Source organism: Rhipicephalus microplus, chromosome 3 (genome assembly GCF_043290135.1).
Source record: "Rhipicephalus microplus isolate Deutch F79 chromosome 3, USDA_Rmic, whole genome shotgun sequence".
Classification (NCBI taxonomy): Eukaryota; Metazoa; Arthropoda; class Arachnida; order Ixodida; family Ixodidae; genus Rhipicephalus; species Rhipicephalus microplus.
The window spans coordinates 220,365,426-220,437,514 of record NC_134702.1 but is presented as its reverse complement, the minus strand read 5'-3'; the positions used below and the strand labels follow the sequence as shown (position 1 = coordinate 220,437,514).

The window sequence follows — 72,089 nt, the reverse complement described above, 5'->3', positions numbered from 1 at the left end:
GAAGCCAGAAAAGTGCCGCTTCGCCTACGAGGAACTATTGTTCCTAGGCCACGTTATCAGCAAGTCGGGAGTGCTCCCTGATCCACAGAAAACAGCTGCGATCGCCGACTTTCCTGCACCCACCGACAAGAAAGCAGTACGCCAATTTCTTGGCCTCTGCGCTTATTACAGGCGCTTCGTGAAGAACTTTTCGCGGATCGCCGAGCCACTGACGTACCTCACGAAGGCCGACGTCGACTTCAAATGGGAAACGCCGCAAGTCGAGGCATTTCAAGAATTAAAGCGACGCCTGCAAACGCCGCCAATACTGGCGCACTTCGACGAAGAAGCTGACACCGAAATTCACACGGACGCAAGCAGCACAGGGCTCGGCGCCGTGATCGTGCAGAGGACCGACGGACTTGAAAGGGTCATCAGTTACGCTAGCTGGTCACTTTCGAAGGCAGAAGCCAATTATTCCACGACAGAAAAGGATTGCCTTGCCATCATCTGGGCTACATCAAAGTTCCACCCCTACCTGTACGGCAGGCCTTTCAAAGTCGTGAGTGACCGCCACGCCTTGTGTTGGCTAGCTAACTTGAAGGATCCATCAGAGCGCCTCGCACGGTGGAGTCTCAGACTACAAGAATTTGACATCACCGTCGTCTACAAAAGCGGACGAAAGCACTCCGACGCCGACTGCTTGTCTCGCGCCCCTGTCGATCCGCCGCCCCAGGATGACCAGGACGACGACTCTTTCCTGGGACCCATAAGTACCGACGACTTCGCGGAACGCCAACGAGCTGACCCAGAGCTCAAGATCCTCATGGACTACCTGCAAGGCAAGACCGCCGACGTGCCGAAAGCATTCCGCCGAGGACTGGCTTCGTTTTTCCTGCGAAACAACGTCCTCCTGAAGAAGAACTTCTCGCCGCTCCGCGCCGACCACCTCCTCGTGGTACCTTAAGCGTTACGTCCAGAGGTTCTGCAAGCATTACACGACGACCCGACAGCCGGACATCTTGGTGTTTCCCGCACACTGTCACGAATACAAGATAAGTACTATTGGCCTCGCCTCACTGCCGACGTCGCCCACTACGTAAAAACTAGCAGAGACTGTCAGCGACGCAAGACGCCGACAACTAGGCCAGCCGGACTTCTGCAACCCGTCGAACCACCTCAACGGCCATTCCAACAAATCGGCATGGACTTACTGGGGCCGTTCCCGACGTCAACTTCTGGCAACAAATGGATTGTCGTAGCGACTGACTACCTCACCCGCTATGCCGAAACAAGGGCCTTGCCCAAGGGCACTGCCGCCGAGGTCGCCAAGTTCTTCATTGAGAACATCGTCCTCCGCCACGGAGCCCCCGAGGTCCTCATCACCGACAGAGGTACGGCCTTTACGGCTGACCTAACGCAAGCGATCTTGAGGTACAGTCAGACAAGCCACCGCCGAACCACCGCGTACCACCCACAGACGAATGGCCTCACCGAGCGTCTAAATAAGACCATCGCCAACATGCTGGCCATGTACGTGGACGTCGAGCACAAGACGTGGGACGTCATACTCCCGTATGTAACCTTCGCGTACAACACGGCCGTGCAGGAAACGACGCAGTTTGCTCCATACAAGCTCGTCTACGGACGGAGCCCAACAACGACGCTTGACGCCATGCTACCGGTCGGCACCGACGAAGAAGACCTCGACGTCGCCAGCTACCTGGATCGCGCTGAAGAAGCTCGACAGCTAGCCCGCCTGCATATCAAGAGCCAACAGACGGTCGGCAGGCGCCACTACAACCTTCGACGACACCACACCGAATACCAACCCGGCGACCTTGTCTGGGTCTGGACGCCGATACGACGACGGGGATTGTCTGAGAAGCTCCTGCGACGCTACTTTGGACCCTACAAGGTAGTCCGACGTCGTGGTGATCTGGACTATGAGGTCGTGCCCGATAGCTTAACGTCATCCCAACGACGCCGCGCACGACTCGAAGTCGTACACGTGGTGCGACTTAAGCCTTATTACGCGCGCTGATTAGCTGTGACGCATTGTTAATGTAATTTATTGCATGTACTCTCTCTTATGTTCTGTCTTTAGCATCGGGACGATGCTTTTTCAGAGGGGGGATGTGACACGTGCGGTTCTTTTGGTTTACGAAGAAAGCCGCTATCACTTTCTGTTAAGGGCAACGCAGGCCGCGTTTATCTTGTATGCCACTCTGGAACGCGTTATGACGCGTGTATAAAAGACTGACACGTGCGGTTCTTTTGGTTTACGAAGGAAGCCGCTATCACTTTCTGTTAAGCGCAACGCAGGCCGCGTTTATCTTGTATGCCACTCTGGGACGCGTTACGACGCGTGTATAAAAAGCCGGCGGAGTACGCCACTGGGGGTCTTTTTTTTTCCGTCGGCCGACGACTGTTCACGCCGCTGTTGCTGTGAGTTGTGTTTGGCCCTGTTTTGCTGGGCACAAGTTCGCCCAATAAACAGTTCGCCTGACACCGCCCTGACTCCTGCGTGCTTCCTCTCAAGTGCTGCGTGTATCACAACCTCGTGACAATATTCAGGGCACCTTTTTTGTTTTTATTGAGGTAGACATTATTCATGTACAGCCGTATACGTACGCTAATGCCGCAATGACATGCGTAACAATATCTCCCTATAGACACCGTTGAATAAATGCCACCACGTCGCGCGCTGCCTCCAGCGCCAAAGCGACATAACAGCAAATTTGTCGGGATACGGAAGTAGACGATGCAAACGGCAGCAAGAAACTGCGTCGTGCTTTGGTGAATCGCCTTCTTGAGAGGTTTTCGTTGCCATTCGCTTTCAAAAGACGTTAGACAGTTAGCAGCCATCCGAGTTTCATAGTGTCAAAGCGCGTGCTTCTTTTCTCGAGGGCTCGTGCACCCTCAGGTGAACGCCGCCGCATGAAATGTAGGGCAAGAAGGATTACGGACGTAGAGCCATTGAGAGGAACTGCGCGTGTGCGAAGAGGGCCGCTTCCCTCACTCAACGATCAAGGCGGGTCACTTGGGCTAATGGGCTAAATGCGGCAGCAAACTCGATGGCAGCTTGAAATAGGTGACTCCACCCATTCCACTGTCAGAGTCACTCAATGAAAATGCGTTTTTCATCGCACGACCTTGCCACTGCATTCACTGCGCTAATTTCAAACAGTGCAGCCGAGCTTGTCGTCAAGGCGCGTTTTGCTGGCCGAGACACTCGAATGTGTGCTACTTCTCACTATATACATTTGTGTTTGGGAAGAAACTTGCTATAGGTAATTTCTTCCAAAGATGTATAATAGGCAAAAGCGAGCGAGCCTCTCGAAGCGCGGCATTTCAAGGTGTCATGGAAGAGGTTGCTGGAATGATTATCCATCATGAGCAAATGCACACCGCAAGCGTGTATGAACGTACCGAAACGATCCGTCGAAATTGAGGCATGTTTCTCAAGTTTTAAATTGTGTTTTTTAGTTATAAATGAACGCATGTTTTCAGATCGATGAAAGCAGCGAATTCTATTCGGCCAACTGTGACGGCTGTGCCCGAGTGACAGCGAAATGCAAACATGCCTTTGCAGTTGAAAATACCTAAATAAAATTACTTGCCCATTGAAAACAAGCGTATCTTGGCCATGGGGTTTTGCTTCAACTAAAAATATGCACATTTATATCACTTAACACTCGCGGCTGGCGGATCGCGTTCTCTTGGCTCTTTGTCAGTTTAGGACGAAGAATTCGGGCAAGCCCGTAGCCTGTCATGCACCAGCCTCCTCTAACTGTATCGCGCTGTGCAAATGCCGTAATTCATATAAGGTATGAAGGTAGTTGTGAATAACCTACTTCGTGGCATGTTCAGTAGTCGTAGACTTTCGGACAAGTAGCAAGTACGTTACTCTGGAGTGGCTGTTACGCAAAGGGTGAAGCTCATGACTAGGATTTAGGAACAGTTTCAACGTAGCTGCATCTCTCGTCGACCACAGTGGTCGCCAGCCATAACTGAATGGTTAATAGATGAAAAAGAAAGAAACAGTATTTGACAAAACAATGAAGTACGTACAGCGTGGACTGAAGATGACGATACTTAAGTATCCTCGTCTGCAGTTCACGCTGTACGTACTTCATTATGCAAAACCAACTAGCCCAAAGTTTCACTCTACTGACAAAACAACGTACTTATCAAAAATGACTTCCAGTTTTATGCAACAAAGACTTACTTAAACAGTCTGGCGAAGTTACACTGCCGCACAAAAAACAGTCTGGCTTCCCGAAGAACATGGGATCCCGCAAGAATGGGACACCATGCGTTTCTATGGTGTTCAATTTTCCTGCGAAGCCACGCGCTTTGTTTGAAGTTTGAAGCTTATTGATGGGTAAGCATACATAAAGTGAACAGACAAGTGGAGTACATGAGGAGGTTCCAGAGTAAAAACTGTCGGGGGGACCTCTTCGATACTGCAATTGCGATACTGCAATTTTACCAAAATGTACCAGCGGGTCTCTGCTAAATATGACGCGCAGTTCTTTTTGATAACTAGTTTTTTTTTAAAGATATGATGTATGTGACCTGTTTGCCAATCAGTGAGGCTCTTCAATTTTCAGGCCTCTGGCAGCTCTCTGGCAGCCTGAGCTTACCAGAGGTAGCCAGAGGGTCAGCCAGCAAGTTCCGGTCTGGACAAGAAGCAGCGTCGCGGTCACGTGCGTGGGAACCCGAGACAACCCGAACCTGCCCGAAGATCGCAAAATCGAACGCTGGGACAGCCAGCGTAAAAGTAAACAAACTCTACCGTCATGGCAGCAAACAGGGCCCTGCTGCGGTGGTCTAGTGGCTAAGGTACTCGGCTGCTGACCCGCAGATCGCGGGCTCGAGTCCCGGCTGCGACGGCTGTAGTAACGATGGAGGCGGAAATGTTATAGGCTTGTGTGCTCAGATGTGGGTGCACGTTAAAGAACTCCAGGTGGTCGAAATTTCCGGAGCCCTTCACTACAGCGTCTCTGGTTACTACAGCGTCTACAGGTTACTGTTTTGCAATTGTTTTATTGGGTGAAAGGTTACGAAATGACACGCACAAATTTGTTGAAGAGACGCATGTTTACTGTTGCGTTATAATGCCAACAGCAACATGGGTATCAGCAACACCAGAAGTGATAAGCTGATATGCAGCGCTTGTGCCAGAGAGGAGATGGTGTTCCTGGACACTGCTAGATAAGTAAGCTTGAGTGGATGGCTCTTCACTTAAATTGTCCTTAACCTGACGTGACAGCTGTATGATAGGAGTATGTGTGAACTGTTTATAAGAGTGGATATGCAGCACTGCAGCCTGAATTGCTGTTTCACTGACATATACAATCTACTTGGAAAGCTGTTCCGAGACCTGGCATTCCAGACTGACTTTATCTGCATACGGCAGCACAATACATGCAACCCACGTTGTCCGTCTGTCCATCCATTCATCCGTCCGTGCGTCCATTCATCTGTCCGTCCACCCGAGCGTGCGTGCGTGCGTCCTACCTTCCATGCATACGTGCACCTGTCCATCCATCCGTTTATCAGCCCGCACTTTCTACTAGTCGCCGACGTCAACGTAGACATTATGCCCCCTGGTAACCATAGCATCGCCTACTGGTTGTAGTTCACTTCGCGAAAATGCACTAATTTTTTAACGTGGTAGCGTGAAAAACCTCGTTTAGCAGAAATTCTCATGTCGGCTTCGTTGGTTGTGAGTGAAAAATCATCTTGTGCGTGACGTTAAAATCTAGAACGATGGAAATAAAATGAATAATAACAAATTCTGGGTCTGAGGGAAGATCCGACCGTGTAATTTGGGTGGCAAGCGGTTATTCTACCAGAAAGCCATGCGTCTGCTTGAGAATACGGAGAAAGTAACATCCTCTGCTTGGAAATGCAGTGCACATAAATTGCATGCGTTAGAAACGCAGGCGTTGTGTATAGATGCGTCGCAATGCTACTCGTAATATTGCAGTTAAAGAGCCTGGTGCAAGAGCGTACATTGTGATTGGACATCAGAACATGTGGTTATAATTACTTCATGGTTTAAAGCAGGCCAATCACCACAAAAGGCACAGATGTTAATGCACCTTTAGGGCCAAGTAGTGCGTGCATAGCAAGCTTGAAAAGAGTTCACACGTGGAGAAAAGAATGCTAGACCTTACACAGAATGTATCAGTATGCGAAAGCCTCACTGATACACGCCATTTTGAACTCAGAACGCACCAAGGGCAGGAGATTGCTGTCCCGTTCACAGGCGCAACTTAAAGATCCCCCATTTATTTCCTTAAACCTCTCGAATTAAAATTGCTAATGTCTGTTTTCGTCATTGCTTGGTTGACATAAACTGTGAATCACATTCAGAGCATTGCGCTCAACTACATCTGAATTTAACCTGACCTGACGGCAGTAACGTAGTACATGTGTTAGGGTTAGAAAATTTGAATGCAATCACTGCATTCCAAATTTACGCTTGATTAGCATCACGGTCTATTTTAAAATCAGTTGCGAAACCTGGCGTGGCTATCTAGTAGAATACTTAATTGCCATGCAGCATGCTGGGGTTCGATTTCTTCTGGGACCCAGACATTTTTTTACACTCATCAAGTCAACGCTGCTCATATCAGCTTTCCGTAACGCTTACACGTTCAAATTACTCCTGTGCGTTCTCGCGGTTCATTCGTATATATCACGTGTAAAACACCTGTGGCACATACACGCCAACGAGTATGTGCCACCAGGCGCGTATCCAGAAATATTTATTTGAAGGGGGTGGGACACCACCTTTATTTGGGGAGGGGCACTCCCTTAAAATAGCGATTTTTCGCTCTCTGTGCCATGGCAAAAAACAGTTACGAGGGGGGCGGGGCACGTTTCCAGTGTGCGGCCCCCTGGCTACGTCCCTATGTGGCACTGTTTGGTGTTTGACGACGTATACGGGACGGAGTTTGACGTTGTTCATGTCATGACCAGCGAGTCGTATTTGTCGAATAATTTTATCGTTTTATACAAATTTTGTTTTACGCCTAGATAAGGGGGTGGTAAGGAGAGCATCCACACGTTGATGGCTAGCTAGCTAGATAGATAGATAGATAGATAGATAGATAGATAGATAGATAGATAGATAGATAGATAGATAGATAGATAGATAGATAGATAGATAGATAGATAGATAGATAGATAGATAGATAGATAGATAGATAGATAGATAGATGGGCAGATAGAGAAACAGAAAAACAGCAGATAGATAGATAGATAGATAGATAGATAGATAGATAGATAGATAGATAGATAGATAGATAGATAGATAGATAGATAGATAGATAGATAGATAGATAGATAGATAGATAGATAGATAGATAGATAGATAGATAGATAGATAGATAGATAGATAGATAGATAGATAGATAGATAGATAGATAGATAGATAGATAGATAGATAGATAGATAGATGAAAAAGATTCTTGCACTGCGCACAGAGATGCTTCGCATAATAAATAAATATGCCCGTTTTGTTGGTACATGGGCTCCATGCATGACCTGTCTGAGAAGTACTCGAGCGAGTAAGTGTAGTGGCATCACGACTGAACTGTCGTAATATGAGTGTGTGTTACGACTTCTGTTCAGTTTCGAAGATACTGGCTTATTGGCGGCATGCTCCTTTCAGCTTTTTCTATTGATTTACATGTGGAGTTTAACGTCCCAAAACCGCCATATGATCATGACAGAAGCCTAGTGAAGAGCTAGGGAAATTTTTACTACCCGGAGTCCTTTACGTCTACCCAAATCTGAGATCATGGGTCTGCAGCATTTTATACTCCATCGGAAATGCAGCCGCTGCCTCCGGCATTTGATCCCGTGACCTGCGCGTCAGCAGCTGGGTACCATAGCCACTAGACCACTGCGGTGGGCAATACAGCGTGTTGCTAAGTATACATTAAAGGGCTGCCCTGCCGCGGCGGTCTAGTGGCTAAGGTACTCGGCTGCTGACCCGCAGGTCGCGGATTCAAATCCCGGCTGCGGCGGCTGCATTTCCGATGGAGGCGGAAATGTTGTAGGCCCGTGTACTCAGATTTGGGTGCACGTTTATTTATTTATTTATTTTTATTTATTTATTTATTCAGTTACCCTCAAGGCCCGAGGGCATTACAGAGGGGAGTGGTTACATACATACATGTACAGCATACAAAGCAAAATACAACAACAGAAAAATTGCAATCATCGCTTGCTACAGGGTTGAACTGAGGCTACGTACAAATAAAATTAGTGACGGCAATTTTAAATAAAGCAGCATCTTTTATACCAACAATATCACAAGGAAGATGATTCCAGCATACAGATGTTTTTGGCACAAATGAATTATGAAAACACTTGGTGTGCGCTAAAGGAAGTCCTACTTTATGGCGATGATCAATGCGAGTGGAAACGTAAGTTGGTTGGGCCAATAATCTGCTTCTGAGTAACGGATTGGTGAAGTAAATTTTATGCAATATACACAGCCGAGACACTTTCCTGCGAAGAGACAGTAGGGGTAATGCTAGTGTAGTTTTCATTGATGTGACGCTCGAGGTGCGATGGTAATTTGAAAGGATGAAACGCGCTGCCAGATTCTGCACTCGTTCTAATTCATAGATAAGCGAGTCATGACCAGGGTCCCAAACAGATGCTGCATATTCTAATCTGCTACGTACCAATACTTTGTAGAGTAAGAGTTTCAAGGAAACGGGTGCCTGATTAAAGTTTCTTCGAAGGTAACCCAACGTGCTATTAGCTTTACCTGCAATATATTCAATGTGTGTCTTCCAAGACAATGTAGAAGTTATGTGGATACCTAGATACTTATAAGAATTTACTACTTCGAGAAGAACATTATTAATATTATACGACCTGATACTAGTGCTGTGTCGGTTAACATGCATGTACTTGCATTTGTTAACGTTTAACGCCATGCCCCAAGTCTCACACCATTCCTGAACCCAATCCATATCAGCCTGCAATTGTAGAACGTCTGAATGCCCCTTAATTGCCCGATAAATTACGCAGTCATCTGCGAAAAGACTCACTGAAGAAGTAATGTTTAGAGGCAAATCATTTATATAGACCAGAAAGAGCAATGGTCCCAACACGGAGCCCTGTGGGACCCCAGAGCCAACCGGGACCCTGGGCGAATCAAAGTTATTAACAGTTACAAATTGGGAACGGTTACTGAGAAAAGCAATCACCCACGCGAGGACGTTATCATCTATATTGAGGCTCCGTAATTTTAAAATGAGTAAATCATGAGGTACTTTGTCAAACACTTTTGAGAAATCTAAAAAGATACAGTCAATGGGTGTGCCGTTGTCGAGAATAGAATGCAAATCATGTATAAAACATATTAGTTGTGTTTCACAGGAAAAGTTTGTACGAAATCCATGCTGCGAATCAGTAAAGAAAGAATTGCCCTCTAAAAATTTTACAAGCTGCGAATAAATAACGTGTTCCATTATTTTGCATGGTATCGAAGTGATTCATACTGGTCTGTAATTTTCCGGACAAAGTTTATCACCTGACTTAAAGAATGGAATAATTCTTCCCACACTCTAATCATCCGGAAGACAGCCCGCTTCCAGAGATTGCTCAAATATTTTTGTTAAGATTATGGCGCTGTAGGCTTTAGTGTTGATTAAAAACTTGGAAGTAATGTTGTCAATTCCGGCGGAAGACGAGACTTTAAGATTTTCTATTATTTTTTGTACACCTGCTGTGTCGAAACGAATTGCTTCCATCGGGAGATAACCACTAGCTTGAAAAACAGGGTTTGAACCTTTGTTGAGGAAACCTGACACTGCCACAGCGAAGGTGTCACAGAGAATAACAGCGCAATCATCTTTATGGGTTACCCCGTCCGAAGTTTTAAGTGTTATTTCATGAGTATCTTTTTTATTTACCACCCTCCAAAATTGTCTCGGGTTGTTGGCTAACATATTGGGGAGTGTGTTATTAAAGTAGGTTTCCTTTGCTGCTTTTGTGGCCCTCCTATATTCCCCATTAGCAACGTAGTAAGAATCCCATCTGGCCTGCGAGCTAGAAACTTTAGCGGACCGAAACAACCTTTTTTTCTTATTAGCCAACCTTTTCAAAGATTGGCTATACCAGGGAGCATGCTTATTGGTGGTGACTAGCCTCAGGGGAACAAACGTTTCAGTCAGGTATGCTACTTTTTCTTTGAACAAAATCCAGTTCGAATTAACGGAACGAGCCTTGAATTCATCAAGATAGCTGTCCAGAAATAAACAAAGTTCTCTATTGATGGCATCAAAATCGGCAGCAGCGTAATCTCTAATGTGCTTAGTATAATTTTCATGGTGAGGAACGCAAACATCCATAGTGAAATGGAGCAAAGAATGATCACTTAATTGAGGCAAACAAAGTGGAGACATGAACAGGTCAGGCACGTTGGTTAACACGAGATCTAAAACGCTCGAAGTAGTAGGTGTAATGCGGGTTGGTTGGGTGACAATTTGCGTAAAGTTGAAATCAGAACAAAAGCTCAAGAAATTATAACTGTCAGTAGAGAACGGACTTAACTGAGGTACATCACTGGACCAAAATATATTTGGGTAGTTAAAGTCTCCGGCTAAAAGGACTGGTACATTAGGAAAACGTTCCATAACTATGTTAACCACATCGTGAAGGCTATTGACAAAGCTCGGATCGCAGGACGGTGGACGGTAGCAGATACCCAAGATAATCTTTTTATAACATGTGCAAATTTCAACAAATATGATCTCTAAATTGGTTACAGCAGGCACAAAAGACGAAGAAATATGATCCGCTACAGCAACAAGTACACCACCGCCGCATCTATCACCTCTATCACGACGATACACATTGAAACGCTTTGTAGAATCAAACAATTCACTGCTGTTAATTTTTGAAGTAAGCCACGTTTCAGTTAACAATACCACATCAGCGTCACATGAGTCGACCGCCGCATTTAGTTCATCGCGTTTCGATAAGACACTCCTGATGTTCGTAAAAAGAAAAGAAAGCGAATTTTTTGGGCACCGCCCCCCACCCCTCGCGTGTCGCTACTGCGGCGAGTTTGCAGCTGATAACGGAGCCCTGGATACTGAGGGTTCGCCTGAAAGCTGCCGATTAACGAATTCCCCAGAGGCGCCGCCAAGTTCGTACACACTGTCGTCAGAAAAATTGTAACTGTAACGTTTATTACGTATGTGCTTAAAGAACCCCAGGTGGTCAAAATTTCCGGAGGCCTTCACTACGGCGTCTCTCATAATCATATGGTGGTTTTGGGACGTTAAACCCCACATGTCTATCAACATTAAAGAGCCCCAAAACCACTTAGAGGTTGAGATTATTGTTGAGGTTTCTTTTGGGCACAAGTTTGCAACGAACATATGATAGAAGTAATGGTGCCATGACAGCGTAGCTGTGAGCCTTTGATGATACAAAAGAGGCCCGCGTTGTTTTCGCTTTCTCCGTCGTTCTTCGGCTCGTCTCTCCTCCTGGCCGAATGCTCCTCCTCACCGTTCAAGGTGGAAGAGAGGGGAGCACACGCACCTGCGAACGAGCAAACAGCTGTGGATCACGAGCCAGTGAGATGTTTATTTATTTATTTATTTATTAGAATACCCTCAGGGCCCGTAGGGCATTACAGAGGGTTGACGTCATGGCCAACACTTGATGGTATGAATATTGTCGAACGGACCGGAACGAAGAATAGGTTGTTTCTTAGAAAAAATTGGGGCACCCGTGGCTCGTAGCACTGCCGTGTTTGGCATTATTGATCGTAACGACATTCTGAACAGAATGCACACGTTCACTTGAAATCCTAAAAACGTTATCGGAGGTGGTTTGGGGGCCCTTTAACGCCTACAATAGAGTGCATGCACTACTTTTCTGCGAGTGGAAAACTGGTTGTCCTTCGTAATTACGGCACACAAGATTAAGGAAGCTGTGTCCTCTTCAACAAATTTGCGGATATGAAAGTGTCTGTGTTGCAGCAAAAGCTGTTTGTCTTTCTGCATACTACCTCTATGGAACCGCAGCCTGGATGCGCTATTCAACACTCGGCGACAGTTTTCTTGACAGCATCGTGGAAACTACAGTGCTACAGTTTCTAAGTTTGTCTTCACAAATAAACGCTGTTTAATTTGTTAAGAGATAACAGCTCCAAGAAGTCGTATGAAAATGCAGTTATTGCTGACATTGCAAAATGCATTCCTTTTCTAGCTGTATCGTAACCAGCGCCTCCTTTTAAGTGTGCCCATTTTCCAAAGTAAACACGGCATCGTGACGTGATAGGTCAAAGCGACTGTGAAGACGGTCTTTTGTGCGCCAAGAAAAATTTACTCGCAATATTACACAACATGTACAATGAATCGTCTAAATAGTTGCTCATTTTTTAGTACATATTACACTAAACGCGTTAACGATGCAAGAAAACCCAAAATATAATCAACCGTGATTTGCAGTGCTGCTCTTAGAGCAACACGAATACGCAACCAAAGTAAACATAAGTTATCACCGGGTATAGTAAAGTTCTGAACTTCTGAGGGTTAATGCCAAATTTTGTTTCGTTACAAGAATTTATGCGTCTGTATTTGTGCCACAATCGTAGATGGCCAATGAAATATTTTCACGTACGCCTTGAAAATTATCTTATTGTTTTTAAGGTATGTCAATATCATTTTTTGTAAAGCTTACATTTCTCAAAATGTGCTCGAAAAAAAGTTATTCACGCGTCGATCAGCCTGTTCAACAGTGGCAAGTTAGATTCAACTGTAGCAATTGTAGCAGCCGTACGATGTGATGAAGACTTTTTCTTTTTTATTTCGCAATAGCCATCATATGGAAACTCTTGGCTGGATTAGGTCGTCTGCGTCGACTTCACTGTCACTCACCGTATATATATACGCATCTATATAAATGTAAACGCAAGAAAGAAAAATAATTCAAAAAAGACTCCGGGGCGCGGAATCGAACGAGGGACTTATGAATTCTGAATGCGCGGTCTTAACCTCTGAGCCACCGAGAAGCACCTTTCTGAACGTCAAACGGCAAGCTATATGTATCTACCACTTACCGCTGGTGACGAGCGTCTCGGGGGGAACTCCTGTCATGTTTTTCTCATTACCAGCAAGATGGCGCAACGAGCGCGAGTTGCCAGATCGTCACGACGCGGCAGCGTGTGGTCTCATCTCCCACGAATACTTTGCTCTGCGGAGAGAGGACGTTATCGCGGTGGGAACAATCGTACGCTTAGGGCTTTCACCGCAACGGCTCTGTTGTAGTTACATGGCGCAGAATGGTCCATGCACTCATAGCACAGTCGCCGTTTGCGAAAAGGGCGTGCTTTTCAGACACAGCGAAGTAACACCTTGGATGCTTATTCGCGTTATTCTGTACTTTTAAGTATGTTACGTGAGTCATTTGTGCGTGAAAAATGCGGAGCATGTTTTGCTCCGCTTGAAATTCTCCGCATAACCTACCTATTTGGTGATATCACGTTCATTGCTTCACCTTCGTGGCAAAGCTGTGACTTTTGTTTTTGTCTTTTCAAACCAATCTACTCTTGGTCATACTTTTCATCACAATTTCTTTTTAACCACTTTTTGTAGGCAGGATCCACCCACTATATTTCGAAACAAAGGCAACGTCAATTGTATTGAAAATTTGTTTTTTGATGCTGAAGTTATTCACATGTTCTTGCTGTAATAAAGATACATGCCTGTGTTTGTAGTTTTTGCTGCCACTCGTGAAATTAAGCGAAAGGTAACAAAACTTGCAAAAAAAAAATAAGTTTACAAGTTACCGTGTATGAGATAGTTAATTTACTTTTATGCCTGTGTCCTAGTTTTTGTTCTCGCCATTTTACCTGTTTTCAGTTTGACACTCCCTTTGAAAAAAACAAAGTATTGGAGCAGGCAATGAAAAGTTTTTGATGCAACAAGCGAACTGTGTATGCCTACAGTGGTTCTTTCTGGAAGCGTACAATAGCAGCGAGCTTGTACATGCAGCTGTGGACTCTTATAAAGTGGACTATAGTGCACCTACCAGTATTTATTAAGTTACCTGACGAGTATGGGAACCCCAAGGATACAACAGGACGTTGTAATATGTATTGTAAGCACATTGCTCAGCAGACAATGAAAATGTTCTATATGAGACATTTCAGACAATGCCTACTAATACCTGTGCCTCAGTGCAGGGGCCTCAGTAGGCATTGTGCGTATTGATGTAGGATAACAAATTTGTCTGTCTACAAATATTCAGCAAAAATAGGCGTACTGTATTTGTACTTTCAATCAACACATCAGCGAATCTCAATGCTGCTTCAACTGTAGCTAAACAGGGCTGCTACAGAAAATCCTAATGCTCAGTATATATTAAATAACAACTTCATTACCATGCAGCCACTTCTATAACAACCAATTTTGATAACGTCTCAGTGGATAATTTTCAATGGGTGTCAACGATAAGCTCAATGATTTTTCAATTGACAAGCTACTACTTTTTACTGCAATCTGTGAACAATGAGCAATACTTTTTAAATATTTCTAAATATTTTGTGTGAGGGTGGACGTCATTCCCTAATTGTCCTCTATAACAGCAAATATATCATGAAATAAGCTTGATGCATCATGAAATTTATCTTTCAAAGAAGCAGATTAACTGGTAAAGTTCTGTCGTATTGCGGTATGCCGTTGAATAACAATGGAAGCCCCTGGAGGCTGACACTCACATTGTTCCAGCTCGCTACGGCACTCTATTACGCCGTCCTTTGTAGTTCGTTGCATCTGGCGGAGTTTTATTTTTTTATGGTATTGAGAGCTCGTAATAATAGTATGATGGGGTAGAACATCTCAAAACCATGACATGTAGAGATATGCCGTAGTGGGTGTTCTGGAAAGTTCGGCCACCTTAGTGGGGTTCTTTAACGTGCACCTAAACCTAAGTACATCAACCAAGAGCATTGTTTCGCCTCCATGAAACATGTGATCGCCATGGCCGGGATTCCATACCACAAGCTGTAAGTCAGCAGTCGATCACTAAAAACTAGAGCACTGTGGTGGATGTGGGTGTTCATAGAAAGCGCGCAAAAAAGCATTCTCTACATTTTCTTCTTTATTAGCTGAATAAAGTGTTATTTTTTACCACAAAAGTGCGCCTTCATCAGTGCTTCATTAACGACGTTGACCAAAAGAGCGTACAAAAACTGAACTGTTACATTTTCAATTGAAACTCGGGTGCACTCATACACCATTATTTTCTCTCTCTGTGTGTATTATGTCGACACGAGCATAACTAAATGTTTGATACAAAACAAAACATAAACGAAATGTATTTCAAATGACGAAAAATCGCATAAAGAGGGCGAAGACGTAGTTTATGGCTAGTGCTAGGTAACAAGGCAAAAAACTGTTGACCTCGAATAATATTTTGCTATGAGATATTTTCTCAGTAAGCTGGCTCCAGTGCATCACATCACAGTTAAAACATCGTTTTCATAATTAACGTGTCTACTAAACATTTTTCTTGTATATTAGGTGGGTATGCAGCACTTTTAAGAAGTATTTTCGCTCTAGGTAGGATACGCATGGGTTTATAGTGATTGAAAGAATTTCACCAGACGAGAAGTTGCCAGTATTACGAGAAGTAGCCAGTATTCTTACTGTATGAAGTAATCGATGACAATAACCCTAAGTAAGATCAAAAATGCTAGATGGTGAAATTAAACATATCTATTCGAAATATGTATATGAGATGCTGAAAGGGAATACTTATATGATTTACAGAGCTAAGTAACAGTATTAGTTCAAGTGACTACTGTCCGTGGCTCTCCGAGTGCACCGCAATTTTTTATTCACTCGAGTAATGCCAACGCCGCGGGCTTGTTCACTTCCAAGCTGCGAACGCAGGCGTTTTCGCAATCGCGTTGCGTGCGGAACTTGTTGCGGCCGGTGAGGCACCGGTGGTCCGTGTCTGCAACCAGCCCAGCCGACAGGCATTCGTGGCGGTACTCTGGGCCCACGGCGCGTTGGAAGAAGACGGGAAATCGAAGCTGCCGGCCGGTGCAAATGCTCGGTCTCGGAACGCTGCACGTATATGAATTTGCAGGAACAGCTCTGTCAACAGGCTCGGTAACCACGGACTTAGTTTTCAAGCCCTCGGGAGGTAGGCACCTGGTGCGGCACTGGGCAAGACTGGTGAACAAGTCGGCGTCAAACGAAGGGCACTGGCCTGAAGGAAAGTTCCACACGTGGCAGCCGCTGCCGTCGAAGAACCACGTGGTGCTTCCGTTCACGATGTCGTCACTGTGTGTAAAAGGGCAATGAAAGGAAATTGAAATGTTTCTACTGGAAGAGGTCGGAAAGCAACCCAACTAAATGCTCAAATTTAGCTTCAAAACAGCCCCGCCGCGGTGACCTAGTGGCTAAGGTACTCGGCTGCTGGCCCGCAGGGCCCGGGTTCAAATCCCGGCTGCGGCGGCTGCATTCCCGATGGAGGTGGAAATGCTGTAGGCCCGTGTGCTCAGATTTGGGTGCACGTTAAAGAGCCCCAGGTGGTCGAAATTTCCGGAGCCCTCCACTACGGCGTCTCTCATAATGATATAGTGGTTTTGGGACGTTAAACCCCACATATCAATCAATAAATTAGCTTCAAAACACATACGCTATCATGCATTAACCTGGTAAGTCTCGAAGGGAAAATAAACGGTTTTCGCTGACGTTGTAAGGTGACGCAATCATGTAATAGGAATTTTCGAAGCAATCTCATAGCATGCTTGTGCATGATAGCCGCTCCTTTGAATACACTGAAGGTACACCCATGACCTTTAGGAAAGAGAAAGACAAAAGCACGCGGCAAATGGCCTCTCGCCGCAGATGGTGAGTGGCGCTGTGCTACAGTATGAACATACTAGTTCTTTTCCTTCTGAAAACTTGTTTGTCTTTATTTTACGCTTTCTTTTTGGTGTCTATCTTTTGTTGGAATGTTTCAATGAACAAGGATCGTTTTCGACAAAAACTATTGCTATCACAGCTTAGGACTATTGCACTTGCAACAACATGATGTGCTAAAAAAAAGAAACTCCTAGAAGGGCTGCAGGCAACAAAAGAAATAACAACGCCCTCAACATCTATGTACGCATATCGCAACCAAACCGTGACGCACGTGCAGTTTGAGGCTACTTGCGGCGCGCTCGCTTGTCCCCTTTCAGAAAGATACTGTGAATATTATCGCGGAAACTTAAGGAGCATCATAATACATGTCATGGCGCTAGTGAGTGGAGTTACATGAAACTGAAATATTTGTAAAGGGCTGGATGGTTGAAGTTTTTAATAAGATGTTGAATGTTTCACATGGATAACAAAATAATCCTATTCGTATATATGCAGGGCGTTTTTTAAGCAATGCAGACTTTCTCTAAAAAGCTATAATAGGTAAGCACTTGAAGTCTTCACAGTCTGTTTCCCGGTCAAGGCGGAAAATTTCGCCACCAAATAGATCACTCAGAAATGTAAATTTAATAACAACTTCTTAATTATAATAATTATCATTTTAAGGTGGTTGTTCTTAAGGCAAAGTTGTTCTAAGTCCCAAAATATTGTGAGCATAGTTTTCAAAAATTGAACATATCACGATTGCTTTCAAATATTCGTCGTCAAATTTCCAGACAGCGGCGCCAAAATAACCAAAAATAACGCATCGAGTGCGGTATAACCAGCCAAGTGCGTCGAAACTAACGCACTCAGTGCGCTAGTTACGGCAACCGAGCGCCGAACTCCTGCTTCGTAAAGATGACGACGCGAGGAAAAAAAACTCCCAAGCATTTCCCCTAGAGTGAACATGGTTAAGTGCGAATGCACGGGGTGATGCAATGAGGGGTATTTATTAATTCGCACTATTATATTTATTATTCACACTATGGTGCCTTTATGGTGTAATGGTTCCTGGGAATCGCAATTTGATCACACGGAGGAGTTTACGTTAACTCACTGGCGAATGCCAACGAATTTTAACTTTATTGATTGATTTGTGGGGTTTAACGTCCCAAAACCACCATATGATTATGAGAGACGCCGTAATGGAGGGCTCCGGAAATTTTGACCACCTGGGGTTCTTTAACGTGCACCCAAATCTGAGCACACGGGCCTCGACATTTCCGCCTCCATCGGAAATGCAGCCGCCGCAGCCGGGATTTGAACCCGCGACCTGCGGGTCAGCAGCCGAGTACCTTAGCCACTAGACCACCGCGGCGGGGCGAATTTTAACTTTACTCCCCCTCATAGCATCACCCCGTGCATTCGCACTTGACCATGTTCACCCTCGGGGAAATGCTTGGGAGTTTTATTACTGATTGTTACAAGCTGCCACTCTAGCGTCGCCAGCGCGAAGTCGGCGACGGGAATGACAGCAGGTCGGTTCGTTCCGTACGCAAGCAGAGACAGTGAAGAGATCAGAGACGTGAGAAAACAAAACAACTTTACTCTAGTGATATTGCAGCACACGGGATCTAATACAACACTTCAATACAACTAACAAAACACATCGACACTTGATACAACTAAAGAAATATATAACAGAAACAATAAATCAGCTTACGAGAGAGAACTATTACAAGCTACACAAACTAACAATAGAACTACGGAGTAGAAAGTTCGAAGATATAAACAGGTGGAGGCATACGTGTGATGACCGGCAGCGTTGCGTCCCCGACGATCGGAAGCGAGAAGTCGAAGAGAGTTCTGGCAAGACTGCGATGTCAGCGGTGTTACAACGCTGGTGGCTCCGGGAGGCTAGTGCTTCCAGGTGACTTCGAGCAGGTTGAGCTAACTCGAGGCGAAGTCCCGATGTCTACGTTGCAGACGTTAATATCGCGTCACAACTAGATGAACGGCTAAGTTTAGGTGGCCAGCCGATACAGAGCCACACTAAAAACTTCTAGAAGAGATGCTTGTTGATCTGTTTCTACACCATGTTGGTCAGCGACTAGTCTGCCTAGCAGGGCAAAATCCTGCGCTTAAATCCCTCTCATGTCTCCTCGCTCTCTTCCTTGGGGACAAGAGACCTCTACCTGGGTCCAATCATGCGCGTTTAATTGATGGGAAACTCCGCCCCAAAAATATTTTGACCCCACCCCTTTTTAATTGGGAGAGGGCCCGCAACTAGCGAGAGTGACAACCTGTCGGGTTGTTGTCATACGGCTTGGCCACCAGAGCGTTTCCCACGCTTTTCTCCGTGGGAACGGTCAACCACTAAGCTCTCAGCGGGTGCGTCTTGTAGTCTAATCCTTGTTCGGGGTATACCGCGGCCTTCTACGACCTTGCTGGCGTCGCCACAGTTCATCATCATCATCATCATCAGCCTGACTACGTCCACTGCAGGACAAAGGCCTCTCCCATGTTCCGCCAGTTAACCCGGTCCTGTGCTTGCTGCTGCCAATTTATACCCGCAAACTTCTTAATCTCATCTGCCCACCTCACCTTCTGTCTCCCCCTAACCCGCTTCCCTTCTCTGGGAATCCAGTCAGTTACCCTTAATGACCAGCGGTTATCCTGTCTACGCGCTACATGCCCTGCCCATGTCCATTTCTTCTTCTTGATTTCAGCTATGATATCCTTAACCCCCGTTTGTTCCCTAATCCACTCTGCTCTCTTCTTGTCTCTTAAGGTTACACCTACCATTTTTCTTTCCATTGCTCGCTGCGTCGTCCTCAATTTAAGCTGAACCCTCTTTGTAAGTCTCCAGGTTTCTGCTCCGTAGCTAAGTACCGGCAAGATACAGCTGTTATATACCTTCCTCTTGAGGGATAGTAGCAATCTACCTGTCATAACTTGAGAGTGCTTGCCGAATGTGCTCCACCCCATTCTTATTCTTCTAGTTACTTCTATCTCGTGGTTCGGCTCTGCGGTTATTACCTGCCCTAAGTAGACATAGTCTTTTACAACTTCAAGTGCATTATTATTTATCTTGAAGCGCTGCTCCTTGCCGAGGTTGTTGTACATTACTTTTGTTTTCTGCAGATTGATCTCAAGACCAACCTTTCTGCTCTCCTTGTCTAACTCCGTAATCATGAGTTGCAATTCGTCCCCCGAGTTACTCAGCAATGCAATGTCATCGGCGAAGCGCAGGTTACTAAGGTATTCTCCATTGACTCTTATCCCTAACAGTTCCCATTCTAGGCTTCTGAAAACCTCCTGTAAGCACGCGGTAAATAGCATTGGAGAAATTGTGTCCCCCTGCCTTACACCCTTCTTGATTGGTATTCTGTTGCTTTCTTTATGAAGGACTATGGCAGCAGTTGATCCCCTGTAGATTTCTTCCAGAATGTTTATGTATACTTCATCTACGCCCTGATTCCGCAGTGTTTGCATGACGGCTGATATTTCTACTGAATCAAACGCCTTCTCGTAATCTATGAAGGCTATGTATAGTGGTTGGTTATACTCTGAGCATTTCTCTATTACCTGATTGATAGTATGAATGTGGTCAATTGTTGAGTAGCCTGTTCGAAATTCTGCTTGTTCCTTTGGTTGATTGAATTCTAATGTTTTCTTTACTCTGTTAGTAATTACCTTTGTAAATAGCTTGTATACTACAGAGAGCAAGCTGATCGGCCTGTAATTCTTCAAGTCCTTGTCATCTCCTTTCTTATGTATTAAGATGATGTTAGCGTTCTTCCAAGACTCTGGTACTCTTCCCGTCAAGAGACACCTCGTAAACAGGGTGGCTAGTTTTTCTAACACAATCTGTCCTCCGTCTTTTAGCAGATCTGATGTTACCTGACCGTCACCAGCAGCTTTGCCCCTTTGCATGCTCTCCAAAGCTTTTCTGACTTCTTCTATCATTACTGGTGGGGTGTAATCAGGGTTACTGCTAGTTCTTATAGTATTAAGGTCGTGCTTGTCTCGGCTACTGTACAGATCTCTGTAAAACTCCTCCGCTATTTTAACTATCCTATCCATATTGGTAGTTATTTTGCCTTCTTTGTCCCTTAGTGCATACATCCGATATTTGCCTATCCCAAGTTTCCTCTTCAATGCTTTGACACTTCCTCTGTTTTTCAGAGCGTGTTCAATCCTCTCCATGTTATACCTTCTTACATCGCATACCTTACGTCTATTAATCAACTTCGACAGCTCTGCCAGTTCTATTTTGTCTGTTGTACTTGACACTTTCATGATTTGACGCTTCTTAATTAGGTTCTTCGTTTCCTGGGAAAGCTTACCAGTGTCCTGTCTAACTACCCTGCCTCCAACTTCCACTGCACACTCCGTAATGATACTCGTCAGATTATCATTCATTGTATCTACGCTAAGGTTGGTTTCCTCACTAAGAGCCGAGTACCTGTTCTGCAGCGACACTCTGAATTCCTGTACATTCCCTCTCAGTGCTAGCTGATTGATTGGCTTCTTGCGTATCAGTTTCTGTCGTTCCTTCTTCAAGTCTAGGCGAATTCGAGACCGTACCATTCTATGGTCACTGCATCGTACCTTGCCAATCACTTCCACATCCTGCACGATTCCAGGGTGTGCACTCATTATAAAGTCTATTTCGTTCTTATTTCGCCATTAGGGCTCCTCCATGTCCACTTGCGGTTTTCTCGTTTTCGGTAGAAGGTATTCAAAATTCGTGAATTATTGCGTTCTGCGAATTCTACTAGTAGCTCTCCTCTGGCGTTTCTAGTACCGATGCCATAATCTCCTACTGCCTGGTCCCCAGCCTGCTTCTTCCCTACCTTTGCATTAAAGTCGCCCATCACTATAGTATACTGTGTTTTTACCTTACTCATTGCCGATTCCACGTCTTCATAGAAGCTTTGAACTGAAGCGTCATCATGGCTGGATGTAGGCGCGTAAGCCTGTACTACCTTCATCTTGTGTCTTTTATTCAGTTTAAGTATTGCAGCGTGTGCTTGGTTGGACACGTCTACGCCAACGTCCTCTCGCATGCCGTGTGTATTTCGCCACTCAGAGACGACTCGCCGTACGCCTCCGTCTACACCAGTGCCTACTCCGGCGATGCCGTCCTGGTTGTGACCGTCTACCTGGCCCCGAACCTCTCGAGAGATGACGTCTTGGAGCGGATGGATGCGGCGATGGAGAGTGAGTCTGTGCGCGCGCGCTTCCTTCGGTTCCGATTGTGGTGGTGGGTGACTTTAACGTGGACGTTAGAAACGCGCCCTCTCCCGCGCGGCACGTTCACTGGCTCGAACGGCTTCGGGAACGTCCACTCGCTGTTGACGATTGCGAGCGGCGTCTTGACGCCAGCCTTCATCGCCCTTCTCCGCCTGACGCTTGCGTTGTCGTTCCACTTCTTGGGCCGCGTTCGCGGCTCGATGCTGACGCCTCATCTCGGCCTCGCGAGCACGCAGTTCACCATGCGCTGCACGCTTCGCCCGCTTGTCCTCGGCCTCGCGAGCGCGAAGTTCGGCAACCTCTGCACGCTTCGCCCGCTTGTCCTCGGCCTCACGAGCGCGAAGTTCGGCAACCTCTGCACGCTTCGCCCGCTTGTCCTCGGCCTCGCGAGCGCGAAGTTCGGCATCCGCTGCACGCTTCGCCCGCTTGCACTCGGCCTCGCGAGCACGCAGTTCGCCATCCGCTGCACGCTTCGCCCGCTTACGTTCGGTCTCACGAGCCCTTCGCAGCGCCGCCTTGTCTTCCAACGTCGGCGAAACCACCGCGGTACCGTCACCTCCAACTACGGGTGCAGTGCTGGCATTCGGTTGTACTGCATTCGTTGTTGATGGTAGCGTTGCCTCCGGGACATCCATCGCACGACCCGCTCTCGACGGGAGACTGAGAGAGAAGGCGGGCGCGCGAGAGAGAGGGGTGCGCGCGCAGCTGCAGAGAGCGAGAAGAGCGGAGGAGCGAGCGAAGGGGGAGGGGGACGCGCGCAGCGGCGTTAAAGATATAAGGAGCGTTACTGACACCGATATCAGCGTCGCGTCCGTGGCTTATTCGGTAGAGCGTCGCGCTGCGGCCCGCCAAGTCCTCTTTCTTTTAAAGATGGAGAGAAGACTGCGGACGCCGCCGATGGTGGTGGATGGTTTGGGGTCGCTTATAAAGTGTATTCACACTTAAAAAATGCCCCCACCTCCTCGAAGGGAATCGCCGGTAAATGCGAATGCATTGTATAGCGTCCATATAGGCGTTTTGCAAGTGAGAAACCAGCGTTAAAAGGATTATGTTGTTTTAGAGGCCGAGCTCCTTATGCCGTGGGTCATGCCTTCATGCTGTATGTAGTAGTAGTAGCAGAAGTAGGTTGATTGATTGAATGACAGATTGATTGAATAATTGAAACCTTTATTGGACTTTTACAATGTGCTCTCGCTTGTTTGCTTCAGCACCATGAAAAAAAAGGCTCGGGGGCCTCCAACTGGTCAGCTTGTTACAACTGGGCAGGGAATGGCGATCGCGCGTAAGGCAGCACACCACGCGTTCAGCCTGGCTCTGATAAGTAAGTCGTCAAGTATCCAGTTGGTAGTCCCTTTCATGTCTTGCTGTAGCTGAGGCTGGGTACGTTGGGCTTTTTTCATAAAATCAGCTCGGCTTGGTTCGTGATCGGAGCATTTCCAGAAGATATGCTTCGTCGTTGCTGGCTCGTGGCAGTAGTCACAGTTAGGGGCAATGTACTTTGTCGGATGTACCTTGTGAAACACCGGGCTGTCGTGAAACTTCGTATTTGCAATGTTCGGAGTGTGACCTCGTAGAATCGGGTAGATCTTGGGGGTGTGGCATCGTGTTTTGTAGCTTTTTTTATAATTTGGCCCTTCATTGCCGCCGGCGTTAAACTATCGCTCGGTAGTTGCCTTTATGGGTCCCATCTTGGGTCATTGTTGCGGCCTGCTTTGAGCTCTCATCCCCGAATCGTTATTAGTAGCGGGTAGCCACCTCTCGTTTACTCCTTGGAATGTCCTCTCGATGGCGGTACTTGTATAGGGTGAATATACGATGAAAAACATGCGAGATGGCGGTACCTAATTGATTGATTGCTATGTTAGGTTTAACGTCCAAAAATAAATATATGATTATGAGAGACGCCATAGTGGATGGCTCCAGAAACTTCGACCTCCTGGGGCCCTTTATTGTGGACATAAACTTGAGAACACAGTCCTACAGCATTTTCGCCTGCATCGAAATCCCTCAACCTGCGGGTGAGCAGCGGAGTAGTACCTTACCCACTATACAACAGCAGCGGGGTGATGGCGATACCTAGAATGTTCATTAGATGGACGGATGGATAGACAGACAGACAGACAGACAGACAGACAGACAGACAGACAGACAGACAGAAAGACGGACAGACAGACAGACAGACAGACAGACAGACAGACAGACAGACAGACAGACAGACAGACAGAAAGACAGACAGACAGACAGACAGACAGACAGACAGGCAGACAGACAGACAGACAGACAGACAGACAGACAGACAGACAGACAGACAGACAGACAGACAGACAGACAGATGAGTGGACGGTAGCACGTACGTAAGCACGCATGTATGGACGCACGAAAGCACGGGGGTACGGACGCACAAACCGGACGAATGCTCTCGCAGACGCACGGACGCACGCATGGATGGACAGGAAGACAGACGGACACACAGACGGACGGATGGATGGACAGACGCACGCATGGATGGACGCAAAGACTGACGCACGAACGAACGCACAGATGGAGGCACGGGTAGGCGGACGCACGGATGAACGGACGCATGAATGGTAGCACGGACGGACCCATGGACGGATAAACGGATACACAAACGCATGGAGGAACGGAAGCAAGAACGAGTGAAAGGAACGGAAGGAAGGTGTACGAACGCACGGAGAAACCAATGGACGCTTTACCCTACTCATCATCATTCACTCTGTGGATATGCTGCGATTTCTTTTTCTTACCCCGTGCAGTCAACAGCGCAGTTCGCTTCGCCGCACGTGGCGTTTATCTATCGTGAGAAACACGGTATGCGTTTTCTGCTGTAGTAGGTGGCGTGCACAATTAAAAAAAATTGACAGATCCCACGTACAGTGGGAATCAATGATATGCGAAGCACGAATGAGAAATGTTGATTGTTGTTGAAGCACAACGTTACGAGGTGGAAGTAAATGATGCCGTACATGACTTCTGTGTCATGATTATCATGTTTGAATGTGTCGGTTGCCTTCGTCGTCTATTCACGTCACGTGACACTAAATTTCGTATATGTAAAGCTAGCGAAACGGCCACGAGCTCGCTATGAGCCTGGTATGTTGTCATGTTCTTACATGACACGCGCATCGGGATTATCGTGCTTGCACCAGCCAAATATTTCGTCATCCATTGACATCACGTAACACCAAATTTGTTATATGTGGAGCTAGCGAAATGGCCGTGAGGGCATCATGAAGGGCCCAATATGCTCCACTGTAGCGTTCACGCGCATGCACGCTGGGCACAGCGACGCTATACGTTAGCAAAACGCGAGCACTCTATAGACTGACGCCAAGCGCGACCAGCGTCCGTCGGCGCGGCCCGATCGCAACCAGCGCGAAATGCTACATGCTGTATTTCGCACCGATGCGTTACCCAGACAACACTGCGTCTCCATCTTTTTGTGACTGAGGGGCGCCAGACGTGCTAAAACGCGCACGCGTCAAAGCAAAGCAACGCGGCGCGCGCCTGTGAGTATATGGCAGGACCGGCGCCTGGCGTGGCAACGCCGGCATGGCGCGACGAAATGAACGCTGGTGAGCACGTGCACTGCGTCACGTCTAAATGTTCCGGCGCCTTGACTGTGGCATGTAGTCATGTTCTCACATAACACGCATCTCATGATTATCATGTTTCCACCTGTCACATACCTTCGTCATCCATGGCGTCACGTAATACAATATTTGGCATATGTGAAGCTAGAGAAACAGACGCGAGCACGTCATCAGTGTGGCATGTAGTCATGTTGTTACATGGCAGGCATGTCGTGATTATCATGTTTGAATGTGTCATTTGTTTATGTCGTCCGTTCGCATTGCGTAATACCAAGTTTGGTGCATGTGAATCTTGCGAAACGGCTGCGAACGTATCATGAGCGTAGCATAAAATCATGTTTTTACGTGACATGCATCTCAAGATTATCTTGTTTGCACCAGCCACATACCTTCACCAACTATTCGCGTCCAGTTATACCGAATTTCATTCATGAGAACCTAACAAAACGGCCGTGAGCACACCATGAGCATGGCATGTGGTCATGTTCTTACACGACACGCATCTCATGTTTGTCATCTTCGCACCGGTATCATAGCTTCGTCAGCCATTGACGTCCCGCAATACCAAATTTGGTATAAGTGAAGCTAGCGAAACCGCTGCCAGCACATCGTGAGCATCGTATGAAGTCATGTTGTTACATGACACGCATCTCATGATTACTATGTTTGCACCAGTCACATACTTTTTTCATCCATTAACGTCCCGTAATACCAAACTTGGTATATGTGACGCTTGCGAAACGGCCACGAGCGCATCATGAGCAAGGCATGTAGTCATGTTGTTCCATGACACGCATGTCGTGATTTTCATGCTAGGGTCAGTCGCTTCTGTTCGCCACGCAATCATGTCATACCATACTAGGTTTGCAGCATGCCATGTGAACGGAACCACCGCAACAGCTGCAGGACCATGAAATGTAAATCAGGACATTCATGACATGCATGTCGTGATTTTCATGTTATGACTCGTCAAATATGCTCGTTATACAGTCGTATTATGCCATACCATGTTTGGTATCGATACCATTATCGAAATAGCCAGGAGGGCTAAAGGTCGTAGGCGGATAGACAGACAGATAGATAAATAGATAGATGGATAGATAGATAAGATAGATAGATAGATAGATAGATAGATAGATAGATAGATAGATAGATAGATAGATAGTAAGATAGATAGATAGATAGATAGATAGATAGATAGATAGATAGATAGATAGATAGATAGATAGATAGATAGATAGATAGATAGATAGATAGATAGATAGATAGATAGATAGATAGATAGATAGATAGATAGATAGATAGATAGATAGATAGATAGATAGATAGATAGATAGATAGATAGATAGATAGATACGCTCAAGGTCACCGAAGTTCGCTAAGAAATGCCTCGCATTTAAAATACTATGTAGTGAACAAAACAAACAGCGTTCTTGGTTCTGCATTTGCGTTTCACAGCGGCGTCTCGAGCACACATTTCCAGATGTCTTGAGAGGCGCCCAGCCAATGAACAGTCGAGAGTAAGTCGCGAGCGGACGAGAAAGTGGGGCGCCGGGAGGAGAGAGAGCGAACGGCTAGAAAAGAGAGAGAGAAACGTCTTTATTCACAAAGGCATAGAGAAGGAGGGCTTGAGAGAAACCCCTGGTCCGGGGTCCCTAGCACTGACTCCAGCGACGAGTCAGGCCCGCTGTATTACGGCTTGGAGAACCTCGGGAGGTCCATCGCGGAGAGCATCATCCCACAGCTCCTCGTTACGTAAAGGTTGAAGAAAAGCAGGTAAGGGAGGAAATATGTTCGCAGTGCACTTGATTGAGACATGGAAGGTCTTGGGTGAGTTTTACAGCCGGGGCAATGGTCTGCGTAGCGCAGCGGTTAGAATTTATGAAGTGATACTAAATACGGCTAGAGAAAGAGCGGCGAAGCATTGCACCTGTCTTTGTAGCTCATGGCCATAAGTTCAGCGACTTGTAAACACAGACGCTACACAAACGCTGGCAGCAGAAATCCTACAAACGCGTTTCAATGAAGTGGTAGCAAGTCACGTTCAAGTCAAGCAAGTGGGGGCCTGGTGGCCAGGGGCGAGGGTATGTGCGTGCACCCGCAGACGTTGCTGACAGATGCTGATCCCAAAAGACGCGCGCCCCCACTACTGTTGCTATTAAAGTCCCTGAAAAAAAATTGCCCGCAGCTTCCCTCGGGGGAACACTGAGGAGGATGTGGAGCATATAGTTGGTTAACGGGGTGTTAAAGTGCGACTTACTTGGGTCGATGGCTAAATTGGTTAACGTGGTTGTGAAATGGGGTGTTAAATTGCGACTTACTTGGGTCGCTGGCTAAATTGGTTAACGTGGTTGTAGGAGGGGTGTTAAATGAGTGAACACGTACGACACGTATGCGAAAGGGCGGTGTTTATTTATTGCGACGAACTTTGAGCACGATGGCTTTTAGATGCCACTTTGGCCGGCGCTGGTCGAAGGGACGTCGATCATTGCGACCTCGGACGTCGATGCATCGTACAAACCAACCGACGAGCGACAACTGAGCGAGCGAGCACTGACCTTGAGTATATATACAGCGCGACGGCGCATGCACTGTCAGCTGTCGAATGTTTGAGAAGGGGGAGAAGCGCAACGGCGCATGCGCGCGCGTCAGCTGCCGATGTTCTCAAAGCGCGACGGCGCATGCGCGCGCGTCAGCTGCCGATGTTCTCGAAGCGTGACGGCGCATGCGTGCTACATTATGCAGCTAGCGAATGTTCGTGAAGAGGAGAAGCGCACGCGGTGTGTAGAGGAGGAAGGGTGCACAGATGGTGGAGGATTGAAGCGCGCGCGGTGTGTAGAGGAGGAAGAGATGCACAGATGGTGGAAGAAGGAGGGGGAAGCTTGCGGACGGCGCCGCACTACAAGCCTAGAGTATTAGATGCTCCGCATATAAAAAATGGCAGCATATCCACGGAGTGAATGATGGAGAGTGGGGCGAAGAATTCGTCCGTCCAATCGTTCTTGCTTCCGTCCATCCATGCGTCCGTCAGTGTGACCATCCATGCGTCCATCAGCCCATCCGTGCGTGCGTCTGTTCGTGCGTCCGTCCCTGTGTTCGCCCATGCAGCCGCCCCTGTGTCCGTTCATGCGTTCATCCATGCATCTGTCTATGTGTCCGTTCGTCCATCTATTCAACACTCTAAGTACCACCATCTCGCATCTTTTCATCATATATTCCCCATATAGAAGCACCGCCATCCAGCGGACATCCCGAGGACTAAACGAGAGGTGGCACACGCACACTTTCTTACGGCTTGCGCTTCGGGTCCACTTCCCACCTTTAACCACCTCGAGTTCATGGTATATACGTGTTCTCTGTATTCATTGCACTGCGGCCGAACGCTCGCTAAACCTTTCGAAAACCAAGGAGGTTACGACCAGCGAGTTTGACGTAGCAAACTTTTTCAGTCAGATAGTGCTCAATGTACATGCCAATGGCCGCTAATGGGAAATGAGAGGCGGAGAATTCGGCTTTTACTTTCTTACGGCTTGCGCTTCGTATCTATTTCCCATTTTTAACCACCTCGAGCTAATTCATGGTATATACAAGTTCATTGTATTCATGGCACTGCGGCTCAACGCTCGCTAAACCTTTCTAAAGCTAAGGAGGTTACACCCAGCGAGTATAACGTAGCAACCCTTTCTTGTCAGATAGTGCTCAATGTACATGCCAATGGCTGCTAATGGTGATCGCAGCCTGCGCGTTAACTAAAAGCCGAATGCTCCTGTCTCTCATTCCCCATCAGCAGCCATTGACATGTACATTGAGCACTATTTTTTATTGTTCAACAATGCACAGAAGTCTCTCACCGGCAGCACCTTGGAGGTCAAAATGTTATACTTGTTACATACTACGGGGGACGAACGGGTGCCGTTATAAGGAGCTTCGCCCCTAAAAACTCTAATGTAGTGCCATCCGTGTCACTGTGCAGGCTACTCTACCCTCGCGTGCATAGCACGGACGGCCCCATGTCACGTATTATCACGTGAATGACGCTAGTTGAGAGGTTGCGTGGTTCCTGGTCGTAAAGAGAGGCGTGTGCTCATCTTCCCGTTAGTGCTCATTTCGGCGCTGCGGCTCAAGGCGGTGCACCAAAAGAGTAATTGAGAAAGAAAAAATATAAAAAGTAACGTTGATTACGATGATCTGACGCGTATATAAGCAAGCTACATGCAGTGGCAAAAAACATCACCGCAAGCATGCAATACTTAACGCGCTAGCCCACCGTTTGCATGCAGACGCGCTCAGGCTGACGCTCTCGATGGCAACGCCACTGCTGTCCGTGTAAACTGGGCGGGGCTAAGAATCTGCAGCATGAAGAAATAGCTTTTTTGAACGTATCGAAAACACCATATTGTTTGTCTACTTTCGTGAGCACGCGCTCGCGAACAGATACCACCGGCGTACCCTTTCAGCATACCCGAGGCACGGCCGCTCAATGAACACACGGCGAAGAAGTGTCCGGGCAGCCCAAGCATCTAGTGCATCCAGTGTGGGCGCGTGCTTTCGCGTTTGTAGTTTCCTGGTGGACGCTCTAGAGGCGCTGATGCGGTTGCTGGGAGAAGAGGTAGAGGAGAAGGGGTGCGGGTGGCGCCAGTTTAGTTTTCTTTAGGGACTTTAGTTGCTATAGGAGACGATAGTCGACGGATCCCGATGGACGCCTGACGTAGCCCGACTAAGAACTACACTCGCGTTAAAAAATTGCCAGAACCTACGTACAGTGGGAATAGATGATATGCGAAGCATGAAGAGAAATGTTAATATGTCACTTTAAAATCAGCACAACGTTACGAGGTGGAAGTAAATGATGCCATACATGACTTCCGTGTCATGATTATCAAGTTTAGACTCGTTGTTTACCTTCGTCATCTATTCACGTCACGTGATATCGAATTTCGTATATGTGGAGCTAGCGAAACGGCCACGAGCACGCTATGAGCGTGGTATGATGTAATGTTCTTACATGGCACGCGTCCGCAGGTCGCGGGTTCAAATTCCGGCTGCGGCGGCTGCATTTCCGATGGAGGCGGAAATGTTGTAGGCCCGTGTGCTCAGATTTGGGTGCACGTTAAAGAACCCCAGGTGGTCGAAATTTCCGGAGCCCTCCACTACGGCGTCTCTCATAATCATATGGTGGTTTTGGGACGTTAAACCCCACATATCAATCAATCATGGCACGCGTGTCAGGATCATCATGTTTGCAACAGTCATATATTTCATCATTCATTGACGTCACGTAATACAAAATGTGGTATACGCTGAGCTAGCAAAATGGCCGTGAGCGCATCATGAAGGGCCCAATATACCCCGATGTAGCATTGACGCACGCGCACACTGGGCACAACGACGCTATATTAGCAAAACGCGAGCACTCTATAATCTGACGCCAGGCGCGAGCACGGTCCGTCGGCGTGGCCCCACAGCAACCGGCGCGAAACGCGGCATGCTCCATTTCATACCGATGCCTTAGAGTATAACATTATTTTATGCCGATGCGTTACCCAGACAACACTGCGTCTCCCTCTCTTCAAGACGGAGGAACGCCGGACGCGCTGAAACGAGCATGCGTGAAAGCAACGCAGCGGATTGCACGCGTGCGAGTATATGGCAGGACCAGCGTCTTACGTGGCAACGCCAGCGTGACGCGACAAAATAAACGCCCGTGAGCACGTGCACCGCGTCATGTCGAAACGTATGGGTGCCTTGACTGTGGCATGTAGTCAAGTTCTCACATGACACGGATCTCATGATTATTATGTTTACACCAGTCACATACCTTCGTCATTCATTGGCGTCACATAATACCAAATATCGCATATGTGAAGCTAGCGAAACGGCCGGAAGCGCATCATGAGCGTGGCATGTATTCATGTTGTTACATGATACGCATCTCACGTTTATCAAGTTTGCATCCGTATTATACTTTCGTCATCCATTCACGTGCCATAATACCAAATTTGGTTCAAGTGAAACTAGTCAAACGGCCACCAGCTTATCATGAGCATGGCATGTTATCATGTTGTTACATAACACGCCTGTGATGTCTAATATGTTTGCACCAGTCACGTATACTCGTCATTCATTCACGCACCACAATACCGAATTTGGTATACGTGACGCTAGTGAAACGGCTGCAAGGGCATCATGAGCATGCCATGTAGTCATGTTTTTACATGACACGCATGTCATAATTTTCCTGTTAGGGTCTGTCGCTTGTGTTCGCCATGCAATCATGCCCAACCATACCAGTTTTGCAACATGCCATGAGAACGAAACCACCACAAGAGCTGGAGGACCAATAAATGTAAATAATGACATTCATGACATACACATCATGATTTTGCTGTTTTGACAAGTCAAATGTGTTCTTCATACAGTCATGTTATGTCATACCAAGTTTGGTATTGATACCATTATTGAAATGGCCAGGAGTGCTAAAAGTCGTAGGCTGGATATAGATAGATATTTAGAAGGATAGATAGATATTTAGAGATATTTAAAATGCCCCCCCGCCCCCTCCTCGAGGGGAATCTTGAGGAAATGCGAATGCAAATGCATTTTTTGCGCCGAGCGTGCATCACGCATTAATTTTAGTGGCGTAAACTATATGATGAGATAAATATTTGTAGCCTAGCTATGTATTTTTCACATTCATCAGCACCTGTTTGTGTTGTGCCTCACAGCAATAGTCTGAGCATTGTGGTCGCTAAAGTGTACAGTGAAAAGGTCTTTCAGAAGCATGCGCACGTCACAGTTTCTCGTAAAGGCGTGATGAATGCGACTTCCGTGAAAAATAGTCGGACACTTACCTGACTAGGCGGAGGCACACTGCATAGAATACATTGTCCGAAGGTACTTCACCAACAACTAGCCGCTCTTCTTTCTCAAGCCCACATTAAAATCAACCACCATGACGACGGGGCCAGATACTTAGGAGCGTGCGTATACACACACACATTTTCCATAGCCGTGTCGAGCTACGCGGCAACGGTATCACGAGCGAGGATGGGCGGGAAGTACGCAGTCACTACAAAGACTCCGTTGTCGGTGAACCCAAGGGTGTAAAAGACGACGCCGACGAGGGTTGTCGTCACAGACGGCGATCAAGGTGTCACTGTTCCCATTGTCTGGGCCCCCTCTTCCAAACTTGTTCCAAAAATCCGAAGCCCGTTCGAACAATTCGAGTATGGTTCCTCGATGCGTGCGCCCCCTTGGAGGGTGGAACCACTCCTTGAAGGGGCGAGTGCCACCTTCCGGTCGACGGCCGTCATTCGGCTCCCCCCATCTCGTCGCGGCTGGTTGAGAGAGACACGTGCACAGCGTTTTCTCGAGCAAAATGCCTGGGTGTTGCGTGCCACAGTGCACAAAGCACTCGCGAAATGGCTACAGGATGTTCAGATTTCCGAAGGATTTGAAAAGGTGACTCTTGTGACTTGTAAAGATCAAGCGCGAAAAGTGACAACCCACGAACCGTTCGTGTTTGTGCAGCGTAATTTATGCCTTTTCAGCATTTCCAGAGTTATAACTTCAAGCGCTGTCACACGATTCCTTTCAATCGCCATAAAGCTTGATGTGATTGACTCTCTTACACCAGCTGCATGCAGAACGGCGCCAATCACTGTTGAGAAATTTGATTCTGGTCGGGCTTAATTGCGATAACCAGTGCAACAGTTGCAATACACGTTCATTTGTATGCTGTGTACTTGCGTATTTAACTCGTTCGTTTTGCATCACACAAAATGCGTTGTTCTGAATGGCTTCTTGTACACAAGCTGCAATTGCGCGAAGATGCGCACCTACGTTGTGTGCTTTTTGCTGCTGGCACCTTTAACTATATCTTTTAGGGGCAAAGTCCTCTACGCCATGGGTCGTATGCCACGTGTCGTAGTCATCGTAGTCGCAGTAGCCAGTTGCATTGCATGTCAATTGAAACGGTGTCATAGACTATCCCCGGAGTGAATGATGACAAGTGGGGCGAAGCGTCCAGGAGTTCGTTCGTGCTTACGTGCGTCCGTGCTTCCATCCTTCCATGCGTCAGTCCGTCCGTTCGTCCATGCATCCGTTCGTGCGTCTGTGCGTCCATTCATTTGTCCTTCCCTGTGTTTGTCCGCGCGTCAGTCCGTCTGTGTGCCCGCTCCTAACGCCTACAGCTTGAAATCAGCTTTAAAGCGTGTATGCGTCAGGCAGTTTTTGCACATGCCGGCGAACTCTAGAGTTATGAAAGTGATGACTCACAGTACCTGGTTGATATGATTTGCCAATAGAAAATAGAGTGTTGTGGAGGTGCTGAAGAGTGAATTGATGATGGGGGAAAATCTTTTCATTGAAGCGTGGACTTCAATAGAACGCAGCATTTTGCTCCATATAGGCGGATTTCTTGTGTAAGGAATCTTAAGGAATACGGACTGTGGGCAGTGCAGAGCTGCAATGAAGGACTCGGCGAGCCATAAACACGTATAGTTAACTGCACTGAAGGTGTATGTTCAGGATGGCAAGAACTTGTGCTATCCGAGCGTTGAGGTTGGGAGCTCGCTCATATCTTGTGAAGAGGACTTGAACGGAATCACAATTTGAGCAGACAACCTGTTTACCCTGATGTCCCCTCTCAAAACTGCAACTGAATATTCAATCAAAAGTGCGAAGTGCAGCGTGCAGGCATGCCAGCAATAGAAGACTGCTCTGGAAAAAAAATGTTCATATCAAGTTATGCACAAGTAAAGCTGCGCATTCACGTGTGCCTGCCCGAAACAACGAAAACTAGTGGAAGTGGGAGCAAGACATGCACTGTGATTAACTTGCGGTGAGTTATAACGCTTGTTTTTTAAAGAATAATGCATTTATCGTCCAAATTAATCTGCGGCATTCAAAATGGCGTATAATAAATGCAATTTGCTTGCTCAATGTTGTAAAGCCATGTGCTCGCTTCATTATAACCATATCAATGAACGCTTTAAAATTGCCAATTTACCATATATCCCTATAGAAAGCACGCTAAACCTGGTTCGACAGTCCATGTCTGCGTGCGAGCCATGATTTATATTATAAAAAGCACCTGTAGATCACCAAATAGTATCATAAATTTTCAACAACTTTTCGCCAATCTGATGTTTGCAGTAAAATATAAGAGATGAAAACAGCGTACAGTATATAGGGCGTTGCAGGGTGTGGTCTGTAAATGAGGTAGCCATTGAACGATTCAAAAACAATATACGCAAATATGGTAAGCAATCGCGGTTTAGAGGCGAAGCTTCTAAAGCCTTGGGTTTGTTCATGGATGTGTGAGACCAGTTCATAACCACCTAGCTGAATGACTCACTCAGCATGTCGCGCTAGTGTGAGCGACAGACAGACAGATGCACGGACGGACAGAAGCAAGAACAGATGGACGGAAGTACGCTTCGCCCCACTCATCATGAATGATGATGAGTGGAACGAAGCGTTCGTTCGAACATGCTATGTTGTGCTCCGTAGATATGCTGGACGGACGGACGTATGAATGCACGTACGGATGAACGGAAGCATGAAGAGACACACGGACAGAAGCATGGACGGAAGCACGCCCTACACATCAACATTCACTCCGTGTGTATGCTGTGGTTTTTTCTCTTTTCTCCCCATAGTACATATTTTTTATTCTTTTTGTTTCAGCCATCTGGCAAATGGCCAACTGTTTTTAGACTTTTGTGGAATGCACACAACACGCAGACGCATCGAAAGATGATGTGATTTAGGTGCGCGTATTTCACATCTTTAACCTATATAAATAGTGAGCGACTAGTACAAAAAGACGCCAATCTAAGGTGTTAACGCGACTTGCGTTTACGATATTTTCTGCTGCGAGCCACTCCAGCTGCTAATGTCACTTTAAAAATGAATAAATTTAGGACCTTCACACTCCAGATGAAGAAACTTTGTTGCGTCAAAACGTGTGGTACTCAAACAACATGATAAAATACAAACTCTTTATGCAGCCGCGCAACACTCGTTCGCTGGCCGTCGTGGCCATAGGCGGCTTGCGGAGAGGGCTTCATAATTGCGGGCTCCATAGGAGACGACACGGTTGTGTCCATCATCCTAAGCAGCGGAGATGGGTGTGCGCACCGAGGAACCCTAGACTCGAGTCTTTCTTGATATTCCCTATCACGCTCAAAACATTGTGGAGCCAGAACCGAACGCAAACCTTGCAGCTTTGACCAAAGCCATGGCCTTCGAAGTCACGCTTGAAACGGGCGTTCGACTGCGTGAACTGCCGAGCACGCACCACCGCTTGTTTGGCGCGATCAAGAGCGCGGGCGCCAGCGGAACGAGCTTTTCGCCGTTGACGCTTGTACTCGGCCTCGTGCCGATTCACTCGCCGTTGACGTTTCTCCGCCGCGTCTCGAACACGGACTTCACCGTTCTCAGCTCGCTCTTGAAGCTTCACAGTGGCGTATCGAGCACACATTTGCGTATCTTCGGCTGGGCGTTCGCGTTTCACCGCGGCTAACCGAGCACAGACTTCGGTACCGGCAGCTCGCTTTGCTCGTTTTGCTATCTATCTATCTATCTATCTATCTATCTATCTATCTATCTATCTATCTATCTATCTATCTACCTATCTATCTATCTATCTATCTATCTATCTATCTATCTATCTATCTATCTATCTATTTATCTATCTATCTATCTATCTATCTAACCAACCACGGCTTCTAGCTCTCCTGGCCGTTTTGTTTCGATAATAGTATAAATACCGAAATTCGGGTGTACGTTAGAGAACCCCAGGTGGTCAAGTAACCGGAGCCTTTCACTACGTCTTCTCTGTTAACCATATGGTGGTTTTGGGACGTTATACTCCACATATCAATCAATGATAATTATGACATGCGTGTCATGTAGAAGAAAATGACATGCTACGCTCATGATGCGTTCACAGCCGTTTCTATAGCTTCAAATAAACGAATGTAGAAGTTACGTGACGTGAATAGATGACGAAGTTGTACGAATGTAGAAGTTACGCGACGTGAATAGATAAGTAAGTTGTATGACTAGCGAAAATAGGATAACCATGATATATGTGCGATGTAAAAACATGACAAGCCACACTCATGATGCGCTTGCGGCTGTTTCACTAGCGTTATTTTACGGGACTTGAATGGACGACGAAGGTAAATGACACGTACAGAGAAGATAATCATAACATGCGTGTCATGAAAAACATGACCACCCTTAGCAGGCTCACAGCCGTCTCACTAGCTTCAGATAGGCAAAAGCTTGTATTAATGACGTTGGTAGGCTACGAGATAAATGACACGTCCAAAAATTATAATCGTGATATGCATGTCATGTAAATCATGACTACATGCTACACCCATAAAGTGCTTGCACTGATTTTACATATACCAAATTATGCATTACGGGACGTGAACGGAGGACGAACACAAATGGCTGCAGCAAACATGATAATCGTTACGAGGAAAAGATCTACGGCATAATTTACGTCCGCCTCGTTACGTCGAGCTGATATTAAAGTGACATATCAGCCTTCCTCATTCGTGCTTCGCATACCATTTATTCGCACTGTTCATGGTATCTGCCAAATTTTTATGTTATGACAATTCATTTATGCTCGTCATACAGTCGTGTTTTGCCACACCAGTTTTAGTATCGACACAATTATCTAAACTGCCAGGAGAACTAGAAGTCATAAGTGGATGGATGGATGGATGGACAGATAGATAGATAGATAGATAGATAGATACATAGATAGATAAATAGATAGATAGATAGATAGATAGATAGATAGATAGATAGATAGATAGATAGATAGATAGATAGATAGATAGATAGATAGATAGATAGATAGATAGATAGATAGATAGATAGATAGATAGATAGATAGATAGATAGATAGATAGATAGATAGATAGATAGATAGATAGATAGATAGATAGATAGATAGATAGATAGATAGATAGATAGATAGATAGATAGATAGATAGATAGATAGAAACGCGTTTGCTGCAGCAGTCCATAGGTGGGTGGAGCTTCGGGGCTGCCCAAGAAGTGCCCGAGAAAAACGAACATCTCGGGCTGTCCGCGGGCTCGGGCTCTTAGCCGGAGTGAATATTCTAAGAGACTCGGTGATGAACCGTGTTTTTGGGTCTCGGAAGATAAGCCCAGTTAGTACACGCTGAAAAAAATCACTTTACTACCGCACACTTAATTTGTTACATTGTCCAGTCATGGCTAGGCTAGAGGAGTGCTCCTATGGCCCCACCATGGTCCTGTTGGGAGAGGCAAAGCCCAAGCACTCGAAGAACACTCGGCCAGTGCATCGGGAGTGATCGTGCTTGCTAATGGTTCTCACCTGCTGCACGTGGTGAAGAGGTCTGTCCTGAAGCACCTGCTGCTAGGGCGGGGAGTTCGCACGCAATCAAAGGAGCAGTCTTCAAGAGACGCGTATCGGTTGGCACCGCGGTTGCACAGCTGAACAGCTGGGTTGGAGCCTACCGGGACGCAGGCGTTGGCAGCATGGCTGAAGAAGAACTCTCGGCGAGGTCTCGTGCAGAACTTGTAGAAGACGGCGCCACAGCGGTACTGATCCTGAAAAGCGTAAAGGAGACAAAGTCAGACAGGAGCCAGCACAGTACAATCTGTGTATTTAGTCAATGCTCGAGCTTTGAAATTCAGGTAGACATACGAGTGAAAAACGGCATGACAGACCACTCAGAAATAAGCAAGACCACTAGAGCTACAACAAATCAACTTGTTTCCTTTTATACGCAAAAATCGCTTACTTCAAAGTTAATATTGTGCAAAAAATACACACACCGAGTAATGAGCAGCAAATTGTAGGTATAGGTGAGCGCTTTGGCATTTCATTGACGAAAAGTGAAATCGGTTAGCAGTAACTCCCAGGAGAAGTATAAGGTGCCGGTGCGGCGTAAGTACACAATTCCTGTACTATAATTTATTACTGGTGGCTTACATTCGTTTTGCTGGAAGGTCATGTAAGTACATTAATAGGACCGTCTATCAGTGGTAATGACTTCAATGTCTCGTGTCACGCTAAATGTGCCACCCATTTCGGCTACTCCAATGTATTCGAAAAAAGAACTGATAAGCAGCTAACCGAAGGAATAGTTCAGCCCCCACCACGAAAAAAAACAACAATCTGAATATGCAGAACATCGTCTTCGTAATGTTCAACTTTAACTCTTGAATTGGTCGTGATCGTTTATGCGGCACAAGAAGTATGCCCTCTTCCTGCCTTCTAGCTCGGTACCGCATTTGTCCATATACCGCGACGACCACCGACTCTGCAAGGATCTTAATAATGAGTGTTCCGAAGCTGTTTTCTTTCAATGCCTTCTTTTAATGTGTGTAATTTAGGTGCCACCACAGTTCGGAAAAACTTGTGGAGCTCTATCAGACTGGCTCATGATAGATTTTGAGCTTTGATATCACTTGGACTCAGACTCAAATATTTTTCTGAACCGGACTCACCCAGACTCACACTCTCGAAAATTTCTTCAACCGAACTGACTTGGACTCAACCTCACTAAACATTACGAATGCAGACTCACTGAGACTCACAGTTGAATCTGAGTCTGACTGAGTTGAATGAGTTGACTCACGTGTCTGGTAGCCTAGAATGAGCTTCATCAACCGTGACGTCAATGCTCTTTAACATCAAAATCTCATGTAATAGGTGCTCTTCTTAATGTCATTGGACAGTATCTTAGAAAGCTATTCCTGAGTGCTTTCGAATCAGTAAGGTACTGTCTCTTAGAAAAGATGACAGAATAGGGTATAATCATCAAGAAATTCCCTGGAAGAGTTGGTGGGGGAGGGGCGAAGGTCAAGGCAACTTCCTACGTAACTCACACCTACAATTAATAAATATTGAAATGGTGTATACACTAAACTCTTTTGGAATGTGTGTGAGTAGTTGTGAGTATAAACGGGAATCCAGGTAAAGTTGACAGTAATGCTAAAATTGACTAGATATGGGCTGTGCCATGTCGTGCGCAGATTACCGGTAATGAGCTCACTGTTGAGCTTGCCTGCGGTAATAATATTGCCACGTTCCATTTCCCGAGCTTTGTGATCGTCCCAAAACACTACAAAATTTTCAGCGCAAACCGCACCTGCAGTTTTTGAGAAGCTTCCGGACTGTAGTAGATCATTTCGATACAATCACGCCTACTCTGCGAACTGTACAGATTATTCTGGAACCTACGCCACCGCCAGCGATAACGCTAGAACATTCGACAGCAAGAGTATAAATGCCGACGCGCTTCGCCGCTTGTCAGTAGTTGATCGACGGCCGACGCTCCGTTCACTGCTATCTGTGCAAGACCGCTACTGTAATCGAACTTTCCGTTTACTGGGCACAGGTTTGCCCAAAAAACAGTTAAATGCCAGCATAAAGTCTCCTGTCTTCGGCCACGTCACGACTCCGTGACAATATCCGGGCGCCAGTGGTTCTCTGGTCATGCCCACGCATAGCCGACGAGGCAGACAGTTTTCCAAGAGAACTTTTAATTACAGCCCTACAAGACCAGTGGACATAGCACGTTGAATATGTCACCGCGAGATCGTGCTGAATGTCAAACTTTTGAAAGCAAAACTTGCCTTGGTGTCGCCATTGGAGCCACTCGCCATGTAGGCACTTGCCTGTGCGTCGTCGTCACGTGCACGGAACGCGTCAACTGCTTCGACGGCGGCTGCGGCGGCTCCCGGAAACGCACCTTGGAGGTGAGGCTGGCCGCCAAAAGATCGCGTGCCACCCGATGCACTCAACTGCCGACGCTTGAGATGTCGTGCCGGAGCTGCAAATGAAATTACAACAGGTATGAATATTTGTTTTCACATATAAATGAACACGTTGCAAACTGTTGTCAAACCTATGTTCAAAGACTAATTGGAGGTCTCACAGACAAACCTAAAGAAATCCTCAAGAAGAAAAGTAAGCAAATCAGTAAAGTTTAACTTCCCCAAGTCTTCCCCAACTGGTCCAGCATGTAGCGTTTTATACCATAAACTAATACCAATAAGACAACACAAAGAAGCGACAGTTAATCAAGTAAGTAATATGAAGCAGTTTGTATTGGACAAAAGTAGCGATAATGTTTGTTTTGTTGTCGTTTGGTTCTAGTAACATAACCACACGTTTTTGACGGTAGACTTCAGTGAATATGGACCTAACAGAGTTATGTCATCCAGAATTACGGAGAAGTAAAAGCGGAGCTACTGCGAATATAAAGCTTGTGTAGTGTAAATCTAGCACGATGAGCTCAATATGGCAGGTACTTATTTTTATAGGATCAGTTGAAAGCCATGTTGTATGTTATATCTGTTACAGAAAATAGGTACATAAACACGTTAGTCATTACTCCAACAAAAAGGGAACGCGTTACCACCCTACGTAACCAACAAATAAAAGGTAACGCGTTACCGTTGTCGAAAGAATGTAACGCGCGTTATCTATACCATTACCACACAATCATGAAAATTCAACGGTGTTTCTTTGTTACAGAAACTCACAATCAAAATGTATTTATTTCTCAAATTTATGTTTTACATAAAACGCCCAGCCAAAAAGAAGGAATATATTTATTATGTTCATTTACCGAGTATTCGCTGTACAAATGAGCGGGCCATTAGCAATGTTATGGTGACTTATAGAGTTCCTTGTAAGGTTACATGTTATAGCTTGTGGCTCTGCGACACATGGTGAAGCCCTTTTCAGCATGCGACATTATATATAATATGAGGTGTATTGATCCACGCTAGCCACAAAGAAAACATCACTGAATCTGCAAGACATTTACAGAAATCGGCCATTTCAAGGCCTGAAAGGCAGCGTCAGTGGAGATCGTCAAAATCGAAAGTGGTGTTCCGCGTCAAGCCAGTATAAAAGATCGCGGAGGCCTGTACTTGCGGTTTTCCCCTTTATTTTACATTAACACGTTTGTGACACCAGATGACCTTTGGTGCACTCTTGCCTCACTTCTGGCGTGTCGTTTCGGCCACCAAATTTTATGGCGCTTGCCTCGTTGACGCCAGCGCATAAGCGCGCACAAACCACACAGAAAAAAGGCTCATTCTAATGGCGCATTTAACAAATGTTTTATGATTTAGTAATAGAAAATAAGTTTCCCTATACAGTTGCCAAACATATATAGTAAAAATTTGCGGGCGTTTATTTGAGGATGTTGCGAATTATCCCGCCTCGCTGGCTCAAAGTTCAATAACCAAAAATGTAGCTGCCGTTGCAGAGAAAGAAACGCAAAACTTATTTTAATAACAAAGTTCATAATTCTTATCGACTTTGTAGCAACTGTTTTGTATCAAGTATAACTAAATATCCCACATTTAAACATTTTTCGAAAATAGTTTTTTTTATCTAACAGTTTCAATAAATGTACTTTCACTCTTTGTTGTGCACACATTTCGTACACAAGATATCGTATTTTAGCAGTGATATTTGTGCGTTATTATGTTATGATTCAACTTTCAAGATTCAACGGCGATGAAGTTAACACCACGGTGTTCAATGTGTACGGATATTTCTTGCATCGTAAATTACTCATTTAAAAAAGAAACTTAGTTGTTTTTCAGCCCACTCTACCGCAACACCTGTTTATGAATATTCCATCACAAGCTTCTTCTTCCTCTTCCTAATATTTTTATGCATGAAAGATTGAACTGTCAACGAAATCTGAAATATAAGTGTTTGGATTCGTCCCGATTTCCTGTTGAATGACCCGTCGGAAAAAGTGGCGTAGCCACCGAGTAGCACACCGAACCCATGCCCTCCCCGCCGCCCAAAAATTTATTTTCATCATAGCGTACATAGCGCGAAATTACCGTTTTCCTTCCCGACCACCACTTAAGCTCGAAGAGGTGCTCCCCTAAAACAAAAAACACACACACAAGCACACAAACTCTGCCTAAGCTCCTGGTTTTGGAAAACCATGGTTAAGAGACTCACGGTTGTTATGCCTGTCGTGTAGCTGTTGTTACCCGTAGTGTTCATGTGACAGCGGAGTTAAGGTTCTTCAGTTGAAACAGAGGGTATCGAGAGACTGAGCCAGTCAAGGCGGTGAGAAAAAAATTCTTCACACAAAAATTGACGTTTTGCGCCTCGCTCACATTCTTTTTACAGGTTTTTCTTTCTGTCTTGCTTGACACCTAATGTCCATCATGTGCACAGTTCCATTTAGGCAGGTACTCCATCGGCAGTGTACCTGTAAACCGATCAAGTTACCGGCTGTCTTATGAATAGATGAGAATTCCACAAAAGGCCTCTTATATATTGAGCTCTATATCTGCACTGCTGAACTTGTCAAATTTGACGCGATGGTTGTTCACCACGCTGTGCTCAGCCAGTGTACTCCTTTGTCACTCGAACTTGTGGACATAGGCTTTATGTTGGCGCAGGTTCTCGAACAGTTTCTATGCGTCCCACACCTACGAAGGGTGACAATCACGTGGTGTGGAGTAAACTAGTCCATGCGTTTCCCTTCGGGCAATCCATTTTTTGCACACGCGAAGACACAGTGGTCAGCATTCCACCGGCTTCAATCCATTTCCATGGAAAGCATCTTCCTACAGTTTGTCATGGCAGATTTCGTGGCTTTTTTCGAACTTTGAGGCGCAATCACCCAAAGCTCCCCACACAAATTCAGTGCGTTTCAGGAATTCTTCTCCGCAATTTTTATCCGAATTCTTATCTTACACACAGAAGTGATTCCACCCTCATTTTCTTTGTCAAAGACTGCAGACAGACAGCTGTCCGACGAAGGCCTTCACCTGATCGCAGCGCTCGCATGCGTATGAGGCGAAAGGCTGAGGGCCCTTGTAGTGAACCGCTTTGTGAGTGTAGTTACTTTCTTTCTTCTTTACTGTAACTACCCTTCCCCCCTACTTTTATTCAAACTGAGCCGATGAAGGTATGAATATATAAATAATTAAAAGCAAATAAAAATTTAACACTTGATTCAGCTTAGTAAAAAAGTAGGATGCAATAACTGTTCAAAACTCTGGGCTGCAGCATGTCTCATATTGACATTGTGTTTTTCTGAGTGTAAAGCTCCTGAAAGTATTATTATTGGAACAGGGTTAATTAAAGAGCTCATGTCACAGAAACTTCGAAGGCGGCGTTCTTCTGTGCATTGGTATCAGTGCCATCGGTTGTTACAGAATAGTCGATTTATACAGAATTAAAGAAACAAATATACTGGTTCCAGCGTGAATTGAACCGAGGTCGTTCAGGTCGTTTACCGCTAAGCCCCGCCTGTGTTAGGAATGGCTCAGTTCACACTCTGGGCAGAACTGTGGAACTCCACCAGGCTTACACCACCTGAAATACGCAACGAGTAGGTGGTTTAATCAGCTACCTATTGCAAAGCGCTCAGACACAATTAATAAGGACCAACAGCATTCATAAAGTATGCAGCTATTGGCTGTTAACCCTAGTGGGTACTTCGCCGATGCAAACTTTAGTGTATTCCGGTAGCATTTGACACTTGGTAACTGCATTTTCTTTAAGGCGGTTTCACATGCCGCGATCGCAGCGAAAAAAATCGTTCCGTTCACTCCAATCGCTTCGATCGCTCTGTTCGCAACCGTCGCTAATAGCGGTTTCAATTCACATGGACCGCGAACGGTTCGCGATTTTGGCTCCGCGACTGGAGCGGCAAGTTCTTGCCACCACTCAATGTGACAGGCACGAATGTAATGTAATAACATGTGCATTATGATATGATGAAGTTACCGTGAACTCTAACAAAGGGCCCGCTTGTGTCGTTATTTAGGAACACTTTTCAGTCTGAATTCAATTAAAAATGCGCAACATCGGCCATTACCAAAGCAAACATGTCGACTCTATTTCGACGGCTACGCCTGACCAGCCCTCTCTCGACGGGTCCCGACTAAAAATCACTGCCACCGCTGCGATCAGAGCGAAAATTTCCAACATGTTGGAAGCTCGCCACGGACCACTGCGGCAGGAGCGAACTGCTTTTTTTTTCGCTGCGAACGAATTCGCAGCCTGAAAATCGCTACTTTTTGTGTAATGTGAAATGGCCTTTAGGCACGCATTACAGGAGAGTGTCAAACAAGCAGTGTTACGCGTGAAGGCGTTCTTTTCCACGCAGCACGGCTTGAGATGTCCACTGAGAATCGAAGCCTGGCAAGGGAACAAGACGATGATGCTAACGAGGCCACCTCGCGCCATCACATTTGGCATCTAAATCTAAAAATCGAGCGTGCGCACGACTTGTTGTAAAGCAGGGGCGTAGCCGAGGGCGTGGGTGTCACCACCCCCTTTCTCTAAAAACTTTACATGCACAACAAAACATAAAGTAGGGTTCAACGCCTCACCCATAAAAAAATCTTGACTACGCTCCTGGTGTGAAGCATCAAACACCCCAAAAACCACGCTTCTCAGTATGTCGTGCAGTAAAAGAAGCCTAACCGTGAAGTGAAGGCACAATTCATCGAAAGAAAACACCGCCTAAATAGTGACTAATATAATACGCTTTCAGCATTTCTTTGAAATATGTAGCTACCTTAATATTGGTGGTCATCAAGAATCGCTGAGAACTAGTGACACGGGAAACTTTGGCGGCCGTGTAAATGGCCAGGCTGTGCAGCGTAAGCGTGAGCAGGCCTTCAAATATTCTGTCAGTAAGAAAACTCATTATCTGGCACATGGTGCACGTGGAATCTTCTTGGTTTGCTACGATAATGCATATAAGAAAAATCGTGGCAAAATTTCGCCGTCAGGCCATGCCCCTATCGTCGCTTGATGACAATGACAATGATCAAAAAGTGCATTCCTGACCTTGTATTTTCTTTCTACCATCACTGCATAGCCCTTGCAAGGTACCCACTATACGTCATCGCGATGACGATGAAGGAACCACTGTGCCACCATGTAAATCATCATTCTGCTGGCAAGCGAGGAAGCCGCAATACATATGTAAGGCATTGGTAAACTTCGTGATGTGGCTGATGACTATTAAAAGCAAGTTTGTTTCAAACAACACATTATTTCTCTGCCATGGATGAAAACAAACGCGTACATGATGTCACCCTCGAAGCTGGAGCGGCACGGCGAGCTTCTGCTGCTTCTGTCATCTGCACAGGAAAAGTAGAGCAGCGGACCACGTTGGATCTCAAGCTACTAATGACCAGCCAGAGCCGCAATGACGACATGCTGTGATGCAACTTCCAAATAAAATCACTCTAATGACAATGTACCTGGCCCCTAATCTCCCCAAAGAGAGCCTAGCAAAATACATCAATTTAGATGTTAGACTATGATACTAACTATAAGAACGACTCCTTCATACTGGCTCATGAATGTGATGTAGATATCAAAAAGAACGACTGGCTTTTGCAGCATATAACATGAAGACGTGCTCCGAGATGCATTTCATACCTGTATGAACAACCAAGAACAACTGGTGAGACGTGTACAGACCTCGTCATTGCAAAATGCAGACAACGTACCATTCAAGAACCCTTAGATTTTCACACCACTGGTTATGAGACAGTCTTAATGAGAAGAAAAGCGAAGGGAAAGCGCGTGGACTGGTTCACTTCATACCCCGTACTAATTTTCACGCTTCGAACAAAGGGAAAGAAAGAACTTATTCGAAAGCCTCTGGCAACATAAAACCAACGTCTGCAAGGTCGAGTGACAAAAGAGTACACTCGCTGAGCACAGCGTGGTGAACGACAACCACATCTATTGAACTATTTTGGCATGGCAGTCTTTGAGCCCAATTTATAAGTGGCTTTTTGTGGAATTCTCGCCTATCTAGGAGACAGCCGGTAACTTGATCGGTTTACAGTAGGGACACTAGTGGGGCCTGCCTAATAGAATTTTGCATATCATGGACATTATATTGGGTGCACGTGACCCCATGGCAGAGATAAAACTTCTAAAAAGAGTGCAAGTGAGGCGCAAAATATTGATTTTTCTGTTGTGAAGAAAAACATCGCTTTTTCATTTTCTCTCGGTGCTTTGGTTAGCTCGGATTCTCGGTACCCTCTGTTTGAACTAAAGCTCATCAATACCGCTCTCACACGAACACTATTGCTAACAGATACGGAAAGATACACGGCAGACATTAGCATTATTAGACTCCTAACCCAGGTTATTGCAAAGAAGGGGTTTAGGCAGAACGTTTTTTTTTTCTGAAACGGGGGGAAGGCAGCTTTTTGACCTGGAGTGACAGCCGAGCAGACAAGTGTGCCATAGCGACCAAAAATTCGTAGAGCTAATGAGCCACCCCATGGCCCTGGCCACGCCACTGTCGCCAATAGGTTATTCCGTGAGAGATTGACACAAATACAAGAAACGATAGGCTAGATTCAAATATTTCGTATTTCATGCATAGAGTACTCAGGAGCCCGAAAAGAAGCGCAGCTTCCTTTTCAACTGCATATATACGAGGCAAAAATATACAACCTATTCAACAAGGAGCGCGTACTTGCATCAACAGTGACTCAGGAAGTTCATAATGATGTAACGTAGAAATATTGCCATTACAAAGAAGACATCTTTTGCATAAAGTATATGCACAATGAAGAGCTCAATATACAATATTCGGAACTTGTAGGGCAAAAAAAAAACATTTTTTGAGAAATGCCCAAGTATTGGTGACTGTATTATACTTGCTACCAAGTAGTTTGTACAATTGTAATAAAACAAATCCCGTTTTTTTTTGAAAACAAGTTTTACTTATTTCTGCAACGGCAGCTACGTTTTAAAGTAGTGATTTTTTGAGTTAGCGAGGCTGTTCTTTAACACGCTCACATAAACGCTTGCACATTTTTGCGTTATTTATGGAGGCTAAAGTGAGTGGGAAATGTTCATACACAAATGCGTTTTTCCGTGACTGCAATAGTCTTTCTTCTGCGCGTTATCACAGTAGTCCTTTTTTTTTCTTCAGGCACGCGTGATAAGTTTCGGTGGCCCGAATGAGACAACAAGAGTGCACCAAGAATGTTGGCTGTCACAAACGTGCCAAAATCTCTCTCCTGAACCCCCCCGAATAGCCCCGTATCTGCATTTATTCTGAAAATGTCGTCGAAAGACGATAGTCTTGCGTGTGGAGAGCGTGAACAAAACATTTATTTGATGTTCTGCTCGAGAAAATCGGCGAATGATATTCTGGAGGCGCTGCGTTAGAGTGCCTCGAGCGTGCAGCGGAGGCGAAAGAGCGCATCACGTGACGTCACACGTGAGACATGACTGCCATCTGTCAGTTTTTTTTTTCAGAAACAAAGCGCGTGGCTCTGAGACGGGTGTGTGCGCCCGCCTCAGAGGTGATAAGGTGTAGAACGCAAGGCGACGGGTAGGTGCCACCACCATCTCGTTTTAGCAAAGCGTTGGAAACACTCGCCTTTCCGTGCAAGCGTTGGATGGTCAGCGCAGCGTGATGAGCACTACGGTTCTTAGTATTACTTATGTATGCCTTTTCTAGTAAAAGACGAACATGCAGAATATATACGTGTGTTTATGGTGCCTCAGATATGCGCAATAATTGTTTTTTAATTGACAATTGCACACGTGTGAACGCCGATTCTTGAACAACATTGCTGATCGCTGCGGATTGGGTTGGCCGTTCGGGGTATCGGCTGGTGCTGTTTGGAGTACCCAGTTCGCGGTTACGGTGGACGAACAGACAAATGGACAGACAGGCAGACCAAAGTTTTTGCGTCGAAGGTCCCCAAGAAAGACTACCGTCTTTAAAACAACCGAACAATGAAGGGCTCCGAGATGACTTACTGGCACGCGGCTAAGGTGGCACGCAATTCAGGGGGCTACTTTCTATTTCGACGATCTCGACAGCAGGGGGTCTTCAGACTCTGAAAAAGCTGATTAGAGCAAATTTCTTGACAATTATGTGATGATTTCCTTGTGTCTATCGTTGATGATAGAATATAATACTCTGATTGATATATGGGGTTTAACGTCCCAAAACCACCATATAATTATGAGAGACGCCGTAGTGGAGGGCTCCGGAAATTTCGACCACCTGGGGTTCTTTAACGTGCACCCAAATCTGAGCACACGGTCCTACAACATTTCCGCCTCCACCGGGAGAATATAATACTCTGTACTAAGTCCTTTGAACAGCCCCGCCGCGGTGGTTTAATGGCTAAGGTACCCGGCTGCTGAACCGCAGGTCGCGGGATCAAATCCCGGCTGTGGCAGCTGCATTTCCGATGGAGGCGGAAATGTTGTAGGCCCGTGTACTCAGATTTGGGTGCACGTTAAAGAACCCCAGGTGGTCGAAGTTTCCGAAGCCCTCCCCTACGGCGTCTCTGATAATCATATGGTGGTTTTGGAACGTTAAACCGCACATAATAATCAAATCAATCAATGTCCTTCGAAAAAAATGGCTTCACCATGTGCCACAGAGTCACAAGCCACCACATGTAGCAATTAACACTAGGCTTCTATATCAATGCAAAGATCTGCCGCATTTGTACAAATGATACTTGTTTATTGAGCATATTGATTATAATTCTCTTTCAGTTTAGACGTTTTATGTGAAATATAAACTTCAGATGTAAAAAATTCTAAAAGTTAGTTACTGTCACAGACACATTTAAAAAATTTGTGATTGTGTGGTAATGGCAAAAGTAAGGTTTTTTATTTGTTCTCGGTAAAGGTAACGGTAACGTGTTACCTTTTTTTGTGGGTAACGAAGGCCGGTAACGCGGTCCCTTTTTTTGTGGAGTAGCTAAGAACAGATATGGTTACTTTTTTCGATGACGAATACAACACTGCTTCTATCGGTACGCATCGTGGTGCTCTTGTTCCTATACCGTGTTTGATTGCTGACCCACAGGTAACGGGTTCAAATCCCGGCTCTCGGTGGCTGCATTTTCAATGTAGGCAAAATGTTCGAGGCCCGTCTACTTAAATTTAGGTGTACGTTGAAGAACCCTAAGTGATAGACATTTCCGACGCCTGCCATATGGCGTTATCTATAATAATATCATGGTTTTGTAACGTGAAACCTTACATAATAATATGTATATAGAAAACTTCTGAACACGTGTCATCGGCACCGCAAGTGCTCCTGCTATCTGTTTTCCGGTCTCAGATCAGAGGCATAGCCAGTGGGTGACACATCAGGCATGTGCCCCCTACCCCTCCCCCTACAATTTTTTTTTCGCCATAGCATGGAGAGTGAAAAATGGCCATTTTCAGAGGTGCACATCCTAAAATCAAGGTGGTGCACCCCACTTGTCCTCCGAAAAACAATTCAGGCTACGTGCCTGGCTCAGATGCGTGTCATAAAAGCCTTGAGCTCAAAGCAATGAAACAGGTGATTCCGCATGCATATTTTATCATTCTGCGTGTTCTGCCTTTTTTTATTTTTGTACGGTTCCATATTTCAGTTAGGGCATAGAACAAATAAGGAAAACGCGTTATTCGTTTTCTGCCCTCAGAGTTGCTTTTCTGCATAGTGGCAGGCATATTGAGATGGTTCTAGACAGCGGCGTACCAACTCTGTCGCGAGTGGGGGGGGGGGGGGGCAAGCCTTCCTCAGTCCTCACTAGTAAGCAGGATATATATATATATATATATATATATATATATATATATATATATATATATATATATATATATATATATATATATATATATATATATATTGGAAGAGTGCTTCACGATCTCTTCTTCGACCTCTCTCCTTTCAAAGCCAGCTCCTGGAGTTCCGTTCGATACGTCGCTTACGCCAGCAGAGCACCATGGTGCAAGAGCAAGCCCAACCAAACCACCCGCCAGCCCAACCACCCGCCGCCAACACAAGCCCGGTCAACAGTCCCCCTCGGGAGCCGCCAATCTTCTCAGGTCTGCCTGGTGAAGATGTCGAAGACTGGCTCGACAACTATGACCACGTAGGTGTCTATAAGAACTGGAACGAGGCATCGAATTTAGCACGCGCCCAATTTTACGTATCTCAGGATGCTAAGACAAGGTTCCTTAATCATGAGAGCGACTTCCGCAATTGGGCTTCGTTCAAAGATCAGCTCCGACGTATTTTTGGCACACCGATCATCCGTTCAGAAGTTGCTCGGAAGAAACTGGCAGAACGCGTTCAACATTGCGGTGAGTCCTATACTTCTAATATTGAGGACGTGCTTGCACTTTGCCGTCGTATCGACGAAACCATGCCCGAAGCTTATCGTGTCCGACACCTTCCCAGGGTATCGGACCTGCCGCTTTCAACGCCCTCGCCGCGCAAAACGCTTCGACGGTTTCCGACGTCATCTCTGTATGCCAGCGGCTTGATACCTTGCAGTCAATCCGCCTGCATCCCGACTTCTCTGAGAATGCTCTCGCAAACAGTATGGAGCTCCGATCCATCATTCGAGCCATAATTTGCGAGGAATACAAGCCTACAGTGTACCTACCTCCTTCTAGCAACGTTCCCACTCAACCTGTCTCTAGCGATCGGCGAGGCATTATTAAAAGAAATGTCAGCATTTCAAAGCACCCACCATGCTCCACCTTGCCACCAACCCACTTCGTACGAACAAATCGCTTCAATGCAACCCTTGCCGTCTCAAGTACCACCACCTGTGCCTGATCGCGACCACCTCGCCCCTCTAGTCGCCCGTCCACGGGACCCTACCTACCATTATCCCTGGCGAGCCCCACGGCCTATTTGCTACTACTGTGCAATTTAAGGACACATTTTCCGGTTCTGCCGACATCGTCAGCAAGATGAATGCCACTTTTTAACGTGACGACACCTGTGCTCAAGGTGACTACCATCAAGCCGACAGTCCTGCCAACCACCGATCCCCGTGTCCTGTGCACATTTCCAACACGACCAACAATACACGTGCCTCCCGACCACGCTCCCCTTCACCACTCCGACGCTCTGTTTCACCACTTCGACCTGTCTCTCAACTGTCTGCGCAGCGATCGGAGAACTGAACAATGCAGTTTTTGGAGGGAAAATTGAATCACGGCGAAATGACCCAAGTCCTCCTAAACGACCATCAAACATGTTATTGTTGACTGCGCAAGGTGTGCGGGTGTTGGCTTTGTTGGACACGGGAGCATCTATTTCAGTTATGCGTGCCCACTTGTGTTCTCGATTGCGGAAAGTGAATCATCCTACCTTGGATCATCCTTGATTGGGGCCAATGGAGCAAGAATTAGACCATCAGCGCAGTGTACAGCGCATGTCTTCATTGATAGTACTTGTTATCACATCCCCTTCGCTGTCTAAATTTCGTGTGCTCATGAACTAATTTTAGGTTGGGACTTTCTCTCATCAGCATCTGCATTGATTTCTTGCCGTCAACTTATAGTCCAGATGACCGAGACTGATCACTGCAGTGAACGCGTCGACGAGAAACCACAGCGTTTTTTTACAGCTTCTGATTCCATACTGTTCCCTGGTCAGGAGCAACTCATCACCATCACTTCTCCGAATATTGCCAATAGTGACGTCCTTATCACCCCTTCCAGCAACTGTCTAGCTCGCGGCGTCGTACTCCCCTCCAGCCTGGTGCGGTTCAAAGACAGTGCTGCGATAATCCTTGGCCTGTACCCTACCCCGCAGCCTATCCTCCTACCCCAAGGTTCTGCAGTGTCGTGTTATGTAGATACCCAACCGGTATCTTTGGTCTCTCTTAACGCCTAGACAGCTCATCCACAGCAGGGCAAGCCTGTTACTTCCTCCTCCTTTGCTGCTGGGATAAATCCTGACCTTTCTGCTTCTCAACGTGAGGCATTGCTAGATTTGCTAACGACACACCAGGCCTTCTTCGACGCCAATGTTTCGGCACTAGGACAGACCACTGTTGCTCATCATCACATCAACACTGAAGGTCAGAGACTGTTGTACGCCATCGTCCCTGCCGAGTTCCTTGGCCAAGCGCAAAATCATCGAGGAGAACGGGACCGATGTGCTAAAAAGAAACATCATTAGACCCTCTAACAGTTCTTGGTCATCACCTGTCGTGTTGGTAAAAGAGGAAGATAGATCGGTACGATTTTGTGTTGATTACCGCGCGCTCAACAAGATTACCCGAAAGGATGTATATTCGATGCCCCGTATAGATGATGCACTTGACTCATTGCAAGGCACGCAATACTTCTCCACCCTTGACCTTCGGTCCAGATATTGGCAAATTTTGATGGACGAAGCAGACAAAGAAATGACCGCCTTTTCTACGCCGGACGGTCTTTAGAAGTTTAACGTAATGCCAATCGGCTTTGTATTGCTCCCGTCACCTTCGAAACGATGATTGACACTGTTCTTCGTGGCCTCAAGTGGAAAACTTGTCCATGCTACCTTGAAGATATCGTCGTGTTTTCTTCCACTTTTCCGATGATCTGCAACGCCTAGATGAAGTTCTCAGATGTCTTTCCAATGCTGGACTTCAACTAAACGCAAAGAAGTGCCACTTCGGAAGGACAGCTATAAAAGTTCTGGGACATCTCGTTAGTAAAGATGGCATCCAGCCCGATCCGGACAAAATTTCCGCAGTCCTCAATTTTCCACGCCCCTTTCGTTCCAAGGAACAACGCAGTTTTCTTGGACTCGCATCGTACTTTCGCCAATTCATTCTCAACTTTGCCACTAATGCAGCTCCTCTCCACAAGCTTCTTGCTAGTACCAGTTCCTTCGATTGGAATGATCAATGCGAAGCCTCATTTCAAGAACTCAAGCATGTACTGACATCCCCACCAGTGCTTTGTTGTTTTGATGACAAGGCACCCACGTTATTACATACTGACGCTAGTGGACAAGGAATTGGCGCCGTACTCCTCCAGTGCGACCATGCCTTTCGCGAGTGGGCACGGCGAAGCGCATCGACTAGGATAGCTAACCATGTGATTTGTTTGATTCGTGCAGGCTTTGTTTCTTGCACTTGGCGGTGCACCACCCACACCGGAAGTTCTTCCTTTGAAGCCGCAAGATTTCACCGACAATTGTGCTGGGAACTTTGTCATTGTCACGAGCATTCCGGTTCTATGGATCAAACAGGGCTTCGTGACGTCAACGGGCACCAACAGTATAAAACATGTGCCTTGCCAGGATCTCGTCAGGGGGCACGGCGAAGCGCATCGACTAGGATCGCTAACCACGCGATTTGTTTGCTTCGTGCAGGTTAGTTAACCGTACTCTGTACGTAGCGATGAGAGATTTTTAGTTATTCTGCCGTGCCCACATACTTGCATTACAATAGCGCATCAGTGTTTTTGTTCTTGTAAATTGTTGCTCTGTGGCGATGTTGAGAATAATCCTGGGCCATCTGTTGAAGATATGTTTAAGAAGCTTATGGATGGTCAACAGGCTATAAGGGCTGATATTGCTGACTTGAAGAGCCGTCTTGAGAGAACAGAAAATGGAATATCAAGTTTTGAAGCTCGCTTGACCAAAGTAGAAGAAAAAGTAGAACCATCGTATCAGGCGACAACCGCGGCTGGCGTTTTACGGTCAGCTATTTCCAAAATTCAGGTGACTCAAGAGTCAGCCTATGTTAAACTAGTAGACTTAGAAAATTGAAGCAGAAGATCTGACTTGATAGTATTTGGCATACCAAGCGTACCGAATGAGTCCGAGTCAATCTCGCGTGAAAAAGTAATCAAGGCATTTTTTGCAGAAAACCTCGGCGTGAACTGCACTTCTGTTGGTCGCATTCATAGGCTTGGTAAGCCTCGGGCACACAGACCCATTATTTGTACTTTCAAGACTACAGGGAAAAAAAGCAGTGCAGCGTAACGCACGAAAGCTGAGTGGTACGAACATGTACTTACAGAATGATTACTGCGCGGACACACTTCGTAAACGTAAACTGCTTTGGGCTAGCGCTAAAGATGATAAAGATAAAGGCAAAAGAATAAGCTGGGTAACTGATAAGTTGCGCATCGATTATCAGTTGTACGCATGGGATTATGCTACTATGACACGCAAAGTAATCCCAAACAAAAACGCCCCATTGCCCAGAGCTAGCAATTGAAGCCACAACAGCTCCACCTCATTTCGCTAAATGCTAGAAGTGTTGTGAATGAAACGGACGCACTTGAATCCCTGTTACTCTTATACGGTGGTGTTAATGAGTTTGTGCATTTACTTAATTTACATTTATGTGACTTATTGTAAATATTATTGCAGTTGTTATTCGTTGCATTGCGAATCAGGGTGTGTGTTTTTCGTTTCGAATGCAGAGCTTTCACGGATTTGTATATAAGTATACCTGGTTTATCATTGGGAGATGTATAGTTATATCCCCAATTTCTTTGTACAGTGTGGCGTACCTTTCCTGTAATGACCCTCAATAGAGGGTTGACAGTATTTCTAAATAAGAATATTAAAATAAATAAATATATGCGTGGTCACTGAAACTTGGCTTCTTGGCAATATACGCGATGATGAAATTGCACCACCAGGGTACTGCTTGTATCGGCGAGACAGGGGTTCTTGAGGAGGAGGCGTGGCTATTCTTGCGAAACATTCTGTCAATATTACTGCTGGAGATCAAATTGCTGATCACGAAAGTTTGCTGCTAAGCGTGTGTTTTTGTGGAATTCAATTTTTCTTTTGTGCGATATACCACCCACCCAACTCAAATGATGTGTACTTGACCAAACTGCACGAAGACGTACTTAGCCTTCGTGATAAAAATGTGATTGTGGCAGGTGATTTTAACCTTCCTGAAATTACCTGGAACCAACTAAAATATGGATGTTCCACAACAATTGATGTTGTATTGGATGTGATGTTTTGTTTAAACTTCGAGCATATAGTTCGTCAGTGCACACCTGGTAAATCCATCGTAGATCTATTATTCATAACAGAGATATTTACCGGTGCTTCAACATCAGTAGAGCCAGATCATTATCTATTTTTGTTGGCAATTAACAAGTAATAGGCCGAAGCTAGCGAAAAATTCTTGATTCGTTCGGACTTTCAAAACGCCGATGACGTTTCAGTGATTGATTACTTAGACATACATCTTGACTTTGCAGTTGACAACATCGAGACTTCATGGATGAGGTTCCGGGATGCGATAAATTTTTGCGTTACAAAATTTACGCCAAACAAAGTCCTTAAGAAGCGACGTGTAAACACTTGGATAATTAGGGATATTATTCATACAAAACGTAAAATTAAACGGCTCCGCAAGCAAAAAAAAAAGTGTCATGCTCTATTTATCTTGAACTGAAACGAAACCTATTAAGGAAATTAGGAGAGTCCCGAAGCGCTTACATTATTAATTGTCTTTCTGACTTTATTAAACGCGACAGCCAAAAGTTCCGGCGACTTTATTAGAAGGCCGACAGAATGTTTCTAAAATAAAAATTGGTGACATAACAGCTACTGATGCTCGACAGATATCGGAGCATTTTAATTATTATTTCCACAGTGTTTTTTCGAGAGGCGATAATTTAGCACCTCAGAGCAGTGATTCATCTTTAGCTGACGATCTGGCAGTGTTGCATGAAGGCGTCGTGTCTATGCTTCCTAATGTTAATCGAAAAAAGCCGTCGAGGCCGTACGGTATCTCTAATGCTTTCCTACATCGGTACGCAGAGCAGGTGTCTCATTTTCTGACAGATTTCTATAGTTTATCAATAGCCAAAGGCGAAATTCCGGACGACTAGCATTTAGCGCGCATCAGTCCCATTCACAAAAAGGGCGATCGTTTGTCTGTGAATTACTATCGGCCCATATCTATTACAAGCACATGTAGTAAGTTTTTGGAGCACGTCATTTCGAAGTACCTTATTGATTTTCTTGAAAAACACAATGCACTTTCACCCTATCAACATGGTTTTAGAAAGAACATGTCTACAGTTACACAGCTTAACTACAGGGCACAATTTTTCGCATAACCTCGATATGACTGCACAGGTGGATGCCTTGATTTGATAAAATGCCTTGATTTGCCTTGATTTGATAAAGTGCCTCATGGAAAGTTATTACAGAAGCTTGAATATTTGGGTGTTCCGTCAAATGTTGTTAAATGGGGCGCCTACCTTTAGGACAGGGGGCAGTTCGTACATTTTTGGATCACTCCTCAGAACTGTTGTGTGTGACTTCTTGAGTGCCTCAGGGAAGTGTTTTGGGACCATTGGTGTTTCTAGTTTATATTAATCACTTGGCAGACTTTATTAAAATTGGCGTTTGCGTTGGACTGTTCGCGGATGACTACGTTGTTTTTAAAGAAATTAGTGCTCTAAACAATCATATACTGCTACAACAAAACCTACAGGCTATCAGGGACTGGTGCATTCGATGGGACATGGAGTTAAACTCAGAAAAAAGTGTACTTCTGCGTATTGCAAGAAGATTCCTAGCACGTTCACTTACTCTATATACCAGCGTGATATACAGAAAGTAGACAAATGAAGGTATCTCGGTGTAACTATCAATAACAAAGTCACCTGATCAACACATATATCGGCTACTTGTAACTCTGCACTGCAGAAGTTTTGATTTCTCGAAAGGAAACTGAAAACCGCACCTCCTAGTCTTGAGCTTCTATCATACAATACCTTCATTAGAACTAAATTAGAATATGCTTCAATTGTATGGGACCCCTACAACAAAAATGATGTGAAAGAACTAGAACGTGTCCAAAGAAAAGCAGTGCGCTTTATATTTTATAAGTATAGGATGACTGACTTGCCTTCCTTACTAATGAAGCAACATAACAACTCATCGTTAGAATCGCGTAGAAAGGTCAGTAGGTTGATTTTTCTTCACAAGTGTCTCACCTGAAGTACAAATGTAATTATTCCTGATTGTGTACGTCCCCACTCAACTACGAAATCTAGACATACCCACAGTAGGTCACTTGCCCCAATTTTCGCAAGAACAAAATTGTATCAATACAGCTTTTTTCCTAGAACTGTGTCCGAATGGAATGCCTTACCCTCCACTGTTGTTGATGCCAATGACTTTGTACGCGAACTGCAAAGCTTGTATTGTGCGCCGTCATTGTAATTGATGTTTCTTTTGCGTTTCCTTTTTCTTATTGCTCTTATTTTTGCTTCTTCGCTGTCTTTGCGATGTTTTTTTTTATTTTGTAATCATTGTATAGCACCTCCTGCATGAACCACATGGTGGTCTGCAGTACTGCTAAAAATAAATAAAATAAAATGAGGAAGTTGTCCTGTATGCAAGCCGCACTCTGACATCTGCAGAGAAGAGGTACTCAATAACTGAACAAGAGTGCTTGGCTATTGTCTGGTCCATCCAAAAATTTCGTACGTATCTACATGGTCGACATTTTTCTGTTGTGACAGACCACCATGCTCTTTGCTAGTTTTCCACAATCAAAAACTTGTCGAGGCGACTTGGTCGCTGGATTCTCCGGTCACAATCATATGACTCTGACGTCATCTACAAGACCGGAGGACAACACCAAGATGCCCACGCTTTGTCACGATGCCCTTTGCCGCAGTCTTCGGCGCACGTTACATCACCTGGTTAAATTGGCTATGCGGAGGACGCCTCGTCGATATTGTTACGGGGAGAAGGTGTCTGAAAAATACCTTTACTTTTGGTAAACAGTCAGGCATACAATATAGAGCCCTGTCTGCACGAGCTCGCCCTAAACATCGTCCTCTTTTCTACAATGTTCATTCGTGGCACCCCGTAGCATCACCCCGGCGGCGAAGGCACCGTCTCGGTGCTTGGTTGGTCCGAGTAATATCGCTTCAGCCGAGTGACGTGAACAACGTCAGAACACGATCGCGCGCTGGTGGCGTTAAGAGGTTCAATTTCATATGTCACGTCGGTGACTTGGCGTACCACACGGTACGGGCCCGAGTACGGTGAAGTCAGCTTTTCGCACAGGCCAACTCGCCGTGACGGCGTCCAGAGAAGGACTGTGTGACCTTGACTGAAGTGGACATCACGATGGCACGCGTTGTAGACCTGTCGTTGTTGTTCCTGCGAATCAGACGCCGGCGAGCAATCTCACGTGCCTCTAGAGCTCTAGAGATCACATCGCGGGCATAATCTGACGTGTGGCTAACGGCACGAAGGAGCGTGTCGAAAGGCAACGTAGGTTCTCGTCCGTACAGGAGGGAAAATGGTGAGAAACCTGCAGTGTCATGCCAAGACGTATTATTGGCAAACGCTACAAATGGAAGGGCAGAGTCCTAGTCGCGATGGTCAGAAGAAACGTACATGGCGAGCATGTCCGTGATGGTTCTATTTAGCTGCTCCGTGAGCCCGTTGGTTTGAGGATGATACGCCGTTGTGAACTTGTGCTTTGTAGCGCAAGAGTGTAATATGTCTTGGATAACTTGTGATCAAAAGTAGCAACCCCGATCGGTAAGCAGTTGCCGAGGAGCGCCGTGGTGTAATATGATTTCTTCTAGAAGAAAGTCAGCGACGTCGGTCGCACAACTGGTTGGAAGGGCCCGTGTGATGGCATACCGAGTGGAGTAATCCGTGGCGTTTGCTATCCACTTGTTTCCGCTGGCCGATAAAGGGAACGGTCCTAGTAAGTCAACACCTACCCTATAAAATGTTTCGGATGGGATCTAAACGGGCTGAAGGCGTCCCGCTGGAAGGGTTCCTGGTTTTTTAGGGTGTTGACAAGATTTGCATGAGGCGACGTAATGGCAGATGGATCGGTGAATACCGGGTTAAAAGAAGCGACGTCGAACGCGGTCATAAGTTCTTGAAACTCTCAGGTGACCAGCAGTCGGAATATCATGCAACTGTGCAAGGACAGTCTGACGCATATGTTGTGGTATGACCAACAGCATCTCAGGTTCGTCAGGATGCATGCTGTAGTGATATAAGACGCCATCTTGGAGATGAAATGTACGGAGGGACGGAGGAGTTGTGGGACCACTAAGTCGAAGGATTATATCTCTGAGGTGAGGATCACGGCGTTGCTGATCTCCGATGTTGCTAAACGCGGAAAGTGCCAAAACGCAAGTAGACTCATCGCTCTCAGAAAGGTCTGCTGGGTGTACTGGATGACGCGACAAGCAATCAGCATCCTCATGGTGGCGACCTGATTTGTAGACAACCGTGTAAGAATATTCCTGTAGCCGTAGAGCCCGCCGGCCGAGACGTCCACTAGGATCTTTTTTTAAGGACGACAACCAGCATAAGGCGTGGTGATCAGTGACAACCGTGAACGGTCGTCCATACAAATATGGCCGAAATTTAGCCACTGCCCAGACGAGTGTGAGGCATTCGCGTTCTGTGATGGAGTAATTTTGCTCTGCTGGCGATAAAAGACGTCTAGCGTATGCAATAACGCGCTCGAAGCCATGCTGTCGTTGTGCCAAAACGGCTCCGATTCTGTGGCCGCTGGCGTCGGTACGCACTTCCGTTAAAGCGCATATATCAAAGTGGCCGAAAATCGGTGGCGTCGTAAGTCTACTACTCGTCAGTTCAACAAATGCTCTGGTTTGTTCACGTCCCCACACAAAAGTCACATTTTTGTTTAGTAGTTCCGTGAGTCGGCGTGCGACGTCAGCGAAATTCCGCACAAATCTACGAAAGTAAGAACAAAGGCCCACGAAGCTTCGAACATCGTTTGCAGTGGTCGGCACAGGGAAATCTTTGACAGCGCAGATTTTCTCAGGATCGGGACGAACACCAGAAGAATAGACAAGGTGTCCAAGGACAGTGAGCTGCCGGTGGCCGAAGTAACATTTCGACGCGTTTAGTTGGAGCCCTGCTTTGCGGAAAACCGAAAGAATTGTTGAGAGACGCTCGAGGTGAGTTTCGAAAGTTGGCGAAAAAACAATGACGTCATCAAGGTAGCATAAGCATATTGACCTATTGAAACCTTGAAGAAGAGCGCCCATCATTCGTTCGAATGTAGCCGGGGCATTGCATAACCCGAATGGCATTACTTTGAACTGATAGAGCCCGTCGGGAGTTATAAATGCTGTCTTTTCACGGTCCAGATCATCAACAGATATCTGCCAGTACCCGGAACGAAGGTCCATGGAAGAGAAATAATTTGCTCCACTAAGGCAGTCAAGATCATCATCTATACGCGGCAGAGGATACACGTCTTTTTTTAACCTTGTTAAGATTTCTGTAGTCGACACAGAAGCGCCAGCTGTTGTCCTGCTTTCTCACAAGCACAACGGGGGAAGCCCAAGGACTTGAAGAAGGTTCAATGATGTCTCGGGCAAGCATATTGTCGACTTCTTGCTGGATCACGTGGCGCTCGGTGGAGGAAACCCGATAGGGTCGCCGGTGTACTGGATTTGCATCACCGGTGTTGATCCGATGCTTTACGACGGTCGTTTGACCTAGGGGTCGGTCGCAGAGATCAAAGACGTCTTGATACGACGCAAGAAGGCCACGAAGCGCAGAGAAATGCTCGGCCGGGAGATCAGAGGCCATCATTTCAGTTATGCAGTCTAGTGTACTGCGCGACTGAATACTTGCAGATGACGTGTATCCTCTGTGAAGGTCAATATGTGGTAGTCGCCGGCCGGGGCAAGGGTTGTGAGGGACATTCCTCGAGGCAGCACTTCAGAGCAAAGTCCAAATTTCAGAGCAAAGTCCAAAAGGCATGCCACGTTGTCCTTCATTGTGATGATGGTGTGGGGGAATGCAACATTGAGCGAACAGAGTACTGTAGGATTAGGTGAAATGACATAATCGCCGTCAGCCACAGGTGGATCAGGAGAGATGTCAATATACAACACAGCTCGACAAGATAGGCGAACAAAGTCGGCGGAGCATAGCTTTGGCGGTGCAGGGTCAGGAGGGTCAACGGCGTGTGGTAGGACGAGCTGAACAACACCAGCAGAACAGTCAATTAGGGCGGAACGCTCTGGCAGAAAATCGAGTCCCAAGATGATGTCATGTGGGCAGTGGTCCAGTACGTAAAACAGAACAGTGGTATGACGTCCAGCAACAGTGACACAGGTGGCACACATCCCGGTGACTGCTTGTGTTGCACCATGAGCTACTCAGAAAAGAGTGATCGGAGCAGGAGTGAGCACTTTCTTGAGTCGAGCACAAAGGCTGGAGTTCATGACTGATATGTGAGTGCCGGTGTCAATGAGTGCTGCCACAGAAGTACCGTCAACATTTACTTTAATCAAGTTGTTGTGTCCGGGTATCGTGTGTAGAGGAATTTCGTGTCGGGTCGTCGAAGCAGGCTCGCCTCTCGGAGCTGCGCCCGTCAGTTTTCCAAGGACTGGTAGTAGGAGGGTGAGGGGGAGCGACGTCGGTTAGTTGAGCGGGACAGGCGTCCAGAGGGCGACGGGGAGCGGCTTGGTTGGGTGGACCTGGATGGCGAAGCATTATCTTGTGCCGTGTAGATAGGCATCCGAGAGCAAGCAGGTGGGCGTCGGATGTTGGCATAATGCGACCATGGTTGCCAACCTCAGGAAGTGCAGCACTGACGTAAAATATGGCCGACTCGTCCACAGTTGAAGCAGATCTGCCTGTTATCGGAAGTTGACCATTCTGCCGGGTTCCGGTAACGTGGGCGGTTGTTCGGTCCGCGGGACATATTAGGTGTACTGGGCAGTAGGTAGTCAGGTCGGTTAACGGGGCATAGCGTCTGAAGTCCGGCGTTGGCCAGTTCCTGGCGTACGACACTCTTGATCAAAGAAATCGTGGCGCGAGAGTCGTCAGGGGGCTGGACCTGGTCAGACAGGGGAGATGCTGCCTCTATTTCATGGCGCACGATGCGCACGATATTGTCGGAAGCAGCAGGGGCTGACGGCAGACGGGCGTCCTCGCAGGTAGATGTTGCAGCCGTGTTGGGAAGACGCGAAAAGTGTGGAGTTATACGGCGACTTTTCGCGTCTTCGAAGCGTCGGCATTCATTAATAATGTCGTCTACGGTCGATGAGTTTCGAAATACGAGGATGTTGAAGGCGTCATCGGCGATTCCTTTGAGAATGTGCGCGACCTTTTCAGATTCCGGCATCTTGTCATCAACCTTCCGGCAGAGGGCGAGCACATGTTGTATGTATGTGACGTGCGACTCGGTGCCAGACTGGAGTCGGGACGCTACTTCTTTCTGCGCAGCACGACCACGCCCGATGGGCTTGCCGAAGAGGTCGATGAGTTTCTGCTTACAGATGTCCCAACTCGTGATATCTTCCTCGTGGTTGGAAAACCAAACTTTAGCTGTACCATCAAGGTAGAAAATAATATTGGCCAACATGAGCGTCGGATCCAGTTGTAAAGAGCGCTCACCCTTTCGTACAGCTGAAGCCATTTCTCCACGTTAGTACTGTCCCTGCCCGAAAATGTTCCTGGGTCACGCGGTTGAGTCAGGACGACGGTGCGGTTAGTAGCAGCTGGATAAGGTGCTGTTGGTTGCTGCGTAGTTAGACGAAGCACGGTTGAGGTAGTGTGCGAAGAATCCTCATGCTCGTCTTGATCAGGCATCGCATAGGCGGCCAAAGAACGTCCGCTGCGTAGAATCGTCGTGGTGTTGACTGTGGGAAGACCCGCACTCTCCACCAAAATATTACGGGGAGAAGGTGTCTGAAAAATACCTTTACTTTTGGTAAACAGGCAGGCATACAATATGGAGCCCGGTCTGCACGAGCTCGCCCTAAACATCGTCCTCTTTTCTACAATGTTCATTTGTAGCACCCCGTAGCAATATCATCCATTTCTTCCCTACCTTCATCCACCCGTTAGTCAGTACTTGGCACTCACCAGCGAGCCGATTCTTATTGCACTGACCTGATTGATCGGCTTACCAGTGCCTGATCTTCCCCAAATGCCAGGCTTGGGAAACAACTCCGGCTATTCAAGTTGGAGGACGATGTGCTATATCGATACATTCTCCACCCGGAAGGCCACCGATGGGTTCCCGTCGTATCACGTGCACTGCGCACTGAAGTTCTGCGTGCTTCCCCCGACGACCCGACGTCAGAACACTTGGGTTACTACAAAACACACGAGCGCATACGCAGTGAATTCTTCTGGCAGGGTCTTTCTACAACGGTAGCTAAATATATTGCCTCATGCGCACTTTACCAACACCGCAAGTGGCCCACTACTGTTCCAGTTGGGACTCTACAACCATTTTTTGCCCAGCAGAGCCGTTCTCTGTCATCGGAATTCACCTCTTCGGGCCCCTCCCAACTACATCAGACGGAAAAAGATGGATCGTCATTGCAGTTGATCACTTGACCCGGTACGCTAAGACGGCCTCCATCACTGCAGGAACTGCTTCCGAAGTAGCAACTTTCTTCTTGAATGCTATTTACCTACGTCACGGAGCCCCTCGTGTTCTTTTGAGCGACCGGGGCAAGGCATTTCTTTCAAGCACGCTCAGTGAAGTTTTTCAAGCATCAAAAACACTTCATAAAACAACATCTAGCTATCACCCACAAACCAATGGCTTAACGGAAAGATTTCATCGCTTGCTATGCGTTATGCTGTCGATGTATATGCGACCGGATCATCGCAACTGTGATGCAATTCTTTCCTTTGTCATGTATGCATATATCACGTCAGTTCAATGAACCACAGGCTATTCTCCATTTTTTTCTAATTTTACGGATGCCAATCGACATCACCATTCGACGTTTCATTCTTTTCTGGTTCCGTCAACGCTTCACCATTTATTTGCGAACAGTTTCTGTCCCGTGTTACTCAATGCCATCGTCTTGCCCGTGTAAACACCGGAGCTAGCCAAGAAAGTCGCAAACAGCGTTACGATGCCACTCATCGCATCGTCCTCTACAGCCCCGGCGATGATGCACTTCTGTGGACTCCTGCACGAACGCCTGGCTTATGCGAGAAGCTTGAGTCGCGCTATCTTGGCCCTACAAAGTTGTTGAACAGACCTCACCCGTGAACTACCGTATCACACCTGTTCATGCCCCCACTGACCAACGCTGCCATGGGGCAGAGGTTGTGCACGTTTCGCGTCTCAAGCCATATTGTATGCGTTCCACAACGTGATTCGCGGCCAGGCTGGCCGCTTTCGTCGACGGGGGAAATTAGTGTAAGCATTCATTGGACTTCATCTTCCTCATCTGTCAATAACCACCATCAGTCTTCGCTTCGGCCTCTTCATCATCGGTGTCATCTTGCTGTTGCTTGAATAAAGCGGCAGCTGAACCGTGGTATATATATATATATATATATATATATATATATATATATATATATATATATATATATATATATATATATATATATATAGAGAGAGAGAGAGAGAGAGAGAGAGAGAGAGAGTGAGAGAGAGAACTTCATGGACGGGCTTGCAGTTGTATATGAATTCGCATACACAGAGCTGACACGACACGTTTCCTTTAAGATGCCGTGAAGCTCAATCACACTTTAACAGGCTGAAGAATGTCGTCCGAATCCAATATGCGACACTCATCTCGCCATCACGCCTTTTTCTCTGATTATGACTTCACGGTTAAAATCTGCAGATACCACAATGAATTGTTTAATGAATGTATTATGAATGTTCGTCGTCAGGATGAAGATGTACTTAATAAGCGGCAACGAGCATGCATCCACGTTGAAGTGCCAAACGCCGAAACATACAATCAGCGAACCCCACGGTTTCATTGTATAGTAAATATTTAATTACCCCTGTAAAGGCACGTTTTACGTTCGTCTTATAGGCTGATTCCCTTGACGGAGGGATCAACCATGTTTTTAACGAATAATGACTTTTATCTTTTTTTATAACAAGTGTTACACGTTGTTGCATATATTGAGGCTTGTGCGTGTTATAATTTGCCTTGTTGCTAATAGTTTGAACACTGTTTCTGGAGAGTGCAATTAATAATAATATTGGTATTGTTATATTACTGTTATTAACTTATTATAAACTTCTCAACCCTTTTTTAAATGTGTAGTTTGTGGTGTTAGGGGCGTTTTACACTCACTGTATTTGTATTAGGACTTCTTAAGGGACCCCTGGGCACCTGCATAAATACGTCTATAAAACGGGGTAAAGAAAAATTTCCTTTGAAAGAGCAAATTGTAGGCGGTTATGACGGTAAACTACCCTCGTTGCTTCATTTCAAATTAGTCGTTAGTTGTATATGATTGGTGTACACAGTGTTTGTTTACACCAATCACTTTTACGTAAGGCAACAAATGACGCAAAAATAATCCATACCATAATAGCCCCTAAGTACGACCATGTAAAAAAAATAAGAGAATAAATGATTTTCGATACGGTATATTGTTTGCATTGGTTCTTCAGCATTGAAATTTTTCTATGTGTCACAAAATCGCCTGCTTGTTAAATGGCATCGCAAAGATGGAGAGCATCTCCTAAATGTATTTCATGTAAGCTAGCTGCCAATCACACAAGCAGCGGCTATTTGAAGCAGCTGGCGAGATGGATACTTGCAGCATAACAATGTTTAGTAGTTTCTGCGTATGTACATCTCTGTGAGCTCATACTAGCTGAGAGAAAGAAAAATAGAGAGAAATAAGCAGCGCTGCACGTGTGTTCTTCTTTGCTGCCCGAGATGCATTTTGAGCTGTAAAATACAATCAAGTTGAGTTGAAACCAACTAGCCCGACTCTTTACTAAGCCTCCATGGTGCTAAAACAACGGTCTCTCACCTTCTACCTAGTCCAGTGGGTCAAGTTGCGGAGCAAGCTTAAACTCTGAGCTTCATACTGAGCTTGAGCCCACTGCTTCATTCGTGACCACTTAGTAAGCTGCAGCTATGGCTCCAAATTACCATAAACAAGGCGGAAAAGGTTTATTAGAGACTAAGGAGAAACAATTTTTGGCGTTTCAGTACGGAAAAACTTAAACATCAAAATGATTTGTCACACTCATCTCTTCGCAACAGCTTTGACAGAGCAGCGGTGATCATATATCCTTTTCAAAGAAAATTATTTTCCAGAAGCGGCAAATGCTTTTACTGGTGTTTAAAAAGTTTGCGCGTTCCCACCCGTAAATGCATCAACGAGTCGCAGCAGAATAAAAGCATGAAAAACTAATGTAAAATGTAGGGCCCCTGTTCAGGGCTTGCCTGCTCTGTAATATATACTACAGCCCTAGAAAGCGTCGCATGAATGCGAAAGCGTCGCATAGGCGACCCGCACCTCAAAGAGCCTACAAGGAAACTCATCACAGCGGAAACGTTGGCAGCAAGGTTTTAAGTTGTGACATTGCCTTGTAACATTTTTTGTTCTCTCGTAAGAGCATATTTGAGTGAATAATTACTGTTGTGACGGAAAACTTCGCCTTACTTGTTCCCCAGCGTGCAGCCAAGAGTAACCACTGTCGAAAGTGGGGGGTTGGGGGGGGGGCTCAGTTTCGCCTTTTCCCTACTTTTTTCAGTGGGAAACTAGCGCCCCCTTGCCCCCCCCCCCCGGCTGATACGCCTATGTAGACATCATCAGGGACAAGAATAAAAAAAAGTTATTAGGCTGTTTTTTAGTTAGTTGTGTTCGGTGACTATATCTAAAGGGAGGACTGAAGTTCACTCATACAGCTCTTTACAGTAAATAGCGGGACACACCCAAGCTGCAGCCGCATTTCAATAAAAGTAAAAAAAAAACATGTACTGAGATATACTCAAAATACAGCTTATAGTAGTACTAATGTACCAATGTAATAGACATTACTTAAAAAGTTAAAAAATCGTCGGTGGTTTGTGGGCTATTTGCAGGAAAAATCTGTAATCGGTAATTTCGTAATGTATTACTATTTCCTGGGAAAATGTGAAATGGGTAATTTTGTTGTGTGACAAGAAAACCATCACCACTTTAAGAGGATCGTTACCTCAGAAATGAAGTAACCGAGATGTTATAACATTCCAGTAAAATGTGACCTAATACCGGCAATATAATATTTCTACAAACACAAGTGTTAAATTAACACGTGACGTTATAGATATGAGAAATTTAGTTAAAGTTTCCGGAGCCCTCCCCTACAGCGTCTCTCACAATCATTTGGTGGTTTTTGGGACGTTAAACCGCACATATAAATCAATCATTCAATCATATATAAGAAATTATCTTATAATGTGATGGTGTGCATGCGTTCATGCTCCATGGTTTCTCACTTCTGAAATAAAAAAAAGCATTTGATGTCTAGCGCCCTTTCTGTTTGCGCTACTTCTGTGTGATTACCTTTTTTTTCATTTTATGCTCCAAGTATGGGAGCGAATGACCTAAACCAACTAGCGGGCATCACCACTTGACTGTTACTTGTAACAAGTACGATACAATTGTGATCCAAACATTACCACGCAAGGCGTGCCTCAACCACACGGCGCCTCCTCATCATAAAGAGCATATTTCAAACCTGAGGGGCACCATGTCATCCAGGAATGCTGTTAAGTGAGCGGGGTAGGACAACATACCACCTTCACCAAAATTTGAGTAAGAGGAGCATGTTTCCTAGCGTTAGATGAGCATCGTGATTTTGCAAGTGTTAGTCGATAGTACGCGTCACTTGGGGGTCGGAAAACTGCCTGGTGCTAACTCGCTGCTGTCACTATTTTACAGCATCACGATAGGTAGGAGTGCAATCACCTGCTTAGCAAGACGTCTTAGCAAGGCGTGGGGCTGGAGCTAACTCTGATGTCACACATGAAAACTATGCATTTACTTTGGCTTCAGACCCCCTCCACTTGCAATTTCTTTCTCTACGCTGTGCGACCCGCCGGTGGTAGTGTTTCACCTGTTGTTAATACTAAATGAGGAGGCATTCAACACCGCAGGCGGTCACATCACTCCATTAAAGTTTTGAATTAGGCGGTATTGTAAACGCCGATGGCCCTTTCATTCGTCCTATTCCTCGAGGTATACGAGCTCCATCGAGCGTGCTGAAATAAACTGAGCGTACCTTCATTTCAAAACAATGGAAGAGATAACTACCACGAACCTCCGCCGGCGGGAGCGTGGAGCAAGTGGTTGTAGCGGGCCTGGACGTGCTGGCCGGTCGGCAAACCCCTGGACACGATTATCAATGCGACGGCGCTCACTAGGAGCGCGGCGGCGAAAGCGAGCAGCGCCACGCACAGAGTCCTCTCCCATGCAACATCGTCGTCCTCGCATTGACTCTCGCTCGAAGAGGGCTCGGACGCGAAGATCATTCTCTCTGGGACGCTAGCGTGTCGCCGGCCTCGCATGTACACTGGTGGCTCATGGGGGCCTTGCCATCTTTCTAGGTGGTGTCGCCGAGGGGACCGGTGAGGTGACCGACGAGACGACCGGTAAGGTGACCGCTGAGGTGACCGGTGGGGTGATCGGAGCCTCTGCGAGGCACGGTGGCTTCTTCGGCCGAGAGGCGCTTGCAACGGTGACAAGTCATGCAAGTCTGTTTCGTGTCGCCGATGCCTGTTCGAGACAGCCGATTTCGCCCACTTGAGTGGTCTCCGATGACTACCCGAGGAAAGCACCGATTGACTGTCAGATATACGGGAGAACCAGGGCATGGTGTCCCAGAATACTTTGGCGGTCGCTTTGTGGCCAGCACAGAAGATTACTGGTAGAAATGGTAGGGCCTGAAGACTGTGGGTCAGACCCACACCGGGGAATCGGTCAAGAACCAGTTAGGTTTAAAAGTATTCGCGGAATTAAAGTTCAAGCTTTGATTTATGAACACAGAAGTATAAATAAATAACATTTGCAAATGCAAAAAATAGAATACGTATAAAGCAATGAATTCGAGAATCTGGAGGAAAATGATTTGGAAAAGTAGATTTTAAAACTTCAATATTTTCAATTCCTGCAACCAGTAATCTTCCCTTTACTGTAGCCAAAAAAGAAAGCCCTGAAAGACAGTACATTTTGCGCCTTAGAATATAAAAAGACGGAAAACGGAACCAGAAGTAATTTTGCGGAAGTTGAAGTACCTCTTACAAAAGGTTAGATTTTGCTGCGCACTGAGCAAAAATAACAATTAGGAGAAGCTGTACACCCAGGTCGTTGTACACAAAAGTTTAGATAGTAAGCCTGACAACGTCATTACTGATTGCAACTTGAACTGCTCATGATTCAAATATTTTAGTATTTCACTGATTGAAATTCTGCTGTTTGAGTTTGATCACTGATTCCGATGCGTCACATTATCATTTTGCTCCCAAAGCTCGCACATATAATTAGAATGGATGCCAGCAATAGCTGAATCACCGGGTCATTAAGTAAGACGTACCTACGGCATCTGTAATTTTATTCATAATTTATCCAGAATAATGACAGGAACATCATCTGCAGAGTGTGCTTTCTGCCCACTACAACGAATGCACATAGAATGTTCTAATCCTGACGCAAGGATGAAGAAGTGGAGCAAATAAGAGTGGAAACAATTTTACATTTTTTGATTTCTGCAGTATTCGTTGTATGACGACGTTATGAGCAGAATGATCACGCATTTAAAAGTTTGTGTAGGAGAAATTATTCAAAATATGTTAGCTTGAGCGTAACACAGCTTTAACCCTTTCAGCCCTGGAGATGCAAATTGGTCTCATGACACAAAGTTTTCCTAGCAAGCCTGAAACAAAAGAACAGTGGCTAATCCTTGACGAACTACTTCGTCAATAATCCTCCCTGAGGCCAACGCCCACATTGTGGCATTTCTGCATTAGATGAAACCAACAAGAAGCTTGACCAAAATAACGGGCGACGACAAGGCGTGAATGCTCAGGTGGGTCGATGCCAGTTATGGGTTGAAGTCCCGGAGTTATTTCAAGAAATTGCACATTGGCATGTAAGACTTTGCTCCAGATTCATTGTGTTCTGGTGAGTAGCAGGAATAAAGAAGCTATTTTGCCCATTTCACCACTAAGCATAGATGACATAATTTTAAAGTATGTATGTAAATCCATAAATATTTTCAACGCTGGCTATTATTCTGGTTTTTGGTCTTCCGAGGTCCTAATCAATACAAGATCACACATAATATATTCTCCGACCGAAATAAAAAGTATTCGGGACAGAAAGGGTCCAACATGTAAAATGTAAAATAATGTCAATCTCGCGAAAAAAATTCAAATCATTGCTTTTCGTATTACATAAATAGAAGCTTAGTGCATCAGGAATCAGTGTAAAAATATCTAGGCGCTAATCTTGCACCAAGCCTTCCTGAATCTTTCATAACAAAACCATATGTGCACACACTTCCAATTCTTTCGGATATATTCGCCGCAACTTGCTCACCTGACATTTGAAAACTCCAGTTTCTAACATTTATATGTCTGCAGCTTAAATTCGCGTCTCCCATATGGTCTCGCTATAAGAATACCTAATCCACTTGTTAGAAGCTGTCCGAACTCGAGCTAGTAGATTGATTTCCCACGATTACAACTATCAGTGAAGCGTAACGAAGAGAAAACTCAACCTTTCCTAAGTACTCAACTCTAAGTAATCATCGTGACATGGCACTCTTGTCGTTACTCGATAGATATGTTTACCAAAAAAAGGCATCAGACTTATCATTGATACGTGCTTCCTGCACATCACGACGTCTTCACAACGACTTAAGCTACAATCGCATTTATGGAAACACTAACGCATTTAATTTCTGGGTTTTACCACGAGCCATTCACCTGTGAAATTCGCTTTGAAATAACACTGTTGCCCAAGCAGACAAGGATAAATTCAGGCAACTCTTGATTCTGCAGTATTCATCGTAACAAATATTCACAATAGTCACATTATACATCGAGCCTTATCGCGCCACGGAAACGTTTTCTTTTCGTTGAGCGAAGTATGTGTGAAGCTCCGTTCTACGAATTCCTTTCTACTTTGCTTTCTTGTTTCTATGAGTGCACTAGTGACGTACATTTTTTACACGACTTGCGTACCGCTCTTTTTGCAAAAATGAGTGTTATTTTTCCATTATTTTTTGAGTATTGTTTTCTTAGTATTACTCTGGTACCTAATGGCTCGTGGCTTATTTCAACTTTTCCTGACTATTGTTTTCATATTATTGTGCTGCTAGTTAGTAGCTGGTGCTATTCCTAACATTATTTTGGCATGTAATTAGATTTGTTTCACCGTCTCGCAAGTACGTTACTGTTGCACTTTTCCGGCTCATGTGTTGCATTCTTTTCCATTTCTTTTTGTGATGCTCCCCTTATTCAATGCTCTCCGAGGAGCCTGTAAGGTACTTGTAAATAAAATAAAATGAAAATAAAAATGAAACATATAATGCTTCCTTACATGTACACAGCTAGTACAGACGTTCACCTGCACATTCATCACAGCTTGTGCTTCGACTTAAATATTTTGAATGCTGTCATGCTACACAGCCAATAAAAATGAATTCGAACGCCGAAAAGAGAATCAAACCTAATCATCATGTTAAGAGATTAAAT

At 45.7% G+C, this 72,089-nt stretch overlaps 1 protein-coding gene and 1 non-coding gene across 2 annotated transcripts; one reads left to right on the top strand and one right to left on the bottom strand.

Moving 5' to 3' along the window:
* Positions 1-15,866: 15,866 nt before the first annotated feature.
* On the bottom strand, positions 15,867-68,864 carry LOC142803141 (uncharacterized). The gene is made up of 4 exons (XM_075888243.1): positions 68,654-68,864; positions 40,424-40,620; positions 38,154-38,389; positions 15,867-16,325 (listed from the first exon to the last, which is right to left on the bottom strand). The coding sequence occupies exons 1-4, from the start codon at positions 68,862-68,864 to the stop codon at positions 15,875-15,877; spliced, it is 1,095 nt and encodes a 364-aa protein (XP_075744358.1). The 3' UTR covers positions 15,867-15,874.
* Positions 16,427-16,499, top strand: TRNAS-GCU (transfer RNA serine (anticodon GCU)). The gene has a single exon. It is a non-coding gene; the product is annotated as a tRNA-Ser (tRNA).
* Positions 68,865-72,089: the final 3,225 nt, after the last annotated feature.

Coding starts and splice junctions, on each gene's coding strand:
- LOC142803141 (XM_075888243.1), bottom strand. CDS start 68,864: ATGATCTTCGCGTCCGAGCCCTCTTCGAGCGAGAGTCAATGCGAGGAC. Junction 40,621..68,653: donor CCACGCTCCCGCCGGCGGAG/GTTCGTGGTAGT, acceptor TTTCATTTGCAG/CTCCGGCACGACATCTCAAG. Junction 16,326..38,153: donor CTCTTCACCACGTGCAGCAG/GTGAGAACCATT, acceptor TTTTACACACAG/TGACGACATCGTGAACGGAA.